Raw genomic sequence first — 72,089 nt, forward strand, 5'->3', positions numbered from 1 at the left:
AAGAGAGAAAGGAAGTGGACAGAGCGAGGAAGAAAGAGAGAGAGAGACAGATAGAGTCAACTTTTATATATTTTAAGTACTGCCCATTTTGAAGTCCCTGGCCAATGCACACCTGTTGAATCTCGCCAACTGGAATCTGATTCATTAATATTTCAAGCCTTACACACATTTTGCCAAACCAAGATATCGTAATAAGCTGCACTGCATAAACGCAGCTTGGAACTGACTGACTGCCTGTGACTGACTGGTAGAGTTTGTTTGGCAACTTGTGATGGACGTCGGTTGGGCAACAGTCACGATTTGCATGTGCGACAACTGTTGCCAGCGCACAACAAACAGCAGCAACAGCAACAAATCGCGAGCACATTGAACTGTCATTGACACGGCAGCAACGCGGCACAGAACCAGGCTCAGACCAGACCATCAGCAAAACGCGAGACACCTGTAACTGAAGTTGAAAGGCAAAAGGCGAACGATGAATGCTTGGGTGGTGCAGCCGCAGCAGCAACTGTTGCTGATGGGTGCAGCAAGCAGTCGTCAGTCGTTGTCCGGGTTCCCAGTTTTGCTGGCCAATTACTGCAAACAAATTCGAATGCGAATGCGCATTGAAAATTGTGGCAAGGTTGGTAATTTAAGACTCACGCCGCCAGACCGAAAAGCCCGAGCCGAACCAAAAACCGAGAATTGAGAATCGAGAACCGTATTTTTTGTCGCCATTCGCCTGCTATGTTTGTTGGGTTGTTGTTGGTGATTGAATTGCTGATTTAACGGTTGCTGTTGTCAAATTAATGACATTCATTCAATTCATACCATTGGCAAACGTGGCCAAAACGGTAGTTTTTATTGCTTGGCAAATTGCAATCACCAAACGGAGCGCGCGTGTTATTAAAGTTGTTGCTGCTCGCCGCTGTTGCCATTGCTGTTGTTGTCATTGTCATTGCGGCTGTTATTAATGTAGTTATTAAATATTTACAACTGCCGCCGCATAAAGCGTGCCAATTGTGGGTGCAGTGCCGTGCCACCACCTGGTCCTGGGGGTTACCAACCGGTGTCAAAGTGCAAAAGTTTAGCGCAAAGTTCTTGTCATTATTTGCAATCGTTTCATTCCGTTTCGTATCGTTCCTTGCGCTGCCAGCTAAGTGAAAGGCAACTCCACTAGAATCGCAGCTAGACCTCGTTCTGTGCCGCTTAATTAATAGCTGTTTTATATAATTTAATTAGTTGTTAATGATTTGCTGATTGGCTGGCACGGTAGGACCATGAATCAAATGCTAAGTGAGTGTCGCCCGCTTCTCAGTTTTTGGTTTGGTTTTTGGCTTTTGGGTGGGCTTGGCAGATGTCAGGGTTGCCGCCTGTCTCAAGATAGCGCAACACAAACATGGCGCTAACTAGTTAATTAATTCGTGGCCAAGCGATACCAACTAATGGCCAAAAATAATGGTTTAAGACGAAGAAAAAACAACAAACTTAATAGGTTATAGATGTAGGTTATAAAGTCACTATTTTGATGGAGGATATAAGCATAATTACGTTGGAAACTTCTAAGAAGGGCAGCTGTAGAATGGCTTAAGCAAAAGCTTGGCTTCACCTGAACTAACTCATGACGCTGCTAAAACCACCTTAAAAGCCCTTGCAACATATCTTATCAGCATCTATAAGCATAGATAAATTAAAACTCAAGAGTTCTTATTTTGCACAATCAAGAAAATTTGTTGCTCGCTTCTAGAAGACCTCAAAACCCCAAAAACTGCAAGTTAAGGCCAAATCGGACATAAACGTCTAGACGAAATGCTTGTTGTTTCCATACGAATCTTGAATCGCCCAAACTAAACGAGCTACAACAACGCCAACAGTCACTTGCCGCAACTGTGCAATTTGGCTATGTTGCGGCATGAATTGCATATTTACCATGCGTAAACTGCTCGATAAAAAATAATTTTTGAAAAAAAGCAACCACAAAAAAATGTTTAAATTTTATCCAATGTCGATTGCATGACCAAAATGCGAATCAGTCTCCGGTTTGGCGCCATAAATTAAAGTTAAGAGGCGCTTTTATCGACCCTCAATTTACTCGGCAATTAGTCAAAGCTTATGGGGGTGTAGGCGGACTTAGCTAAGCCCACAAATTTCTATGCCAGATGTGCCGATGATAGCGTCCATGTGCCGATGCGATAAGGTGGATCCATAATGACGCCAGCCGGTGGCTTAACACATGCAAGCGAACGACCTGCCAATGTTTGATTGATAATAGAGCACTAAGCCCACTTACTGGCTGGAAAAACAATACGCACTGTTCCATTTTTCAGCTGTTCCAAAATTTAATACTCCATTTCTAACTGTTCCTTAGAAGAGTTTTAGCTATTCCAAATTCTCTATAAATTTATCGTCTTATGTTCTGTGCTTTTCTGTTTCATGTGTACAAGTGTTTCTTTCATTCTTGATTCGTTTCTCATGTTTCATACCCTATTGTTTCTTCTAATGCATTAAGCTGTGCCAAGTTACTCTGTTTTCATTGTTTCAAAATTTAATTTCGCTGCAATTAAGTCTTAAGTTTAACTGTTTCATTCCTTATTCCCAAGGCCATACACTGCAAATGGATTATGTATTACATAGAGTAATGTAATATACACATATATGGGCTCTACGTTCCTCAGCTCTAAACACATTCCACCTTCTCATCACAATATTCTGTTCCATTCCACTGTTCCATTTTGGTTTTATATCTTTTTGATAGATAGATAAAGTTGTATTCATCATGCTTTACCATAAGTACATTCCACTTTCTTTTGATATTTCTCTGTTCCATTCCACTGTTTCACTTTTTACTTTGATAATCCATGGTATTGTATATGCTTCCTTATTTCCCACTAAAAACCACGAACAAGTATGCAGCAGTCATTGCCATTGGCATATGCAAAAATTGTGGCAAGAAGCAGCTACAGAAGGAAGTTGACTTTTGGCGTCCGGTTGATGTGACGTTGGCGGTAACTCAATATTTAAGCACTTATACGTTAATTTAGGCACAAATTGAATTAATAAACCATGTTGAACATTGTGTGCGGTCTCCTGTTACACCATTCTGTGATGTGCCTCCGCCACACTCCGCTGAGAACCAGCTCCTTTTCATAATTCATTAATTTATGCACGGAACGCGGCTCAATGAACCACGACAACAAGCAGAACTGACCAAGAGATTGGCAAAACGAACCACCGCTTCGATCGGCCAAAAAAAAAAAAAGAATTTGAATTTACAAGCACGTAACGTTGACCCGCTCGCCCCTCCCATGCATACCCCACTGCCTGTGCCGCCTCTTACGTGATTGGCTTACATTTGGCGCTGCTGTTGGGCTCCTTTCGGTGCTGCGATATTCGTCGCTCGGTTGTAAATTAGAACATGCTAAATGTAGTACCGAAATTGCGACCCAGCGGGACCCGTGACGAGTCAGAAATAATTGTTGTTGTTGCTGCGCATGTTGCTGTTCCGCGCTATAACCCACGGCAAGTGTACTCACACACACGCACACACACGAGTGTGTATAGTTTGTGTGTGGTAGTTAAAGGTGCGTAAATATGATTTTCATTTACACCTTGGCTGGCCTCTTGGATCGCCAAATGCTGCAAGGGATGCGTTTGAAGAAGCCGAAGCGATTTTCGAATTCCGCATGGGACGAATCTCGCTACGATGAAACTACCGAAGAGTGGATGATGAGAGTTTTGGAGCAAAAGTGTATATAGTTTGCTAAAGTGCAAGTTGAGGGAGACAGAAATGAGAGAGCGAGAGAGAAAAGAGTGTATTTATGGCTTTATGAGATTTAATGAGACTAAATGTATAAATGTATGTATAATTTTCCAAATATTTGACTTTATGATTCCAAGTCGCATCTCACAGCATAGAGACCTTTCTCTTGCAAATATTTTAAACAAAATCCCGCAAGCTGTACGGAGAGCTGCAGCTCATGTATTTTATAATATTGCATAATTATTTATTACACAAAAAAAAAAACGTTTATCTATGAAGCATTTACAGTTTATGCTCATTAAAGCAGAACATCTCTAGATATACTGATGGCCAGACTATAGAATATATCTGTAGGCACATCTGCAGACCCATCAGCAAATTCAGAAATAATTATATTATCTCAAGGCAATAAATAATTAATGAAGTTTCAAAAAATATACAAATAACTAATAAAATACTAATAACAAACAATAATGACCAATAGAAACATATTCCATAATAAATTAAAAAAATTTGTTTAAGCAATACTCAAAGAAACCAACACAAGAGTCAAGCAGAGATCAAAAACTCATTATGTATACGCCATGTAAGCCAGACTAAGCACAAATGTCGAAACCACATTTTAGACTACATTATACAAAACATTGAATGCGAATACAAAATAAAAAATATTTTCAGCTAAGGTTGTGAAATTCGCAAATTGTTGGAAACTTTCAACTTTTGTTGCTTTCAATGTACTCCAAATCGAACTGCTTCCCGCAGCCAGCCGGTGCATTTGCATGGGCTGTGGACCATTTTCACATCCTTTTGGGCGCTCATAACAACAATGCACCGACTCGACTCGTGCCATGCCAGCGACAGTTACATAAGGGGGTCCCAAACTCAAAATAAGCATATGATTTATTGTCATTTTGAGTTCAAGAATTTGCAAAAAGGTAAAGGTAATAAATTGTCTGATTATTGTGGATTTTTGTTTTTCCCCTCCGCGCACCCCTTTCTTTCGGCTGCCAAAGAAAGCAGGTACAACAAACGTTTTTAGCTTTGGGTAAATAACTGCTGGAAGTGGCAAGGCGGTGGGGTTGAGGGGCAAACAGTTAACTTCATTCGCTCGTGGTTGGGTCAAGGGTTAAAATGTGGGAGTCACGATTCTGTGGGGCTAAGCGATTTTGCTCACTACGCGCTCGCATGAAATGAAGTTACCAAAAAAACAAAAATATCAAAAATACCTGGGAAGTACCGTTTGATACACACACACACACCCATACACACATATACACACACGTTAGCGCACACACATTAGCGTTTTAAGTCGACCTCTGCCTACAACTTTAACTGCAACTACGGATCCAGCATCGAAGCTTTATCAATAAATTATTGAGCCATTATTGTTATTACAATTTCTTTATAATGTTGGCAGCGTGCGCTGCAAGTTGCTTGTTGTTGCTATTGTTGTAGTAGTTGCTGACCATTAGCGTGTAGTTGCTGGCCGCCAACGGGGCCGAGGTTTCAACCTCAGCGACAGCCCCAACCTCGCCAGCCACATCATCATGTGCACAATGGAGAGCAGGTCGCGGTCAAAGCGAAGACTTTGCTGCTTGGCTGCTAAGAGATGCCGCCACCGCCACCGCCGCCGCAGCCGCAGCCGCCACAGCCGCCGTCTGGCAGGTTCATGACAAATGCATTAAAGCTTCAAACAGTTTTCCCGTTGCAAGTTCTATGGCGGCTTTTTCTCTTCAGTTTCTACTTTTTTTCTTGTGCCTTTTATTGTTATTTTATGAATATTGTAAATGATTTAATGAGTTTTAATTGAGCTGAGGCAGAAGAAAAAAAAAGTAACAAAATATTTAATGAGTTTAATTGATAGGAGGAATAGACGCAGCTGAAACGAGGAGAAAGCCAGCACTGGCTCCGCCTGCAATTTCCCTTTGTGTTGGTAAATACAAATGCATACACATGCATGCATGTGTGTGAGAGTGTGTAAATATATCTCTGTTGGCTGTCAGTTAACCGTTGTTAACCGTTGCACTGGCCACTGATAACAGGCACGCGCCCCGCAAATCAAAGAATTGGCACAGCCTCTCAGATCGTAACTCAGGCCAATGAATCATGCACACAGGCTTATTAAGGGGGAGGGGGGAGCTGGAGTAAGGGGCGGAGAGCCACAGAACGCAATCTCAGCTCTCAGTCACAAGTTGACCATTGATCTTTTGCCCAGCTGAGCAGATGCAGGGCAAAAGCAGCACGGACTGCGGCCACAACAACGTGTGGGACATAATAAAAAAAAAAAACGTGTTGCCTGCCTTTTGACATTTTTTTCTGTTATTTTGTGCTCGAGCCCGAGTGTTTTGCATGTTAACATTTTATTAGTCATAACAACGGCTAACAAACAGAAAGAAAAAAGCACAGCAAATGCATGCAAACTGCTAACAAACACAAAAGTTAACACACTCAGGCTGACAGACGTACAGCAATTGGCCGCAGGCTTCATCAGTTGAGAAATTGGCCAGGATCATTATATGCAAATCGTGGACACTCAAATGGTTTTGTTATAATATGTTTACTTGGCCAACTTTTGTTAATGAATTTTCCCAGATTTTGAAGGGGTTTGTTTGCTAATGTAAATAGATTTTTTGTTGTATAATAATAATAATTAATAATAAATATTTTATTCAAAATTATTTTGTATCTTGACTTTTATATTAGGTTCTTTTAATTAACATTTCTTTATATTGCAAATTAGTGAAATTATTAAAATACTTATACAGCTTAAGCCGAAACTTATGATACCATATATAATAATTTGTATTGCTCGTTAATATACAAATTAGCATATTTGAGAACCTGTTTAAGCTGGTTTTCCTATTGAATATAGTGCAAATATGTCAAGAATGTCGCCTCACCCAATATATTTATATATATATTTACTTTTACTACCTGAAATCTGACTTTAAACTACTTTCTAAGATATCGTTTAGAGCCGATTGACAAGATAAAAGGTCAATCGAAAAAGGTGTAGAAATATTATTAAATATTTTTGGTTTTATAATAGAATTATTTAACGCTGTTGAATATAAAATGTAGAGATCTAGAGATATAGATATAGAGAAATGGATACATACATACAAATAAATAGAGACATACAGCTATATACATATAGATATATAGAGAAGTATGTATATAGAGATATATATAAAGATATATGCTTCACTTTGCGCCACTAACTCTCGAAGACTCTGTGTTCATGAGGAAGCAATAAATTAACTCAAATCTCATATAGTTCGTTTATTCAGCTTAATAAACTTCACTTTGAATGCTCAAATCAATTTCTAATCTATTGCGGATATGTAAATACAATTATTAATTATCTAGTTGTAAACAGAAGCATAAAATTGTTTGTATAAAATAATGTTTTCTAACTAATAATTGACTGGCTGCACGCTCAACGCACTCACTCGAGAATCCGCATAAGGCAGAAACTTTTTTAATGGACTTGTCAATGGCCAATGCCAGCCATTAATTATATTTAAGCTGATTTCAGTCAAGAGCTAAAAAAATGAAAATAAAAACGGTACCGTTGACAAATGCCCAACAACAGCAGCGACAGCGACAGCGACAACAACAACGACAGCAATGAAACACGTCACTCGATTTAACCTGTTGCACATGCGGCGCAACAAACACACCTTATAAACAAATGATCCAATTGTCTTCTGCATGACTTAATAATTTCAAAGTTTTTATCATGTGGTTGTTGTTGCTATTTTGTGAAACAAATTTTTCAAACGAAACCCTTGGATATCGAAAAATGAGAAATAAAAAAATATGCGTGACGAAATCTTTTTGATGTGGGAAATGTCGCTTTGAGCCCCACCGACAAGTGTGTGTCCAGCAGCTTCAACAACAACAAATGCTGCAGAACATGAGACACAAACGTTGCGCATGTCGCTGGGATTAGCCTGAAAGCATTTTCTCAATTTTGATTTTAATCCTTTTTTGGTTTTTTTTTTATTTTCGGATTTTTTTGGTTTTTTTCTGTTTCCCATTCATCTGACAGCGAATTTCTGGCTTGGTAAATATTTTTTTAAATGTTGTTTTAGGTTTTTGTTAATTGGCGGCGACATGTGTTGTAGATAGGATAGTTTCTCGTCTGCTCTATGTTGTTGTGGCCCGCTCTTTGGTCACTCAAGTGTGCTTTTGTATGAGGAAGTTTCTAGCTTGAGGGATTTATTTATTGCGGTACAACATCAAAAACTGAAACAACAAATATTTCTGTATTTCATTGTTGTTGTAGAGTAGAGCTTCGTAAGATATTTGTTTGGACAGATTTTGAAAAATGGGAGTATGTCGGCTTTGTCCGAAAAATAAAACGACGCTACGTTGTAGTCCAGAGATTTGGCTCAAATGTTATTTGGTCGCCGGCAAGCCGACAAGTGATGGGAAAGTGACCAGGGATTGGGATTGTTCTGCGGGATTAGGGCTGCTGCCTAATTGTGTCATACGAAAGGGGCCCAACTTTCACGGCGAACGGTTCAAAGTTGAAACAATTAGAGAGAAATTGTACCTGTTGGTCGTCTGCCCTAATAATCGAGTCGAGACGACTCGATCGTAAGACCCGAAAATTTAGTACAACGTGCCACAAATTAAAACATCATAAAAATCAAAGGCAGATCCAATGGAAACTGGCAAAAAGCCGCCGACGCCGCAGCTTCAAACGCAAACAGAAGTTGAAGTTGAGCCGCGGCCACAAATTAGACACCGCCTCCCAAAAAAGAAAACAACAACAACAAACCCAACTAACTAACTAACTAAGCCAACACACAGCCTGCCAATGGTTGCGGCTGTGCCTAATGATGACCTTTTCACTGCGGCACGACAACTTAAGGTCATAAACAATCAAAGGCTGCTCCGAGTGCTTCCAGTCCAGCTTCAAGTCGCAGTCGCAGTCGCAGCCGCAAATGGTGGCAATTGCCGCACCGGCATCGACTGTAAGCCTCATCTGTTTGGCTACCAGCCAACGCTAATAGTTAATAATAATTATTATTTCATTTCTGGCAAGCGCAACTCCCACCAGCTGACACCAACTGAAAGCCGGGCCAAAAACAATAAGCTTCCAGTCCGCGCTGCCAACCATAGGCCTACAATGGTATCAAAACTTTAGCGAATGCAAGTAAATATTGAACTTGAGCTGATGTTTTAGAGAAATTTAACTAAATTGAAAATTATGTTAACAAGCTGAAGAGCTTGTATAAGATATAGTAGGCATTATTATTAATAAAGAAACTTTTTTTAAATAAGAAATTTAATATGTGTTGAATAGAAAACCAAAGAGAATTAGATATAATTAAATCAAATTAAATCTTAAATATAAATATGGGTGCAAGTTGAGAAGAACATTGGAATAAAAGGAAAATATGTCAAATGTAAATTCTGCAAGAGATTTGAAATTTGAAAAAAGGATAAAACAATTTATGTAGTATAATTATACTCTTAAGTATTTAATAAGAAAGTTGATAATATTTTTCAACAAATTAATTTAGAAATACTTTATTTTCTTTTAAATAAATGAAAAAAATAATGTATCTAGACCTCCATTTAATATTTATGCTATCTCAAATGAAAAGTCGATTCTGCTTATCATATAGTACTATATGATTTTAGCTAATATTTAAGGAGCAGCTTTCCACAGTGCTCTCGAACATCTCGCTCTCTAGGCTGCCAGGCAACGGTAACATGGCGTGTTTGTTTATTGCGCATGCGCGCCAATCGCCCAGCCAGAGATCTGCTGGAGCGGCAGCTGGAGCGTCCGCGTCCGCGTCGTCGTTGACGTCGACGTCGACGTCAGCGTCGACTCATTACTTTAGCCCACTTAGCTGAGCGGAGCATCGGCAAGTCAGGATCGCTTGCCCTGGGAGCACCCCACACACACCGTCTCTTGTCGCAACTCTCACGCGATAGTTATCCTAATGGTTGGGACTTTCGTTTGAGTCTTTGGCGGGCACATCTATCAGCTCGACTCTCGAGTTGGCTTAGTTCAGAGCTCTTTTCGCTTGGCTTTTAAGTGAGATGTTGGTAATAAAGCCGCAATTTGTTAACTTTCGGGCAGCGGCGCTCATTTAGCTACCTCATTGGCGGCTGTGTTCGCTCGTTGCCACAAGATTCGTGATTGTTGTTGCTGTTGTTGTACGCCTGGGACATGAGCAGGCAGCTTGTTGTTTGCTTTTTTTTGGTATTTTTTTTTGTTTTAGCCAGGGCTCAAGTCATGTCCTGTGCATACATCGCAGTCAGAAATCTCACACACAATAAGAGAGGATTGGCGGAGCTAGGTGCAAGCAGTCAAGATTACATGCAAACAAACTATCCATTGTTCTTCTAGCCAACAACACCGCTGTCTGAGGCAGCAAGTGCACAGTAGCCAAACTCCATAAAGAAATGGCCACAAACATGGCCAACGCGAAATGTGGGAAAACTGACGCTGACGCTGACCACATGGCGGATGCGCATTAACACCCAGCAGCGAAGAGACAACGATTCTGTGCGATTATGACATAAGCTGCACGTTCTCAATGCCCATTTTGATATCTGGCTAAATAAGAAAGTGTATATGTATGTGTGTGTGTATGAGTGTGTGCCTTGCGCATCTGGGAAATTGACACTTTACAACGTACAACCCATAAACGTGACCCAGCAGCGCATTATTTGCATAAACAGCCAGCAAGAATGGCCAAAAGCAAATCTATTTTTCCAACTAAGAATCTCAAATACTCTAAAGACAGATGATATATATGAGATGTATGTGAAATGGGCGTAATTTGTAAGATGGTGAAGGAATATCCATAAAACTAAGATTCAAAAGGAGTCAAAAAGTATAATTTCAGTTGTATTCATAAGCTTCTTTCCGACATAAAATAAACTTCTTTATAAATATAAACTAAATATAAACTTTAGTTCATTAAATATCTCAAGCAAGCATCTTATCTCAAGCATATCTTACCCGTTGCCTTATGACTTACGAATTCATTATACCTTCGACTATGCATATCAAAAGATGCGTTATGCCAGCTACCAAACAAGAGTTTAAGGACGCAGGCACGATCCCAGGCAAAGAGACAGAAAAGAGCTTACATTCTTTACAATGCGCAATGCGCAACAACAATAAAAATATGAAGCTACCAACGCGATCGCTCCAAAGTCGTGTAAAGTCAATGTTAATGTCGATGCCTGCCAATGTGGCTATTGTTCCACGCCAAGGAGTCTGGAGACGGAGTTGGGAGTCAGTGGAGTCGCTGTAGAGTCTCTCTCTCACTCTACACTCTACTGGCCATGGAGCTGCAGATCCACAGAGTTTTTGGCTCAGAAATTATTGGCTCTGCGTGCGGAGAAAGTGCACGTTTTGCTTGTTAAAAAGCACGAATTGTAATGAAAACAACCTGTTAATCTAAATATCTCACTCGATTGTTGTTGCTGGCGGGGGCAACAACTATTATTATATATAGTCTAGTCGTGTATCGAGTGTATGGTAACTAACTGCCTCTGTGCCTCTGCACATATTTGCCCAGCTTAACTGCCAATAGCCGAAACAAATGGCAGACTCCCCCCACTTCCCAGCTGCCCCAATCCTGCCAGATCTTATTAAAATATCATAACAGCGCACGAATCAAGCGTGACGCCCAGCCGGACAGCCAACAAAGCCGCAGACTGAGCAGAAAGCACAGTTATTTGTACCTGTCAACTTGACCCCTGCAAATAGTTCAACTCTGTTGTGAATGAGCGCATTTTAATGCACAGCCATAAATGTTCATTAACTTGGCCAAATTGGGCGAGCATTGCTCACAGTTTGACTGGCATAGCCCATCTTAAAGTGAGTAAGTGATGAAGATTTACCAATATTTAGTTAGAGTTGACCAGAGAAGGAAATCCTTACACATGACAGGTATATATACTCTTCTCTTCCTATGCAGCTCCTCACCAACAAAGCTATAAGTAAGTTATCTATTAATTAAGTACCTTAAACACATCATCAAATATCCCACAACAATATTCCCGTTTAAGCTCAATAGCTGAGTCATATCATATCTAGGGCATTGAATGCCCCAGCATCTTAGTATAAATCAATCAACAGGATACAAGAAAGTCATTGAATACGTTTTGCCCGCAACACTTTATCCCACTTAACAACGCCGAAGACGCAGAATCATGCGGAAACCGTTAAAAAGCGAATGAGATGAAATTAATGAGTTTTAAAGTGATTTAAACCGAAAACGAGGCGACAAAGCTACAGCTAATTGAGACAACTGGATCAACCGCAAGGTGACTCACAATCTGCTCCACATTCTCACACCAAGACACCTTCTTTTTCGTTCATATTTTCATTTTTTTTATTTTATTTTTTCATCCCGTGATTAAAGCGCTACCGAAACGCGGCCGCAGCCCACCTTCCGGCACCCCCTTCTGGGCCGCCGGGCAACGCAATTATTATTGCCATGTCATAGTTGGAAAGTGAAGTGCCTGAAAGCCTGGCTACACTGACTACCAATTATATATGTACGTACGTACGTATATCTGTATGCATATTACTCTTTTACGGTGGCATTCAAACAATATCGAAATCTCTCTAATGAAGTTGAAGATCGGCCCGGCTACTGTCAGCGTTTGTAATTGTACTGTATGTTGGTAGAGAAATCAAAGCGATTGCAGGGCAGACCGTAAACCACGTCTAACACCGCACTTGAGCCCGTGCGCCCCAAGCAGTTTTTTTTTCTTCTTTCTTGAGAGTGGAGCAGAGACTGGAGTGCACTTCACAGCGCGAGAATCTCTCGACTCGCAGCAGGTTGACGTTTGCTTTGAACAATTTTAAATATCAGCTAACTCGGTCAGAATTTGGAGCACAACTCTCTGTGGCCAGGCAATTAATCATGGAAATTTCATTCGCAGCGCAGCAAATTGCCAAATAATTGCAGAATATTTTTATTTCGATAGGTTTTACTTTCAAAAAAATGTCGAAAAGGCTGAAAACGTAAATCGCTCATTGGTCAGGTGAGATTTATGGCTTGATTATTTGCTTATGATGGCCAGGCCAATTGGCCAGCGTTTAGGCCAGGCCGAGGCGCTCATTGTTGTTTTTCTTATACTCTCTTATTTGATGAAGCATATCCTTGATACGGGTCTTTTGTCCGTTAAAGGCATCTATGTACTCTGACTTTAAGAAAACTGTGAGAACTTTAATCTTAATACATTAACTATTGTCTTTCAGGATATTCAGCACGATTCTAAATTAATTGATCTTAGTACTATTAAGCTTAGCTTAATCATACCCTAATTTACTTCTAATCAAGACTTCAGCGAGTTCCTTTGCTATGATAAACTTCAGCGAGTGTATTTGGCATTCGTTATGCTTTTATGGCAGCCTTTTCTGTGCCTTGTGTTCAGCTGGCAGTCGAGCAATGGCAACTTTAATTGGACTTATCATAGAGTCTGGGCTGTGACTCTGTCTCTAACTTTAACTCGAGACTCGCATCAGCGTTCATGTACTTAGCTTAGCTGCTTTCTTTTATGGCCGCTTGGTATAATGACTATGTGGATCGGTTCGGCTTGAATTTATCACCCACTCAAATGCATTTTTCCATACTGCGAACTTGGCGAGGTCCACAAGTCGAGTGGAGCCATGTACCTGCCACGGTCAAAGCAATAATTCAATAAATCTATTGCACAAATCCATGCGTTATTGGCAATATGATGATGAGGCTGACTGCAACGATCCGACGCGACGTTCGTCTCTCGACGATCGACGAGCGACGATCGACGATCAACGTTCGACGTTCGACGGTCGACGTTGACTTGCATTATGCAGAAACTGTCGGCCAGAACTTGAACTCCAACTTGACTTTGACTAAAGTCCATCAAGTGGAAGTGGAGTTGGCCTGTGGCCAACCGCAAACTATGCCCGGTTTGTTTTTATTATATTTAGCAGAGAGCATAATAATTCTTACAGCCTCAAGTTGATAACGTTTGCATGGCCAATGATACACGCTACGTGGCTCTCGAGTGCCGTCCCAATCTGGTGGAGGTGGAGGCTGTTTGCCTCAAGTGGAGTGGAAGTTCAACTCGGAGTCGAATGCAAATTTGTTGCAACATATTGGCGTCGCTGAGTTGCTACAGAAGTGCGCATCAAAAACTAAAAACTCAAAAAAAAAATGAAGAAAAATATTTATCGATTTGACTACCCATTCTTATACCCTGCTGAAGGTATATGGTTGTAATAGCCAGACTAAGAGCATACTTTCTAGACTATCGAGAGAAGTTGTTAGTCTGATCTGCGCTAATATAGCGCTCATATAAGACACTTCTATGTAGAGTTTATAAATGTTTTTTGGTTGAGAAATTCTTTTATAATAGGAGCACTTTAATGAAGTTTATCACTTCTGAAACATCATCAACTTTCCTCTAAGCCCAATCAGACTTTCCAGGATATCCAACCATTCAGCACTCAGCTTATTTTTCTTACAAAACTTTTTGAGCTCAGGCGTAGGCTAGACAGAACACCCGAATGAAATATTATTCATGGCTTTGGCAACTTGTTGCAGCAGAGTTTCTGTAGCAAAATCTGCATATGAAAAATTATTATTGTAATCCATTTGGTTCTTTCTTGTTGTTGCTTAAGAATAGCTCGTCTTGGGTCCGGAAATTATGCAGCATTTTGTTTTTTTTTCTGTGCCGTACCAAAACCGTACCGTTCCGCCCCCGAAAGAAAGGCGTCGGGAGATTTATGCCTGCTGCACAGTTTTTGAAGATTTGCGCGCTTTTTGTTCTGATTCTGCGTCGTCCGTTGGCGTTTTGGCCCCGTCCGTCCCTCGGACTCGCCGTCCGTCTATCCATCTGTCTAACTGTCTGTCTGACTGACTAGCTGGCTGGCTGGCTGGCTGTTTGGGCCTCGTTGTTATTGTTGCTTGTGGGGGCTTAGAAAATTTGTACAACATGCGCTCGGTGTTTCCCATAACTCAGCATTGCCTGTTGTTCCTGCTTGCATCTCTCTGCCTGCAGCTCGCCGCTTGCCCCGCTGCTCCCTGATCGCTGCTCTTGGCGGCCTTTTGGTGTTGAAATCATTTGTAGTGCAAATTTTGCCCCATTGGCCGCTTGATATATGAGGCAAGTGTGAAAATATATTTGATCAAATAGCAAAGTTTTTCCAAATTGCCCAAGAGAGAGGTGAGATTTATGGGATTAGAGCTTAGAAAGGAACTCTTGACGTTTGCCCCTTATGCGCCCCCTGCAAGTTTGTCAAGCCGCATGAAAAAATTGATCTTAAAGGCTCAAATTTGGCCACAAGTGAAAGCTGCTAAAAGAAACGCATTCACTGAAGATACGAGGCTTATGGTGTCTATGCTTGAAAGTCTATAAAATATCGGCTTATTCTATATATAGTCGCTTATCAAAATACTTTTTGAGTTACAAAACAAAAGTGAAACCCGGAACTAAGTTGCAAATATTTGTAATTTCTTATTTTATATTAATTTTAAGCACTATATAAAGCAAATTTTCGCCTCTTTCACCTCACACACACACATTGATAACTATATTTAGGAGACTTGAGCACACTCTCTACGTAAGCCCCGTGAATATTTTTCTCTGCTCATTTTTGGCACTTCCATCTGCAAAATAAACACTTTGGGCAGAGCTCTTAACCCACTGTCATAACTCAATAAATCATCAACGATCAGCAGCTAACACCTACCCAACCCAAATATACGTATGTTATATAACTGGCCGAAAAAACTTCAGGTGAAATTCGCAGTTAGAAAGACAACGACAACAACAACAAATGAAAAGAGACAACAAGATGGATGCCCGCATCCTCAAGCTAATCCGGCGCCACAAACCGCAAAACAGACGAAACGACAGCAACATTTCACCAAGAGGAACTTGAAGATCGGCGCAGATGCCGCAGCATTTGAGAGTCTTCCAAAGCCCGGCTCCATGGCTTTTGTGGCTAATGATGCGACACATTTGCTAATTTCTATTGAAACCCACTTGCCAACGGGAGCTGAGATGTGTATATGTGTGGGGAGGGGGCTGCTGTTAATGATGCCAGGTCAATGAGTGCAGAGACCGCAAAACAGGTCTCAATCTCAAGTGTAGAGAGTTGAGTTGCAAATCGCATGGGTTAAATGCGAATACAATAAGCCCATCTGCCACCCGAAGCTTTCTTTTGTGCGTGTACGAAATTAGACCATGTTCAAATTAATTAAGGCCCCCACGAGACAGACGCAGACATCGGTGCGGCTGCTCATTGTGTTAATTAAATCGGGATAACTGGAAAGTGTGCAAAATTTTTGGCGATTCAGTTCAGGGAAGTGGCAGAAGGGGAGCATCAGTTGGTCTGTTCGTCTGTCCGTCTGTCCGTTTGTCCGCTCGTCTGTCAATCAGTCAAACGCGCCGTCATTCCCCAATCACTTTGCGCTCTCGGTTCACGTCTACATTTCCATTTCTATGTCTCAATGTCTATGGCTGATTTATGATTTGCATAAAAAATCATTGGCAATTCTTTTGCGGCTTTTATTTGTATATTTTCTTCTTCTTCTTCTGTTGCTGCTTTTACTGTTTTGGTCTTATTTTTCTATTTATTTTTATTTTTTGTTTTGTTTTTTTTCAGTTTGTCAGTTTGCATTTGTATAACTTTTACCTTTTGTTTGAAAGTTTAGCTGACATTTGAACTTTTCACCCACAATTCCATTTGCTGGCGTTGAAAAATCTTTTAAGGAAATATCGCTAACCGTAACCAAAATGGACATTTCTCGACATTTCCTTAAATGCGCACCAAGTGAAATTTGCAGCCCGCTGCAAGAGCAACAACAACAGGAAAAGGCTGCGCCTTTGCACGCGCCTCACGTGCAACATATCGATATGTACCCTATAGGTAAACCAGTTCGGCTCAAGGTGTTACTGCTTCGATTGATCTGCTTGTCTCTCAATGAACTAATGTACGGAAATAAGCGTAGATTAATTAACTTTAATTATATTTAACTTTTATCAATTGAGCTTTTCCCATTGGAGCAAGTGAGCTTAGTTTATATGTATCTTTGCTCTCAATAACTTCCATTTCAGAGGGTATTTTTTAGTCGAGAAATATTACTCAGCATAATGACATCACTTTCTTCTTACTTCGTATAGTATTCTCGCGTTGGGCCATATCAAGAAAGCGCTTCAAGGTTTATTTTAGTTGGCTTTTGTTAGGCTACTGGGCTTAACATTATATAGAGATATATATTCGCCAACGAATATGAACCAATTGTCAACTTAGTGCTTTAAATATATATCACCTTTTAGTCTTTATAAATTAAGCTCATGACTATACTTCATATAATTCTTGTAGAGCCCTTTAAATCAGCTGAATTATATATGCCAGAAAGCTATAACTTAGCACAATATTGAGGTGTAATGAAACAGCTCTTATACTGTTATATTATTTATATTCATTACTTTACTGTTATACATTCTAATGATCTACTGTAATACAGCTGCATAGTAATTCTGTTATAACCTTATACAGATTGACTCTCTGCTCTGATGTTATACTGTTATACCTTTATATTGTTATACTATTATAATGTTAAACTATTATAATTTTATACTGTTATACTATTATACTGTTATACTGTTATGCTCTTATGCTGTTGTACTGTTTTACTGTTATACTATTACATATTTATATTGTTTTACTGTCATACTGTTATACTCTTATACTTGTATACTGTTATAATTATAAATGGTTTTATACTATACAGAATGTTTTACAGTTTTAATGTTTTACTGTTGACCCGATTTTAATGTTTTACATTGTTGCCTCGTTGTTCGCACTACTGTTATCTACAGGTAACTTGATACGAAATCGTCATCAGAAATACTTAACGTAAGGCCCCCACCCGCTAACCCCAAAGTCTTTCTCTTTATTTGAACCCACAGGGCTGTGCTGCAGGTAATCGGATAGGCCACAAAAGGCGAAAGTCTCGCGCACATACCATTTTTTCCACCATTAGTTTATTATTGTTATAATTTCTTTATTGTCATTATTATATGCGAGCACTTTTTCAAGCTGCTTCATTTGAGCCAACACATTCGTAATTACCATCATGCCAGCAGCAAACCAAACACAAGCACACACAAAGGCAGACAGAGATAGAGACACCAAGCTGGAGTCGAAGCAACGTGTTGATTTCCAGGCAACCGCAAATCCACTTGGAGCCAGCCCAACGAGGGGCACTGAGAGCCACTTGAAATTATGCGGCTGTTAGCTACCAGATAACGCTTTTGATTATGACAACGGGCCATAACGACGAGATGAGATGCAGCCGAGGCAGCTTTGGCATCGGCGTCGGCTTCGGCTTCGGCTTTAGCTTTGGAAAGTGGCAGCTGGCTGAAACAACTTGGCCAACTTGCTAGCCACGCGGGGGTGCTCGATGCGTGCCCAGCTGCCACGGCTGATGCTGTTGCCGTTACTGCTGCCACTGCTGCATCTGCAAAGACAATCAAATCATTTTTTGGCTGCCTGACACTGATTCACATTCATGTCATATGGCCAACGGGTGCACACAGCAAATGAAATCTGTTTTTTTGGTGCCACCGATCCAAGCGCTGGCTGCCACTTGGTGAACTCTATTTAATTTTTTTTTTTTGAGAGGGAGGCATTGGCGCGCGCGGCGTTTGTTATGGTCTCTATTATTGTTTATGATGATGGAGTGGAGCTGCTATGGACCAGAATTCTATTCACCTTCTTTTGACTGCGGCCGGCTATTTGTCGTACACTCTTGTGGCATTTATGAATTTCTCCAACTTCTTTCGGCCAGAGTCCGAAGTTATGTGCGCTACAAAATGCATAAACAATCGAGAAACCAATTTGAAGTCTTGCAAAGCCAAAATAAAACGAAAAATGTCGAAAACTTAGCCTCCGGTTTTTTTTCGGGAGTCTCTTTCTTATTATTGTTCTGAATTGAAATTGAAGCCAGAGTCGGTGTAAATATTGAAGCTATTTGCACAAAGTACAGTGGGGTGGGGGAGAAAGAGTAGGCGAGGTAATATGATAAATAAGAAAATATGAAAACCTTTTGATCCCCAAATTCGTGATATTCTTCACAAACCTTTTTTGAAATAAGTTTTTATAGAAGTTAGCAGACTGGACGGAAAATGTCTACTCTTTTATATAGAGTTAAGAGTTTCACTTCAATTAGATACTTATTCCTTTTCATGCTTAAACTGCTCAATATTGACTCTCTGAACTGCGAAATCTTTTGCTTAAGTTTAATCTCAAAGACATCTTGTATAGAAGCCAAGTATTTCTACTTCTTAGAACTATTAAGTTATGTATATATAAATATATATAATTATTTATATTCACTTCTCTCTATTATATACAATCAATCTCTCTTAGTAATTCACATGATTTTCATCCTCAATAACTTTCATTCACTCACCATCTAGAACCAGCTAATCTTGTCCCACTGTGCGCGTACTCAACATATTTTCACAACATTTGAATATCTTTAGGCAAATGACCGCAACTCCGCCCCACAGCTTTGCTAAATGAGTATAAAATTGAAGCAAAAAAAGAGACAATTAAGCTTAAGGAGCATTTCATTTGATCGAAGAAAGTTACCAGTTATATATGTATAGAGAAACCCGTAGACAATAAGCCAACAAAGTCTAGAGCCCAGAGCACAGCAGAGCAGAGCTCAGAGCGTTTTATTTATGGTTGGCAGCACGATAATGGACCTTGAATAGCGGCATGCCGCTAGTCGCGTAGAACAAGTGCCCCAGACATGAATCATTTGAAACGCGGGAGGGCGGACCATTTGAATTGCAAAACGACAAACATTGCGTACAATTTTGACATTTACGGATCATAACAATTTGAATTTACCGTTCGCAAATGAGTCCATTTTTGGCTATTTGGCCACTCACGGATCCACGCACCGCAATGCCCTAGGGCATCAATTTGGACATGTGCCGTGTGTCCAAGCGATTGTTATTTTTTGCTTTTTGTTTCTTTCGACTGGCAAATATTTTAAGTGGCTTCCATTTGAATGGATCAAGCAGAGAGACAAAGAGACAGAGAGAGAGATGGATAGAGAGGGAGAGAGGCAGATGAGATCTGCGCTGATCTTCCCTAAACAATTGAGTCTCACAGCTGTCCCCGCAGCCGTTGCCAAGGTGCCTTGCATTAATCAAAATTCCTGTTATATTTGTCCAAATGGAAATCAAAATTAACATAAATATGGGACAGGCAGACAATGTGGACGACATCTCGCTGCATATCCTGTATGTACCCCAACTCCACGGCACAACTCCCCCGGCTGCTCCACAAAAACGGTTTCACTTCCGATGCAAACAAATTTTCCCATGACCCCAAGCCGAATGTTGTCGAATGTTGATTTGCTCTTGTCAGCGTGTTGCCTGTTGCCCGGGACTCGGGTCTCGGGACACGGGATGGATGGATGTGCATGCATGTATGTATGTAGGCAGGCAGATCGGTAGGTAGATCCCAATTTTCAGCTTGTTTTATGTATGCATGCGCACGTTAGGAACCCAGACAGCAGGAGAGCAACAGCCCGAAATCCATGTCGATGAACAGGTTCTTTTCCTGCTTTAGTCATATATATATTTTTTTTTGTTTTTTTTTTGGTAATTCGAGCCGTAGGAAATGGAGCAGCGGCATCTTTCTCATAAGAATGCCATTTCGAATGTGTCGTTTTTTCTTTTTATTCTCTCGTATTATGAGTTCACTGCACCTAGACTTGAGCATAAAAAAGCGGGCGGCTCAGTCATGAGCTGTGTGGGAGCTAAGTTTTCACCGAGATTCTGAAGAGTTGGGGGTCAAGGCTTAGCCGTGAGAGCCAACAAAAACAGCGCCAGGTGGGCAAGCCTAAACACTTCAAAGGGAACTATATTAGAGGAGTCTTTAGGGAAGCAAACTAAGCTACAAATAGTTTTACTATTTTTTCAAATTCTAAACTCTACTGCTACTCTTTAAATAGAAAAGCAAACCTATAGCAAGTAGCTACAACTAACTAACTATACGCACACACATGCTGCTGCTTATGCCTAGAAAAATGTGAAATTATTGTCATAAGCAAATCTTATTGTTCATAGATAAGGCAAAATGTCCAACGCACGAAATACAACGAACAACAACAACAGCAGCAGCAGCAAACAAACACGACAACAATAACAACACTTTTTATTTATTTCCTGCATTTTGTTTGACAATTTTCGCTAATTTGTGCGAGTCTCTTGAGTGGCAACATCTGGACGAATATTGAAATACACTTTAAAATCTGTTAAGGTTGTTTGCATATAAATAATTAAGCAATTGACCACTGAACTAAGCTAAAATAAACAGTAAACAGTTGCCAAAGACCCATCAAACATTATTTATAATATTGAACTAAGCACAGCTGAGACGAGACTCTCCAAATTCACTCAGCCACCAAACGAAGATATTTATTTTATAATTTTCAAGCACTTATTTATGCCTTAAATAACAAATAATAAATTAGCAACATTACAAGAAGCTTGTCAAGGAAAATACTTAGAAGGAATGTTTTATTGATGTCATCCATGGCTCCTGCTAATGAGGTTAGCGTTAGGCGCTCAGACTTAACACAAATATTTTTATTATTTTCCCAAAAGTTTTTTGTACTCTTGAGAGGTAAGCTGAGGCTCAATTAATTAATTAATTATAATGAATATTTAAATATTCATTAACGTTGCTGGAGCAATAAAATTATTTGAGAGATATTTTGACTACACTAAAGAGCTCACAGCTCTCTTTAGTAGTACATATTAAATATATATTATTTAATTATATAAATTCCAGGCATTCAACAACACTCAATCACTAGCTAGCAAACCGCTCAAAAGAGTTGTCTAGCTCCAAGTGAGAGTAAGAGCCACAGCGCAAGTGTTTTGTGGGGGCTGCGCGCGTCGCTTTGGTTGGCTACACGGCAAAAGCGTCAAAATAAGCGCTGAGAGAGCGATGAGAGATGCGAGAGTGTAAGTGTAATGGGGAGTGCGTGAGCTGAACGACAACACGATATCATCTTCGTACACACACACACACTAAGGCAACCTGCTTGGCTATGGCTAGTTGGCGGCTTTTCACCCAATGCGGCTAAACCATTGTTGTTGTTGTTGTTTATTTGTTTGCTTGTTGTTGTTGTTGCTGCCGCTGCTGCTGCTGTTTCGCCAATTAGTTAGCCGCTGTGGCTGCGTAGCGTGCAATATTGGCATTGGCTGAGCAAAGGGAGCGGGCAACGAGGCGAGCAGGCGGACCCAGCAGACAGCCAAACAAACAAAACTTGGCTCCCAGCCAACAATTGTGCAGGCAAACAGCAGTTAACGCGTTTTATTGTCTTCCAAGTGGCCGCAGCGAAGTGTGCGAGTGTGCGAGTGTGTGTGTGTGTGTGGCAACATCATCATGGCGTAGATCATTAGGCATAGATGGAGATGGTGTTATTATTTGCACGTTTTGTGTGAAATGCACTTGGCCCAGGGTTCGAATTTGGCAAATGTTAGATTTAGATTTAGCCAAGCTAACAGCTAACTGTTGCGAACAGTTGATAAAAATGCAAAGAATTTCAGTAGAACGAAGTCATAAATGAAAGAGCAATTGCTGCTAAAACGAGCTCAGCTACAAATCAATGAAACTAACAAATAACCTCGCCAGTTGACTCTTTGTCTAAGGATTGCTGCCTTTATATATATATATATGTATATATATGTATATATATATATATATATATATATAAATTTGCAATTTCAAAATATATTGCAATACAATAAACGAATATCACTTTCCTGATGTTTTGCAATTGCAGCTGGCTCAATTTCAGCTCGAACTCCAACTCCAGCTCCAACTTCGACTGCGACTTCAACTCCAGCTCTGGGCACCCCACTCTGCCTGATAAACCTGACGACGACGACGTCAATTTTCGGCCATAATAAAGCAGAAAAAGTCACAACGACAACGCAAAATGGTAAACAGATCGAGCTTTATGAATATGCAAAGATAAACAACAACAATCGAAGCACCTACCTCAGCCCCTCAACCCCGCCGCCCTGCTGTCGCCTACCTTTGTCTAGCTGTAGCCCCACTTGTCCCCTTTCGCTAAATGCTCGCGCGCAGTTTGTCATTTCGTTGGGGCGCAAAACTTTTTTTTGAATTTCAAATTTTTTAACGAGCCAAAATAAAAACTTTCCAAACAAAAGGCTGTCCATACACAAACACATGCCCCCAACCCTTGCTGGTCCTTAAGCCTACAAAAAAACACTCGATCCAGAGCAGATCCAGCCCAAATGAGGGAGCCACATCGAGGCAGGCAACTTGCCTCAACTGAAAACAACAACAACAACAGCCGAATGAAATTTAGCGTAAAAATTGAGATCTTTTGTCTGCGATAAACGTGAGCATTTTGTTTGTCACGACGAAGTGTGCTTTTTTGCGCGATCGCTTCGTAGTTTCCAACTGAATTTGAAGCTCAACGGCTGCAGTTTTCCCCCACCCTTTGGTTGCCTCAGTCAGCGCAGTCAATGGCTGAAAACTCGGCCAGTTCGATGCAGCTAATGAGAATTGCCAAAGATGCGCGAGAACAAGTTGGCAGAACTTGCAGAGATAAGCTTAAGTGTTTAGTAATAAATGAGATAATGCAAGCAAAGTTGAATCAAAAATAATAATAAATACAAATACAATTGGTATGAAATATAGAAATATAATAATAATAAATATATATGTTTAAAAAAATTAATTAAAGTATTATTAATATTATACCTTGATTTTTGAGCGAACTTTAATCTAAATTAATAATGATGATTACACAAAAAATAATTATAATAATGTTTATGTTATTAACTACTAATCTACATTTGCTTTAAAAATATTACTCTATAGTTGAATATTAATTATATATGAATTATTTTCTCAGCTTGAGAAGAGCTGAAGCAGGAGAACTCAGTCTATTAAGATCAGCTCAAGCCTCGCCTAATCCCACAATTCAAAATATTTATTATTTAAATAAAATCAGCTAAAAATTAAGCTAGCTTTACTTAGACTTTTCCATACATAAAAAACATAAAAGGTTGACGGACAAAATAAAATTTAAAAATTTGCCAGCGTTACTTTGATGTAAATCTATCCCCAATGAAATGTCAAGCCAAACATAATAAATGGCTATCTTCAGCTATGAAATAAGTTATCGAGGAAAGCAGTTTAGACAGCTCAAAGTTGTTAGCTTCTAAAAAAAAACATACATCATATAAAATCCTCAAAAATAAATTTTGTTAGCTGAATGAAAACTTCATTAAGATCCACTTTTCGAGTCATCTGCCAACTTCGGGAATCCGCATTCGCTGCCAAAATTGGATTGGCAATCTTCATAGGTAACCAAAAATTTAACATGGATTAAAGCCATGGGCAAATCGTAAAAAAATTTAAAAATTTGCCGATCAAGCGCGAAATTTGGCACATATAAAATTCCCCGAAAAACTACAGCAAAAAAATAGAAAACTAAAAGTAAAACCTAGTTTTTAGGTTCACAGGAATTGGCCACCTTTTGATACCCGCCGTTGTGTTGACCATGTTTTTCGACTCACAACTTTTTTCTCGACGTCGCTTTTCGCTTTGTTATCGCCAGCCGCGGCACAAAGGCCCTAAATGCGCGTCTATTTTGTTACAATTTAAGACGCTTATTAGAAATCGTTTGCAAATTGTTTGTGCAAGAAAGCAGCACGATCCAGCCACGATACGATACGCTCGCTCGCGCCCGCTGCCCTACGAGATGAACAGAGAGAGTGAGTGGAGTGAAGCAGTGAGGCTGGGGCTGGGGCGGGGACACGGGCAGAGGCAGCGGAAGGGGCAGGGTTCGCTGGTAGTGTATTGAAGTCAAGCCACGAAATGCGTGCATATTAATTTCATATATTTACGTCGAGTTGGCTCGACGATCGCAGCGCTGGGATCGTTGCACACGTGAGCCTCGAGTATACTCCGCGACTTGACTATCCAGTCTGGTTGCTGCTGATGATCTAATTTGGCTACAATTGTCGTAGTCGTGGCAGTTTGTTTACCATTTGGCAGTCCAGGGCTCGGCGGGGCTAGGCAAAGGTAGCTGCACACTTGGAGGCGCGCAGATCCACACACATGTGGCCAGGTCTACGCCTGGGCGATCAATTGATCTCGATAATGAGTTTGCTTAGCAGTCGAGAACGCACCCATATTTTGTACCCTACACATATATTTGGGGTATAACAGTTTGGACAGATCTTAAGGCACTTATCAGTGCCTATAGATTGCTGCGCATATCAAACATATAAATTGCTCTGTAATTTTGAGTAATATCTTGAAAGTGTTCACAAATTTAGATACATTAATGATTGATGTAGTAAATGATAAGTGATCGATTGGAGACTATATATATGTATATATTTATATAGCTTGCTTCAGTATGATTCATACTAAGACCATGTTTCAAAGATAACTCTCATTTCAATAGCAAATTTATTCGCAGCGCATCAAAAGCAACTGCTAGCCGAATCGCACGTATTCCTTGCCAATTTTTAAGGTAGTTGTAGCCCGTGGAGCGTCGCCATTTGATTTCTCTTTCCGCATCACTAGATCGGGATCGACGTGGATCGTTTGACTGGGGTTAACAAAAAAAAGAGAAGCAAACCCAAAGCAAGAGGTAAATAAATAAATATCTGCGTATTTGTGTTGATCTTTTTCATTAAAATAGGTTTATGTTTAATAAGACGTTGATGGAGCTAGCTCTATGATCGCTGAGTGGATCTATTGAACCGTGTATGTGTGTATGCGTGTGTGTTTCGATTTGATTTAGTGACTGCCATTTTGTGAATAGCTGTACACACGCTACCCCCCAGCCGCTCACCGCCCCCTGGACCAACCAGTCACACTCACATTGTACGCTTGAGTACGTGCACTGAAATTTAAATATAATTTATGAGAAGCGTTGCATATAAAAACTTTAATGTTTGAGCTCTCTGGCAATAAAATGTCGCGATTGGCTGATTGACTTCGGTGCGAGCGAGCGGATCGATCGATCGGCCGATCGCTTTGCTATACACACATGCATATGTATTCCCATTTCGAAAGAGGAGCATGACCTAAAAAGTTAAGGTAGTAAAGCGCTTAACAGTCCATGAAGCCAGCTATAACACACTTAATTTCCAATACAATCAAAGAGGGAACTTAACGAATGCCAATTGGAAGCTTGTTGCATTCCAGTTGGAATGCCAAATGAGTTATTAATAAGCATTTTCGGGCAAACACAGCTCAAATATTATAGAAAATATCTTACAAGCTAAATTTTTGATTTTCTCTAAGCTAAAAGTTCTTTTGGAGATGTAAAACATTTTTTAGTACTTTCTGGACATTATTAAAATTCTAATAAAATATCTGAAATCCTTTTTTAACATTATTCACTCGTTTTTCCCGCGCTTTGCAATTGAAATTGCTTTCAATTCAAAATCAAATCAATAAAATGCTCATAAATTGCTTTTGTATGTAAATAAATGTATTTTTTTTTTTCATTTTGTTCATTGTTTTTGTATTTGTTGCGGTTTCTTGTATACCGTGTAATAAATTACTTAAAATTATAAAACATTTTCATATCAAAATATTTGTATGTTTCAAGTTTTTTTTTGTTTTTTTGTTTTTTTTTTTTTTTTTGTAAATCTAAAATTTGTATGTTTAGCACATTTTCAATGTATGCAAAAAGTTTTGTCATTTCTATCAAAAATATATATATATGTATAGGTGTATATATATAGAGCTATATGTAGAGCTAGGCTAAAAAATACTATAATAGAGGAGATACAAATATATGCGAATTCTTTGTCATATGTATACATAATTATAGTTTACAGTTTCTTTTCGAGTGCTCTTAGAGTCTTTACAGTTAGACGCCGGGGCGTAATACATATATGTACAGGATATTTTCAAATACTTTACAATAGTTCGGCTTAGGATTGAGACACACTTAAGTTACCTGGGGCATCGAAGCAAATTGTCAAATGAAATTCGTGAAATTAACAAATATTTTCTCTTCGTTTTTTGTTTTTAATTTTCTCTTGTAAAGAAAATGTTGACTAGAAAATAAAAAATAAAATAAAATAAAAATACAATTTTTACGTTTCACTGGGTGTGCGTGTGTGTGTTTCTGGTTGTGCGTGTGTCTTGGATATCTTGTTGGAGCTGCCGGGTTGCGCTTACTCTCGAGCTAGGAACTAATTTTTGGTGGAACATGGCTTGTGTACAACGTTGTGATGCGATGCTGCGTGGAGCCTAGGGCTCGGCGTAGCCTCCGTAGGATAGCTCAGAGTTGGAGCCAGCGCCGGAGCTGGAACCGGTGCCGGAGCCACTGCCGCCCGGACAGCCGCCCTCGTTGTGCTTCGTCAGCAGCGACATTCGCGAAAACGTCTTCGAGCAATTGCCACACGAATATTTCTTGATGTCCGAATGCGTCTGCAGATGAGCGCGCAGATTGGAGCGATCCGCAAAGGCGCGATGGCAGTGCTGGCAGCTGAACGGCTTCTCGCCCGTGTGGGTGCGAATGTGACCCTGCAGCAGCCAGGGCCGCGAGAAGGCCTTGCCACACATGTTGCACTTGCAGGGCAGCGTATGCGTTCGTATGTGCATCTTGAGGGCGCCCAACGAGACGTACGTCTTGTCGCAATCCTTGCAGCTGAAGGACTTCTTCACCTGATTGCCCTCGGCGGCTGGACAGTGGAATTGCTGATGCTTGGTGAGGCCCGAGAATGTGGAGTAGGATTTCTGGCAGTCGGGGCACTGATAGCGTGGCGGCGCCGATTTGTCCTTTTTGCTGGGCGACGACGAGACCGAGGCGGCCGAAGAAGCCGAGGAGGAGGAGGACACTGTGGCAGCTGAGGAGGCGGAACTGTTGTGGCTGAGCTGTTTGCTGGCAACATCACTGTGCACGCCAGACCCAGCCTGCTTGTGCTTCAAGGAGAGATCCTCGGGCACCGAACAGCAACTCGACTCGGGCGTCAGGCTGCGCATCGAGTAGTAGGAGCTCTCGGAGTAGGCAGGCGAAATGGGCGCATGATGCTGCGGATGCAGCGGCTGATGATGCGGATAGCCGAGAGCAGTGTAGGCAGCAGGATAGGTTGGATAGGGCAAGAACGGTTGATGCTGGCGTACGCCCAGCTGCGGTCTGTGGATCATCTCGGAACGCATTGGCGGCGATACGGAGCTGGCACGTCCATGCAGATAATGGGGCGGTGGCGACAGTGAGCCCAATGAGTCGGAGGGTGAGCTGGGCGAGAGCAGCTCGGCGCGCAGTGGCGCCGCAGCAGCCGCGGCCGATAGATGCGGCTGATTGATGGTGCGATAAAACTCGGCTGTGTATGACGACATATGAAAGTTCCATGGCTGTAGGCCATACTTGGGATAGGTGGGTGTGGGCACCACTACGGAAGCGGCAACGGCAGCCGCGGAGGCAGCTGCCACAGCGGCTGCAGCGGCCAGTGCCGCGGCCTGTGTCTGATTGGGATCACTTTCGACATTAACACAATCGACATCGTCATCATCCTCGTGCTCCACATCCATGTGCTCGGCTTCATCGTCTGTATGATCTACATCGACGCCTTCATCCTCGCAACAGTCGCTCACATTGATGAGCTCATCCTCTGAGCTGGAGGCGGCTGCTGTCGCTGAATGCTCAACTGTTGTTGTTATTGTCGAGCAGGCATCACTGCTGTTCTTTTTGAGGCACAAGTCCTCGGGTTCGGCTTCGAACTGATAGTTGACCGGACGCTTCTTTAAAGGACACTTGCTGTAGTTCTTTTCCACTAGCATATGCTCGACGGTATGCATTTTGTAACTGTTTTTCTTTTTAACTTTGTATTCCCTTGGTTATCTTTGATTGTCACAGTAAAAATTCTCAACTGCTTCAGTCGCTGGCTTCACATAAACATCGCGTTGCGCACAAAACTTAACGAACTGAATGTGTGTTTGCCGTCAATCTGTTTTGCTGTTGCTGTTGCAATGAACGAAAGAGAAGAACTGAAACAAGACGGCGCTGTCAGCCTTTTTATAAGCGGCACTAGCGCTGCGCGCAGGCAGAGAGCGCGAGAGAGCGCTCTGTGCTGCCAACGAGAGAGGGAGTAAAAGAGCAGAAATTACCTGCTCCCTTGTATGCCTAGGCCTGGTACCTGACTGCGACTGTGTGTGTGCGTGGCTGTGTGCGTAGATGTGTTTGTCTGGGACTGCTGAAAGCGTGGCGTTGCGGCCAATCGCAGCGCTCCGCGCCAAAACCGGTTCTCACTTAGTTTATATATGCTTTATATACTTCGGAGCGCGTACACTTGCACCAATCACTAACGTCGCCGCATCAACAACAACCGAGTGCAGCTAAATGCCGTTATGTTTGCTATGGTGTGCAGTGGCCCCCAGCTGCTGCTGCAGCAGAGCAAGAGAGCGAATCCAGTGGCGCAGTCCGATCACAAGAACACGCATGAAGCTCCTCTCTTCATCAGTTTCAATCATTCGCCGCACGAGTCAACACGAAGTCCCGACAGCGACTGTGGCTACGGCCGCGACTGCGACTGCAGAGAGCGCCAGAGCGTAAAAAGCATTCAGCATTGAATACAATAATAAAGCAACAAAAACATTGAATACCAACATGTAATACGCTCTTAGGTTTTCGGGCTCTTTTCGGGGGTGGCAAATGGCTCTTGCGCAGTTTCTTTTGATACGATTTAAGACGCGTTCGAATTGTGTTGAACTTCAATAATTGAGACGCATTAACAATGCTAACTCTAAATTAACTAACGCACAGAGTTGCATTTTAATTTTTCAAACGTATCGAGCTCTGTGAATGGCACTTGACAATCACACTAAATGACGTTAATTATCGAATACAAGGAACAAATTTAAGGTTTTTTACCCGAAGTGCACAAAAAAAATACGATTTACCCTCACAAGTATTGCTCATCAGGTGCAGGGTTTTATTAGAACTTGACCTGATGCGCAAATAAAGGTAAAACAAAGCTCAGGTAAAACGCAGCACGTGTGACAACTGACATGGGTACAGGTAGTGCTTAAATGAATTTCGAGTAGTTTATTTGTCAAAGGACCTAAGTCAAAAAAGCCCAACCACATATATATACTTAAGTAAATAAGCTCTATATCATATAAAACTCTCTTAAAAAGCCATGAAGCGCGCTGCTCTTGGCTTGTGGTTAGTTCCAATTCCAATTTGTTTCATGTGGCGCTCTTAGCGCTCTCTTAAAACGCTGCCCCATAAAACGGCGCATGCTTAACCAAGTGTCGCTTGTTAATCGACTCCGACAAGGGTTTAAATCGTAAATCTAAATTTAGACGCACAAATCCTGCCACACACACAAGCGCGTGTTGAGCAATTAAAAACAACACATGCAGGGCTCTCAAGTGGAGCCACCCGCAGCAGCAGCAGCCGCAGCTGTCAAAAGAAAAAACAAACAAACACTTTTTGTGTTGTTTGTCAGATAAGAAGGTGTTGGGCTAGCCTTGGATGATGGGTTGCAACATAAATCATGCTCGAATGCAAACCTGTGCCAATTGCAATGGTCTTCTTCTTCTTGGAATCCTGCTGCCCACACAGGCGCACATTTAACTTAATTAGTGCGCTTATCAAATGTTTTTGTTGTCCCCGTTGAGTTTCCCAGAAGCGAACAGAACCAAGTCTTAGCTGCAGTCTAGGGCAAGCGCAATCTCTCGTCAGGCCATAGCCACCAGCATAAATTAGTGAGATAAAACCCGGTGCAGCATCCAACTGACCACGTACTGTGCCAGATGCGATTTACATGCTCAGCGCCAGTGGCAGAGCCTTGGTCGGGTCTCTGCTATCTTATCGCACGTCGTGGCTCGGGTAACTGTCGTCCACTACATCTCCCTCTCTCTCTCTCTCTTTCTGCAAGTCAAATGCCTCGATAGACTGTTAGCAAAGATTTAATGATCTTGTTAACTAATTTTTCTTTTTTTTTGGTTTCCTTCTCCCGGCAGGACCACCCAACAGGTGTAGACTGCCTGACCGCTGTGCAAGTTAATTAGTTTACGTTTGCTGCTGCCTTAAATCATCTAAAGAACAAGTTTATTGTAGCCTGTTGACAACTCTTAGAGTTGGTAAACGGATAAAGGAGGAGCTTCTTCTTTTCCTCGGGTGGCATTGAAGTCTATGAGATTTATTTACAACATTTCTGTGTTGTCTTCTGTTCCTTAAACATAATATCCTGTATGTAACAACGACAACAATAAAAATAAAAATGAGAGCTGAAACATTTACCAAACTTTCACAGTAACCAAAGCGCCGCGGGTGCACATGTTCCAGCTTCCAGGTTCAGAGATCTCCATAAGCCGCACGCACTTTCATCGAGTGCATCGATCGCACGCAGATCCGTGTCGGCGCATCTTTTTCTTTCATTTTTTGTTTTAAGCCAGGCCCGTGAGGTAGAGTCAATAAAAATGCTCGATTGTAATTTTCACTGTGCTGCAATTATTGCCTCAGCTTTCAAATGCGGTAGGGCCTGAGTCTCTCCGGTCTCCTCACCTGGAGATTCGCTACAAAAGTAATTTTCAATTTTTACTGCCTGCTCGGAGCATAAAATATAAAGCACAACTCTGTAGAGATCTCTGGACCAGTATTTCTCTGCCTCCTCCACTCACACACACACATACGCACTTGTTAATGCCACACGTTGGCCGTTTTGCTTATCCTCAGACTCAACAAGTGGCCGTGGCTTTTTGTTGCTTTGCCTGCGTGTCCTTAAAACGCTTAAACGCATAAGAAACACGAGTTTTTCATGTATTTCGGAGCAGACAAATCTCATTAAAAGGCGTCGCGTCTTCGTCCAGTGGGAAGTCGCTCTGTCTCTCTGGTCCAATCTCTCAGACCTGCGCATGACCCCTTTCGCTCTCGTGCTCAGATGCGGTCGCAAAGGCGTTGTATTTAAAATGTCGTTAATAATTTGTTGCTCTGCCCCAGACACAGACGCAGACGTGGCAAAGTCCCTTGGCCGCATTTTCTTTCTTCGTCTTCGTTTTTTAAAGCTTGTCGTAAAAGAGTTTTATTATTTCTGTTTCAGTGCCTTTAAATAGGATTAGTACCTTTCGAGCTGCTCATGTTATGCGGCTCTTCTACCTTGTTTCATCTTGCAACAAATAAACTTAAGCAACAAAAACTCTTATTGCTAAAAGTTTTGATCATTTTACACGCTTTCCAATACTACGAAATTGTTAAGCGAAATTTTGAATATGAAATATGTAAAAATATGAATTATTTTCCTTTTAATTTTCGCCTTTTGTTTTCAATCAATTTTGCATTTTAGTGAACAATTGAAAAGTTTATTTTAAAGGCAATTTTAAATTTAAAGGCTAATGAAGGGAAGGGAAGGGCAAGGGAAAGAAAAGTTCATATGATACGAAGCACCATTTACTATAAGAATAAACTTATCAAATTCATATTCATCAAGCCATACTAATCTCACTTAATCAGCTCATGAAATGAGTTTTTAATAAAATTTAAACAAAATTTCTTTGACTTAAATACTTTGAAAAACATCTTGCTTTTAAGAATCATCAAAGTGCAGGCATTTTACAACACTGAAATTGTGTAGCAGCTAAGCTCTGAATATATAAATATGATTTAGTCTGCCCCTATTAAGAGCCTATGATTACTGCTTAACAACGTTTCAGCTTATTATACAGCTAAGATTTTATATCTTACTAAATTTGCGCGCGTTTTACAACACTAAAGCGTGCCATTGCAATGTGTAGGCAGCGACACATGCGAATTCGCGCAATCAGGTATGTTTTCGTATGTAAATTATAACAGAAACTAAACAAAAAAGTAGCAAGAAGCAGCAAAATAAATAAATAATGTCGTGGAATTGTAAAAGTTCAGTCAGGCACTAACAACGTGATTTTTCAAACAAAAATGCCTCCAGATGCAAATTGCCTGTGGGCAGCAGAATAGAACAAGAAGAAGCTGACGCAGGGGAAGAGCAAGAGGTCCACGAGAAGTGAGGTTTTTTAAATTGGAGCTCAAAGATTCTCCCACAGCCCACTGCACTAGTTTCCCAATGCCTATTGATGCCGCGATGACAATAATGTTGTCTGCGCTTCGTTACGTGTTGCTGTTGTTGCAGTTGCAATTGTTGCTGCTGCTGCTGCTGCTGGTGCTGGCCATAGCCAGTGCATTGTCATTGTCACCATAACAATTTTGTTTGCCTTTTTCTGCATTGGCCAGAGCCTCCCGCTGTGCAGTGCATTGTTTGCCCGCGCACGCTGCGCAGATTTCCCAGAATTGACACCTTGCCCCGTCTGTCTGCCTGTCGCCCTGTCCTCTTGTCCTCTTGTCTCGCTCTCCTTTTGCCTCCTCAAGATTTGCTACAGTTTTGTGCGACGCGCCAAGTTGTCTGCCGTGTTAGCCGGTGTAATCAGCCCGGGCACGGCGTGTGGAATCTTTTGGCACATTCATCATTCCAGGCTGCCATTGAAACAATTGTTAAACACACACACATACACACAGCTATATGCATGTGTTTGTGTGCCCGACCAGGTGTTTGCTAAGGAATTTCAATTTGCATAAATTTGGTTCAGATTTGCGTACAATAGGATCTGAAGGCAGCAGGCGTAGCTGCTTGAGGATAAGCAGCAGTTGCCCGGCTACACCTAGCTCCAGTGCATAATGATCGATGCGCATTGGATTGTGCGTGGCTGCTAATGAAGATGTTGCTCTGATCTTTGCTTGTGGAAGGCAACAGCTGAACTAATATCTATATGAATTGCTCAAACTGAGTGCTGTCTGATCATTTACTACTTTCATTAATGTATATGTAGCTATATACCCTCAACACATCGGAAGTGCATAAAGTGGGTATGAGGTCTTTGTTCAATGGCATTTATCGTCAGCAGATGTGATCAGTTCTATGAGGTATAAACGTAAAGAGTAGAGCTACTGTGGTATGCCTTTCTGAGCTCTAAAGAGCTTTGATCTTTGGAAGCATGGAAACTCAAGTTTTAATCGCCTATTATTCAAGAGATCGAACTGCTTTGACTTATAAAAAGCTTCGATCTCTAGAACTATGGAAGATTGGAAGAGCTTCTAGCTCAATAACAATGGAAGATTGGAAGACCAAAGCTCTTTCTAACTCAAAGCCCATCGATCTCCGAAACTATTGGAAGATTAAAGCTGTTACAATTTAGAGCCCTGCCATCTCCATAATTACAAAAACTCTAGTATCATTCCATAGCTGTAAAGCTCGAAATGATTAAGAGCTCAGAAAGTTATGACATAGTAAGATACTCAAATATATTTTTAACCATAGCTCAATGACTTTAAAATCCAGAAATTTCAAATCCCATACATAAGTTCTAAGAAACATAATTAACATAAAAATATATTCCTTTTTTGCTAAAATTGATAAGGATAATGATGCAAAACATGAACAACGCACTTATTCAAGTAGGAACTTAACACAGCAACACTTTTAACCCATTTAAAGGGCAACTTCTAGTCATGTATTGCTTCCTTGCTAGACAGGCTGGCAGCTAGGCAGCCCAGCTGTGCAGGCCAGATGGTTGGACTACATAGCTGAACAACTCATTTCGGGGCAGACCACCTGATGCCGAAGGCGTGCGCAGGCAACGCTAATGCACCACCTACTGCTACTGGCACAAACAAGGAGGAAACAATGCGCACATTACATTAGGAACTGCGCAAAATCGAAACGAAATAGAAATAGAGCATGCGGCGAGCGGGCTAGACGCCCGCTAAGCAGTTCATTTGTTCGCAGATTAGGCAGCGATGCGGCAGGACAAAGCTAAACAGAGTTGTATGGCTTTCTAACGAGGTGTGTCCTGTGGCGATAGAGAGAGGGAAAGAGAGAGAGGGAGAGAGAGAGAGAGAAGGAAGCTGCATTCAAAAGCATAAACCCACCGTGAGAAACCAACAGGTGTGGTCGAGTCTTCTTCAACCAAATGTTAAGCTCGGCCAGGTCGCTTATCTGGCATAGTTTTTCTGGCACCTGCTTGACCAACAAATAGCCAGGCAAATAAACCCATTTGCTGTGGTAAATATGCTCGTGTCATCAAAAATCACGATCACAACGATCTCGTAGCCGTTGGCCAAAAGCAAACAAATTCAGGTGCTAAACGTGCTGTGCGTGTTCAAATGACATTTCATTTATCTTTCATGTGGTCAGGCAGTCCGTCTGGCGACCCGCGGGTCGAGCTTCTATTTGCTCATAGTTCAGGTATTTATTTACCAACAGCTTGGCAAACGCTTAACAAGTGTCTGCGGTTTCTGTTTGTTTGTATTTGCATTTAGTCAGGCTCGATGACAAGATAATATGAAGAAATATATATATATAGAAATTATGTTTGATATTTCAACTGATTGTCGCAAGGGTTATCCTTCGCTCTTGGCTGATTTTGTTGCGTGTCTTAGTTTTTGCTTTTTTAAGATAAGCAAAGTTGATTTTGAGCAACAATTTCTTTGACTTATGTTTAATATCTTGGAATAAACAACTTTATCTACAAATCTGAGGTGGCTGGCAAAGTCTTTGCAGAGTCGCCGTCTGCTCTGCCAAATATAGACTTCAGCTTCAAGCTTTCTTGTGCTATATTAAATCTCTAAGCGGATTTCTTGGCCGGGCTATGCTTCAAAGACCTTTTCTCTTATATAACCTTTGGCTCTGCACTCTCTACACTTCTCTAAGATATCAGTAATATGTTCAGGCTGCTTGAATAGTCAAGAAAACTGATTGGTTTTCCGCAAATTAGCCACAGCTGCTGTAGGAATTCTCAAGCATTGCCTTGCAAGAGTTAAACTCATGCAAGATATTTTAAATCTTAATCTAAGCTTTTGAAACTTCCTACACTCAACATTTCTACTTTGTATTGATGAATAACTGATACTCTAAGTAATTCGCTTAGTCCAACAGTTATGCAATCAATCAATCACGCAATATTTCCTCTATAGTAACAGCTTCAAGAGCTACTCGAGCTAAGAGCATTTCCATCTCTCGACTCTCTCTCTCTCCGACTTATGCTTCAGCAAGCAATTTGCAGCGTACCCTCATAACGCAGGGCACATGCCAATACAAAACAGAATATCTGTATATATATTGCTGGCTGCAGGTCGACTTACCTACTGGATCATACGCTAAATCCTCAAACAAAGGACAACCTGGCAAAAAAAAGTATTATAGACAAATGTAGGCATACTTTTGCCTTTGGCGCAAGGACAGGTGATGAGCGTCTCTACAGATTCATCTTCTTTTTTTTGTTTTCGTCGAATGCCACACAGGACTTGAAAGTCAGGTCTGGAACCTGTGCCTAGGCTGGCGATGCCTATCGCTATTATTCGCAAAAAAAGAAGCAGAACAAAAAGAAGTGCACACAAAAGCGGGCATGCAGACAGCTGACAAATCTGAAGAGATGAAGATGCTATTAGAAATCCAGAGACAGAGAGAGATAGAGAGGGAGAGAGAGATAGAGAGGAATGCCAGCCAGCTGCCTGGCCATGGCTCTAGCTTGTGGCTTAGGACATGCACCGTCCTTTTTAACTTCTTTCTGTTTTTGGCAAGGTGCCTGGATTGCGTCATGTACAGTGTGCCCCCGGCAAGGTGGTCTGCTATGACTCTTAGTTAGAGCGAACTGTCAACATAAATCTTGCTTATATGTGGAACAGTCCATATATATTTTGTCATAATTCAGTGTGGAGATCTTTTTAATTGATTGGGAGCGGAAGTTGCACAGCATCGCTTCATAGTGCCTTAGACCTATTATTAATTGTCATAAATCTTGATAAAGCAAAGATCGTTAAAAAGCGAACCACGAAATGAGCTCAAGCTGCAAAAGGCCAAAGCCAGGCTTAAACCCTTCATTAGGCAACGCTTTGATTTTGAGCTGGTGCTCGCTTACGTTTCTCGTCAAATTACATAATGATGGCCAGCCTACTCAAAACACCAAAAGGAGAGACAGGCACGGGCTTGAGTCCTTGCCACGCCTCACACACTCACACACACACAGCGGCCGCACCTTTTGTGTGTGGGTGTGGCGCGCACACAGGCAGTCCAAATAAAAGCAATCCTTTTTATGGCCGCCGCGGTCCACTTGACAGTTTAACCAAAAATGCAAACCGTTGAAATTAAGTTAAATAGTTTCTCGTTAAGGCAAACCCTTTTCTCGAGTACCGTTTCTTTTCTGCTCTCTGTTGCAAGCGCACCTGCCAAATGATTAATCATTTTGTGGCCCCGAACTCGTCTGCCTTTAACACCTTTAGCCTCTCTACCTCCCTTACTCCCTCACGCGCATCTCTTGCGCTCTGCCTGCTTATGAAGTGCGTTAGTTGCACCCGTCGCCTCTTCAATCCATCTTTGATTTTTCTTTCACTCTTTCTTTCTTTTTCTTTTTTTTTGATTTTTTGGTTAAATGCTAAAAGCTCATCAATTATACGGCATACATCTGTCTTTTTAGGGGCTTGTTGCACCGCTGCGAGGCGCCAAAGGTCGCGCTTTTCTCTTTTCATTTCGTTGTTAAGTCTCTAATCATGTCCATCAATTTGACGACTCGTCTGTAGCCTGTCCATGTTGAATGAAATCTCGCTGGGCGAGCTAACACTCTTTATTCACTTTGTGGGCGGTCGCAGCATGAAATCTTTAATGCTTTACTCTAATTTAATCTTAATTACAAGTTTTATTCTACTTTAATGACAATGACATTCTCTATATATGGACTGGCATCATTGTAATCTTCCAGGATTGGCTTGACTCTTAGCACATAAAAGGGAAGAGACTTTTTTGATTGATAGTTTTCTATCTATACGAAAAGGTATTTGATGTTGAGCAAAGAATTTGTCACGTGGGATCTTTTATTGCTCTAGTCTCAGCTCATCCTTTCCTTGTTGACCTAATCTAAGTATCTCAACTCTGAGACTCTGAACTTCATATGATGTATTCAATATTTATCTGACTTAAATGACTAGATGTTCTACTGCAGTTTAGCGTTAAGAGTTTTGAATTTTACTTGTCACACTTTTATACAGAAGTCAATTTTTTATAAAGGAATCAAAAGAAAAATGGAATGCAGTGATGGAAAGTGTCTAAAAATCTAATACACATAAATAAATTCACTTCTTAGGATACTCTTGCTTTCAGAACTCGTCTCTTATTTATTAACTAAACAATTTGATTTGCCTTTAATAACAAAAACCTATCCATCCTTTAATATACAAATGCAATACGAAATTCTCATTCTTCTCATACTTTTGCTTTTCAATCTTTCAAGCAAGCAAAAAAGTTTTGCATTACAAAGGCAATTCTCTCAATACTCCAACAATCGCTATGGAAATTATAATTGATTTTCATTCAATTTTGAAATATTTCTCTTCAGGCAATCTTTCAGCAGCAGGACCTACGCATTGTCATATGCAGACACGACGCATAAATTCATAGAGAGGCAAACGCGATGCACTTTAGGCGCACGCGCAGATGTTTTTACAGGATTTTCATTAGTGTCAGCACTCGTTGCATGCAGCTCAAGCGCATTTGAATAAATAAAGTGTGTATGCGTGTGCATGCGTGTGTGTGTGAGCACACACCAAACAAAACATGTCAGGTCCCAAAAATAATTGAAAAGAATGAAACGAGCGCGCGCGCGCGTCTATAAATCAACGCGGCAGGATAATGCATCCACGAGTGTTGAGCACTAATTTTGGCTCGTTGCGGCATCTGTCCAGGAGCTGAGGCCAGAGCAGCAGGAATAACAAAGCGGCACATCCATTGAGCACATCGAGTGGCTGTCGGTTGCAGTTTCGCTTGAATGCAATGCGAGAAATGAAGATCCCTGCGCAGAGACGCAGCGCGTAATATGAGGCAGGCTGGCTATCGCACCTGGCCGTGATTTGGAAACAAAGTTGGGCACAGCTGAGCTACTTAGAAGCATGCAGGGAACAGGTTGACGAGGCACGAAGCAGCCAAGAAACCAGCTTCATAGCGGTCAAAGCAAACTAAAACAAAAAACTAACAGCAAAAATTATAATATTAAAATTTTATTACATTAAACAACAACAACAACAACAATGGCAACAACTGAGTTGTTGTGCCTCCCTTTTTGGAGACGACACAAATCAGATCAACCGTTGCCTGAACCGTGATGAACCTGCCGCGCAGCGAGCGAGCTCTGGTACCGTTGTATGTTGTCTGCTGATGATGTTGCAACATTGCCACAGTCCACAAGCAGTAAGTGCCCCAACCATTAAACTTCCAGCTGGTGGCACGAGCTTAATGTTGTCGTTATACATTTTACAGGTTGACGACACACGAACCAGCGCGATTCACAGTTTGCAGCTTCAGCTCTCTGGGCAGGGAAGTCACTGCATGCGCTCCCTTGTCCATGTGGGGGGCGTGCATCCAAACACATATCCGTGCAACCACAGGCCATGCACGCCGCCGGCGGCGTGTTGCACTTTTGGTTTTTTTCTTTCTTGAACGCTGAACTCATTGAAAAGGGGTAAACAGGCTATATAAGTTCCCTGGAAATTTAGACCATCGACAGAAGTAGGTCGAACCCATTAGCATCAATAGCATCCACCATCAATCATCAGCAGCAGCAGAGTAGTCGATCAAGCAATTCAAACTCAAAACTATTTACACATTTGAAGACATTGAGAATCTTTGCTGAAGATTGGAAATCAGGAGTCTTTCAAAAACTCATTTCTCAGTTGCAGGGTGTCTCGCAGTCAGGCAGCCCCTAGTCGCGATACCTCTACTTGTTGCTTATATATTTACTCGCTGGTCTTCGGTTGGGGGCACAGTGCCCGACTGCAGCCTAACAGCTATTAAGTTTGCCCGCTTTGCCCATTTTGCATATGATTTTTTTTTGTGTTTTGGGGCCCTGGGGGTCAGCGTGGGGCGCAGGCACACGCGGGTTATCGTCCGGTTTATGGTGCCATCGAGGAACGCGCGTCATGTTTATAAAGAAATTCTCCGCTGCTCACATAATACGAGTAATTTTCTTTTGGCAACGTGTCGTCAATGTGCAGCCATCGATGCCTGGCGGCGACTGGGAATGGGAGCTGCTTGGGCTTGGGCAGCAAGCCTCATGTGGTTCGTTGTCTTTAATGTTTTTATAATGTGTTGCTACTTGTTGTGATGCGCAGTCTTCTTCTTCTTCTTTTTGTTGTAATCAAAGATTATTATAATTATAGAATTTATATGGGGACATATATAAAGTAAATAAATATATATAAGAGACTGTTTTAACTGGCTAATGAGTTGATATATGGAATGACTGGAACTGTGAGGAAGTTAGAAAATTGTATTTGACTTTTTTACTTGAAATATTTTTTGATACCCATTGAAAATGGGAATTTAGGGTATAATGTGGCAAATCCAAGAAAGTATTAATATGCTTGATCTGGACGACGAGCTAAGTCTATCTAGCCATGTCCTTCTGTCCGTGTGTCCGTGCGTATGTAAGTTCTTAAAAGAACTTAATTCATATTTTTGGGACTCCATTAACTAAGGTGTATTTACAAATGTTATTAGATAGGTTTATGTATAAAATCTGAATATTTGTATATTATTATAAATAAGAACTTACACTTATGAAAATAATAACAAAATTTAGTTCATATTTTATTTAATATAAAATACAATGGTTATTTGATAGTGAAAACTGATTCCTAGACCTCAATTTGATAAAAAAAATAAAACTAATTTCTAAATTTCAACTATTTTACCTGCTCCGCTCTAAACCCAGGGAGACAAGTGTTTAAAGATTGAGCTAAAGTAAAAAAACATTTCCCATTCTAACTTCCTCCTACATTTGGCAACTCAGTTATAATGTATTCCTGTTACCAATTTGCTGGAAACAATGCTCAATTTCAAATCTTCCAAGAAGCAAACGGAAATGCGATGCTGTAAAAACAAATTGGAAGTGGAAGCAGCAATAATATTGTAGGTGTTTTGTCAATTGTCTCCATTTGGCAAGGCGTGTCATTTTCACTTCCTGCTGCCTGGAAAGGAAAACGAGACACACGTCAAGCTGTGTGTATGTGTGTGTGCATTGCAGGTGCCCGTCAGGTGCTCTACTCACATTGAACTTAATAGCTAAGTAAAGTGAACTGTAATTGAAACATTAGCGAAGCCTGTCAGCCGTTTCCATAAGCGAAATGAATCGTTTCCTTTCATATTTAAATCGGAGCAGGCCTGCCAGCGTATCAAGCTAACTTTTTCAAATGCCACCACGCCCACTTAAGTGGTGGCTGAAAACCAGTAGCCACATGCAACTGGCACCGAGGGCAAACGTTGGCTGCAATCAAAATCTTCAGTCGTCGCTGCTGCCGCCGCCGTTGCCGCGTTCACACGTCCACATCATTCGCATCCACATTCACAACGTCATCATCATCGTCATAATAATAATCAACATTTTAGCTAACAACGTCAGCCTGAATCCGCAATAAACGTTTCACGTCAAAGATTGATCATTGCGGCCAGCCCAGGCTGCGGCTCAGACTCATCCATTTCGCCCAATCAGCCACACCCACAAGATGCAACACTGCAGTTAAAGGCCCTCACAGCAACGCCCCCTCCACCCTGCCTTTCCATGTATTAAAATGGCTTAAAAGTTGGGCAGAGATGGCAAGAACAATAACCAGTAGGAGCGCTTGCGTAGAGACTGCTTGCATTTGAGATACCCTATAGAGGAAGTATATTTTTATATATGCTTGATAAAGCAAATTTCTTTACGTTAATAGAGATTATAGTGAAATTGAAAATGAGCTAAGATTCCGTTATTTATTTGATAACTGCAGAGCTATGCACGCTAGCATGGCTGAATGCCTTAGACAAGCCAACATGAAATAGATAAATAAAAGTTGTTATCAAGCCTGCTCTTATTATATTCAATAAGAGATTGATTGGCACATTGATAGATTATGGACATAGAAGTTTAGATATATATAACTTAAGTACCAAATTCTAGTACCATGCATCGTAGACTCCAAGGTCAATCTGTTCATATTGCTTCATATGCATTGACTGACTGTATTAGTCTTACTCTTACTTAACCACAAGCTGTCTATTAGCTGCCTTTACGACGACTATGAGTCAAAGTTTTCCTTATGGCATATAAATTCAATATAAAATAGATATCATATAATATACCTAATAAACTCTAACTTTCATAGACATCTATCTAGATCAGCCTAGATTAAATGTATATATAAAAATAAATCAATTTTCTTACTATACTATATAAATATATGATTTATTTCACCTGGTCTCGTACACAGATCTACATATCATATATAACCAATAATATACATAAATATCTAGCACCAAATACAAGTCTATCAACCTGTGAGTATCTACAAGCTGAATGCAGTGAAAGCTGTCCAAGCTCCCACTGTTAGCTATTCAGTGCAGGGTATATAGGGTATATATCTATCTATATATAACAAAACAGTGGCTTTTGGCTTGCTGCTTCCGCTGCAACTGTGCTGCAAGGTGTGTGGCAGAAACAGTAGCTGCCACTGCTACTAAAAGCGCAACAATTGCCAATTTCGTTTGCTGCGCCCAAAAAAAAAAAAAACGCATCCAGCCCAACAGGTACGCAAAAGCCTGGCTCAATGGAGGCTGGCTGCCAATTGTTGTCTGTCTCTGTCTGTCGACCTGTGCCCGGCTGTCGCTGCACTCCATGTTGCCTTCAACTTTCTACAACTGCTGCCACATGCTGTGGATATCTATGAATGGGACGCAGCGTCCCATTCTCGAATCGACTCGACTCGAGTCGACTCAAAGGCGGTGCTACATCATCGTCGACGTTTGCGACGTCAACTTGTTGCGATTTCGATTTCCTGTGCGCAAAACTTTGACGTTTGCTGGGTCACCTTGCCAAGCAGGAGAGGCGATGCTGCAACGGGGGAGCAGTCGTAATTGCTCTGAAAAGAAATTTCCATATGATAATATTTATTCGCTGGAATATGCCCACAACTCATCGGTCTAACCGTCTAAACGTCCAGCTACGCCCGCGCTCCACGCAACACTCACTCTTCTTCTCGTTGCTGTTGTTGTCTATTTGACACTGCGCAGGCGGCGAGGATGCACTGCAAACAGTGTGTGGGTGGTCGCCAACTGCAGCTCCAACTGCAGCTCTGACTCGTCTGGCAGTCAGTTTTCGGGTTACCTTCGCCTGACGGCGGCATTCGTGTTCGCATTTTTTTTATTTCTCTTATTTCCATTTGGCCAACTGCACTGTCGCTTGTCGTTCAGCTCTTCGCTTGGCAGGCGCAGGCCTGCTTCATCGGTTTTTATTTTTCTTTATTATCTAGTTGGCATTTTAGTTGAATTGTTAGCTTAGTTTATGTGCTGATCCCAACTGCTGCTCCTTTGGCCAGAGACGTCTCTTGCCGCTCCCCTCGGCCAGCTCCTACTGAATTATGCAAGCCGGCGAGCATTGGCAATTGGAATTGCCAATCTGCATTTCTAAATGCATTGAATTGAATATGGACCGTTAGCATTACGATTGATGCACTGACTATTTGCTAACCTATCGTTATTCAAATTTTTACTGCTTTGCCGCAGTGTTGTAAAAGGCCCAGCGTAATCGATAGACGATAAAATCGATAGAATCATTTGAAGTTTTCTTTCATTTCTAATTAATCAATTGAAGAGCTTAAGGAGTTCTCTTAAAAGTCTTCTCACTTCCTAGCATATGCTACTAAAATTAGTTATTCGAGCCTAAGTAGTCTTCTACTTTCGTCTCATCATTAAGAATTAATCAACTTGCATTTGCTCATCTCCAAGTTGAATAATAATAAGAAAAGGCCAACAACTTGAGTAAGTAAGCCCGCATCTACCCCTATGGATAGCCAGCCAAGTTTTCGACTTGTAAAAACATTGATAATTAAAGAAAAGAAAATACATAATTAGGTCGACGCCTTGTGGATGCGACTGCACTGACGGCACGCGTAATGAACCTGTTCGGGAGCAGACGGCAGACGACAGACGACTGACGGCGTCGGCGTCGGCGGCACACGCAGCCAACAAAGCGACGCAAACACACACCTTGACCAGAATTTCTAATAAATTTCTTTTTTTTTTTTTTTTTTTTTTTTTTTTTTTTTTGTTTTTTTCGTTTTTATTTCTTTATTTTGTTGCAGCTTATTGTCTTAGACTCTATAGCGCATTTAGCTCTAAACCTTAACTAATGGGAGGGCAGATATGCCAATTATTCTGCACTTGTAGCTACTATCTTAATTAGTTCTAATATTGTCTAGAGGATGCAATCTCTTCAGTCTTCGCCTATTGTTGTTTATAGCCAGGTTGCTTGCGAGATGGTTAGGATGCGCTGCAAGTCTGTCCGCGTATCTTGAACTGTGTCGCCCAATGAGTTCAGCAACTGTGGGAATTGCTAAATCCCTATGTAAGACTGAGTTTCTTACAAACCAGCTGGCTCCAGTCCATCTGCGTAGTGCTTTATTCTGCAGGGTCTGAATTTTGTTCCTTGTAGTCTTCGCCGAGGAGCCCCATAGAGAGATACCATATACGAAGGTTGGGACAACTATTGCCTTGTAGATGGCGGCCTTGCTGCTGTAAGACAACTTGCTTGAAGCTCTCAGCATCCAGTCGAGGGTTTTTAGCTTGCTTTTGCATTTTGAGGTTACTTGACTTATGTGCGCTTTAAAAGTCAGCCTTCTGTCAAGAGTGATACCAAGGTACTTTACTTTTGAGGCTTTGGGAATAGTGGGCCCCAATGCAACGCTTGGGCAATCTCCTCTTCTAGTGGCGAAGGTAGTATGTACAGACTTTTGTGCATTAATGGTGATACACCACCGTTTTGCCCAGCGTCCGAAAGAGTCCAGATATTTTTGTAGTGAGTCTGAAGCTTCTTGCGCAGATACGTGACGTGATAAGATGGCGGTGTCATCTGCATAGGTCGCTATGAGTACTGCATCTGTACTTCCTATATTTGGCTCGGGAGTTGGCATATCTCCTGTGAATAAAGTATAAAGTGTTGGGCCTAGAACACTACCCTGTGGTACTCCAGCCATAATTGGTCTAGTCAAGGATACTGTTTGCCCCCTTGACACTTGGAAGGTTCTTCCAATAAGGTATGAGGATAGCAACGCGAAAAATGGGGCTGGAAGGGTGGTCCTCACTTTCTGCAGCAGTCCCAGGTGCCAAACTCGATCAAACGCCTGTTTGATGTCTAAAAAGACGGCAGAGCAGTACATCTTTTCTTCAAAGGCTCCAAGGATATGGTGCACAACTCTGTGAACCTGTTCCGGTGTTCCATGCTGTCTCCTGAAGCCAAACTGATGGTTTGGAATGGCCTCCTGGCGTCCCAGATGTGTCAGTACTCGTTCCAGAAATATTCTTTCGAATATTTTGGAGAGTACTGGCAACAGGCTAATTGGTCTGTACGACTCAATTTCTCCCACGGGTTTGCCAGGCTTAGGAATCATCACAATCACGGCGCGCTTCCAGCAGGCTGGAAAGTGCCGGATGCGGAGCATGGCGTTGTACACCATAGTTATGTAGTCTATGGTGGAGTCAGGCAGTGCTCTAAGGACTCTGCCGTTTATTAGATCATATCCAGGGGATTTTTTTGCCTTCACTCTTCTGATGTGTTCAAGAACCTCTTCTTTTGTACATCCAGTTATCTGGTCTTCAGCTGGGAGGGGCGAGAGAACGATGTCTTCTGTTGCTTCGATTTCTGAGGCCTCTGCGGTAATCACCGGCGTGAATTGGTCTTGAAGGTGGTTTGCAAAAGCCTCAGCTTGAGCTTCGTCTCCAATGTGCCAGGAACCAGAAATGCTCCGAATGGGATGACGTCGTATTGGCTGCCGTTTGAGCTTTCTTGTAAATTTCCATAATTGAAACTCTGCGTCAGTGGGCGATTCAGCTCGTACCAGCGCATCGCTGATACACCTCTTTTGAAGCAGGGCGAGAGCAGCTTTAAGATGCCTCGTGGCTTCGTTGTACATGGATTTGGCATCAGGCGTGCGTAATCTTAACCAGCGTCTCCTGGCCCATCTTTTGTGTATTAGTAGGTGTTGGGCCTCCAAGGTGAGGGGGATGTTGTACGGAGACTGTTGTCTTGTTTGGCAAGATGGTGGGGCGGCTTGGTGCGCAGCTTTGACTATTTCTTCCTGCAGTTTGTTTGCTGCGTAGTCCACGTCTTCAGGAGTGTTAAGTTCCATTTCTATGTGCAAAGAGTAATGGAGCTCGCGCCTAAAGACTCCTAAATCTGATCCTGCTGGCAGTAGTTGTTTCCTAATGGGCAAGGGCTGTGGCTGCGCGTGGATTGTGACTATTAGTGGCAGGTGGTCAGAGGATAGGTCCAAGGATTCTTCAATGGTCAATTGCCGGTCACAGATGCCTTTGTAGACAGCGAAGTCGATTGCCGAGGGCCTGTGTCCATTAATTGGGTAACGGGTGGGGGCTCCAGTCGCCAATATGCTGAATTGTAAGTTTTGAATCGCCTCAAATATGACTTCTCCGCGACGATTCGCACTATTGCTTCCCCAAAATGGGTGCCATCCATTCCAGTCGCCGCCGATGAGGGTCTTATTCAACCTTTGGCCTAGAACCTGTTCCATGTGATGATCACACAGACCAGTGTTTGGCGGAAGATAAATTGACGCAACTTCGATCGCTCCAATAGACGTAGGCAGGGTGATGGCTGAGACCTGCATTGTTGCGTTGCAAATTGGCAGTAAAGGTGTATGCGGTATTGTTGCTCGTATGAGGATTGAGGATCCACCAAAGCAGTTTGCTCCTTCACCATGAGCCTGATAGTGTTCGTATCCGAAAATTTGTGTAGTGGGGCACTCATGAGTTTCTGTTATTAACATTATATCTATGTTTTCTTGTGAGAGAAACGCAGCCAGTTCCTGAGTCTTGTTTCTCAGGCCATTGGCGTTCCAGATACCCACACGTAAAGCCATTATTTGTAGGCAAGCTTGGTTATGATGGCCATTAAACTGTTTAGCATGGTTGCTTGTTGGGATTGTACTTCTCGCATCGCTTTGAGCTCGGCATTAATTGCGTCAAACTGACGTTGTTGTTGCTGAAGCATTTCAGTGAACAAAGTGTCACTTGTGGTATTCTTATTTGACGGTCCACCTCTAGCGGCCTGTGCGTAAGAAACACCACTAATAGGCGTTGCAAAGCTCGTGGCTTGGGTAATGCTCCGGGGCCTTGTAATTTCGGAAGCAGTACTCGGACCCGTAGACGGTGTTTGTGTGGGACTCCTTTTTTGTGCTGGGGATTGCAATTTGCGCAACCGCTTGTATACTTGGCAGCCCTTATAGTTGGCTGGGTGCTGTAACTCACAGTGCACACAAGTTGGTGCCTGGTCCTTTTCGCGGGTGCAGTCTTTGGATGCGTGTTTCCCGGCGCAACGCACACATCTGGGAGCTTTGTGGCAGTAGCGTTGTGTGTGTCCAAATTCTTGACAGCGATGGCATTGTGTCAGGTCGTTGTATCTTCTTGGCAGTTCCACTGTGCAGCGTTGCCTGCAGACAACTCGAATGTCCAAAATTTCTTTGTTGTTGGGGGCCTGAGCCACGTCAACAAAAAATATATTTAGCGGTGTTTTGTCCATACGGCTCAGTGGGTTGTGCACATTTGTAATTGTGTGGCCTTTGGTTTCCAATTCCTTTTTAATTAGTGTTGTATCAGTGCTGGAGTGAAGCCCTTTGAACACGACTCTATATGGTTTGTCCTCCTTAAGCTGGTAGCAGTGGAACTCCAATTCCAGCTTAGTAAAGTGGTCTATAACTCTGCGATAGTCCTCACTGCATTGGGTTAATACACCTATGTTATTCTTCTTTGGCTTAATTACGTATGATTTAGCATCAATTACTTTATCTATTATCTGTTGAAGTAGGGCCACAGACTTGATGTTTGGACACCATATGGGGGGCGGACGAGGTTTCGGAGTAGTTTGCTGGTCGGTCAATACTGGGGCTTCTGGAGCTACAGGTGATTCGCTGTAGTCTTCATCTTCTTCTACGAGCAGTGAAAATCGATTTTCTGATATTAATGCTGCATTGCTGGTGCTTGGTTCGTCGAAGATGAGCCTTTTCTTGATGGTTTTTGGTGAATTTGGCTGTTTACGTTTCGTGTTTTTGTTGTTAGTGATGCCTTGCACGGAGGCGATATCTATTTTTGAGTTTATTGGCATGATGGAGGCTTGCCTATTTGCCATCACAACGTTAAGCTGGGCTTGCATTTCTGCATTTACCTTTACAGCTGTAGCGAGGTTATTGACATTAGATGTCATCGCGGATTGTGCTTTTGAGTGCAGGCGCACTCGCGCCAAGCGACGAAATTTCGTAAATTGCAATTAAAGCAATTGAGTTACGCGGAAGCAAGCGATAAGAAAACGCTGCGTGTGCGGTTTTTGTTGCTGTTGCGTTGAAGAATGCACCGCAAAGTTCTATTTTTAGAACTCTGCAGCAGTAGAGCTTAAGCGAAGGCTGTTCGAATTCACGTCTTTACAGGTCGAACGACTGATCGCGATGTCTAATAAATTTCTAGCTAGGGGTAACAACTTGTCACAACACACAAGACACAAGCCAGAGCTCAGGTAATGCCTAGTTTAAGTATGCGCCCAAGCACCCTCATGACTGACTGGACGCGTCTCAACTGGACTGGACCTTCCTCGTTTTGGGCTGCGGGAGTCAGTGGTGCGCGGAAATGTGCGGGACGGGGGTAGCGCAGGTCGACGGGCGACAGTCGCGCGTCGTTCTAGCTTAATATCCGCTTAGAGCGACTCGGGTTGGGCTGTTGCTGTCCCAGTTCTAGCATTCCATCATGCTCAGTTTTTTGAATAATTAGTCGCTCGTGCCAGTCAGCACGTTCCCTTTTTTGGCCTTTCGCATTCCAGTGCACTTTGCATAACATGTCCTCGCTCCTGTTGCTGCAGATGTGTGGGCAGGTTGAGTGCACTGTGCACTGAAGAGGAACAAGTGCTGTCCGAGTGGGCTGTTGCGGTCACTGATCGTGCACTCGACCGGTAAGGATCATGTTGGCATATGTTACCTTGCAAAAGGTGCAGAAGCGTGCCACAGCTTTGGTAGACTCTGGCTAGCAGCTGCTAGAATAAAACTTTAAAATGTTGCACTCTCTCTCTCTTTATTTACTCATTAGAATATGTCCAACTATCCCATTGAAGTGCCCATGCAGCCCTATGCCGGCAGGCTGCTCATCATTGAGCATCTAATTGTGCCCGATCTCAGCGACGATCAGAAGATGGCTTCCGGCAAGAAGCCCATTCCTGGACCCAAATTTGGGGACATGCCACGCCCGTCGTTCTTCGAGCCAAAAGTTATTGAGAAGACGCTGCTCAAGTACTGCACCTTAGAGGGTATTTCCAAGGACTTCAAGGAAGATCTTGTCAATGCGCTGCTCGCCGCTGTGGAGACCTACATGAAGTATCTGATGCGTACAGTCATCGAGCTGTGTGAGCATCGCTCTGGCAACAATCTGTATAACGATCCACGTTGTGTGGTGCAGCACAATATGCGCACCACAATGATGTTTCTCAACGATCGCGAGGTGGCTGATTACGGCTGCTCGGATGATGATTCCGCCTACGGGCATCGCAGGTAACTCTGGATAAGCCACATCTATAATCAATTTATTGAATTAAAATTACAGACGCTGGATGAAATTGCAACGCAACCGCCCCACCAACTCGGGCGAGAGCGAAATGCGCCTGGAGTCAACAAATAATACGGCCATGATGGCATTGGGTGCTCGAAAGCCAGGTGCACCAGGTAGTTCGTTCCTTGCCGGCGGACAGGCATCTGGCGGCGCACAGCCGCCACAACGTTCGTTTATCATACGCATCAAGCACATGAATGTCAAGGATATACTGCAGTTCATGGAGGAAGAGAAGCGCTACTACAAATCCAAGTTGCTCTACGATGCATATTTAACGTACAAGTGGTAGAGGGAGAGAGAGAGAGAGGGGCGGAGGGGCTCTGGCAGATATAGAAGTGGCTTAGACATGTCTCTGCACGCGCGTTACGATTTCAATTACAGCCATGTTCACTTTAGTTCAATGAACTTCCTTTTGAAATAAATCAGAACAAAAGCCCAAGGAAACAGGTGGTGTGTCCTTTGTTCAATCAGCTGCTGCCGCTCAGTGCTACTGCTGCTGCTGCACTTGGCATTTCAATGGAGCTCCATGAAAATTCATTTATTCCGTCCATGCACTTTGAACTTTTGTGCACTGATTGCAGACGTAGACACAGACGCAGCCGCAGACACTGAGCCGAGACGTTCGACGACAATGCCGTCGAGTACTTAAAGGAATATCCGGCCGGCCGGCACTAAGGCAGACAGGAAGCATATGCGCATGCGCTAGTCGCCAACTGTCGGTGTCGTCTCTTTGGAGGAAACGTGATCTTATCGTGCCGCTCATTATGTTAAGTGTGCTGGCAATAAAATCAAATCACAATCTACGCGTCTCCAATTGAACTTCAATTGAAGCCGTGCGCCACGTCGCCGCCCCATCCCGGTTACAGTTGGGCATGCGTGCGGTTCGTGCCGTGGCCAGCAGTTGTAGTAGCATTCATTTTCGTGTAATTGATAGCATTTCGGAATGGGTTAAAAGAATGACCATTCCATGCATACGCAATTAGAAATGCCATAGACACTGCTGTGATCAGGTCTGAAGTAGAACTGAACTTTTCATTTAAGGCCGACATTAGCATATTTGAAATTATTGTGTTCAGAAAACGTAAACGTTTTTTTACAATACTTCTTAAGTGCTCTGATATTATATCGATCGTCTTTATTTGGAAGCTAATTTAGCTATAGTGAAGATATGTCTTAGTCTTTTACTACATTTAAACTAAATTTTCTAAATAAACGTCTGAGATAATCCAAGTTATCAAAGACAAATACATAAACTTGATGCGCAATTGGATGCTATATTCATTTATATAAAAGCATGTATTTGTATAACTTGGAATTTAATAAGAATCTTCTTTAAACCAATTAGAAAAGGAAAAAGTTGGTAGATGATAGCAACTGAGGAAAGCGGGGCAGCTATAGATGATATAGTTGATAGTATATCTAATTCTTGGACTCTTTAGTACTTTAAATTAATTCTAGCAAAATATTTTCTATTACTAAATGGTTTTAGTAAACATTTCGCGGATATTGAACTATTAAAATGTAGTCTCAAAAATATGCAAAACAAACTTTAAGGTACTTCATTCCTAGCAGAATAAGCACTTTACATATTTTAAACATAAAACAGAATATTATTAACTTTTTATCATATTGACAGTAATTTAAATTCCATAGCATACTTTTAACATGTCTCATATATATTCCCTACTTAGTCTGGAACAAACTGTACTTTTAATCCCATCTAAATAGTTTTTTGTTAGATAAGCATTCATTTGATGTCTAAACAAATTTCGAGTGCGTCTACTCTTCACTTCTGACACACCTGTCAGTTATCCACCCCTAGCTGAGCCTACATGTTGCAGAGTTTGCTCCTGCATATGCTATAAGTATGGTAAGGACTCTCTCTCTATGTTAGCTCTCCCAGCTGCTTGCCCACTTATCGGGCGCTTGTGCCGTCAGGCGTAAACTTGACAGGTAGACGAGAAAAGTTCAGACCCCCTTTATGTGGAAACCACCCCAACAAAAACATGAACTATCGCCACTTGAGTGTAGATCACTTTTCCGGCCGGAAGGAGGCGATTCGATAGTATGCAAGGTGTATTTGCATAGCACAACGCCAAGCTGGGCAGGAAGGCGAATGCCGACACTCACAGACACATTGATGCACCCCAAGCCCAAGCACTCGACAACGTTCCGTTAGGGCGCAGTTCATGTGTATGTGTGTGTGTATTATGATATATGAGTGTATTTGTTTAGCAGCAACAACAAAGAGTTGCTTTTGTATATGGAAAATGTTGCACCTTTTTTGCATAAGGTCGTCGCCTGTTTAGCCCTGTTCCGATCGCTGAAGTTTCTTTATAAAGTAGCAGCTGTGCCAATACTCCGATCGCTCAACTATATAAAACTGTGAAGCACCTTTTCATATGCTCATGTGTTCATTTGTTTGCCTTGGCCCGGATAAAGCCTTACGGGAATTGTGTATTGATTGCTGCTCGTCTCCCATTTTATCTGTTGCTCGTATTTACACACTTGTGGCCAGATAAGGTGCCCATTAGCAACATGAAAACATCTTTCCTGTCGTCTATTTACATACATATGTATATATATACTCGTATCACTTTGCTTTTACAGGCATTAACGAGGCTAGCTGATGACACTTCAATTTGTCGAAAGCAATTCACACTATAAACTTGCCACACATTGCGCCACGTTTCGTGCAACGTGAAATACGAGGGGAACTTTTTTCTGTTTCCAGAAGGTGTATAACTTGTGATGGATCAAAGAAATGTGAATCATAGCTAGCTTCTATTCGACATAAATTAATATCAAATATATCTTCTTTTTTTCTGGTAAAGAATATTATGGAAATAGTGTAGAAAGTGATTTCAAATATACAAAGTATAAAATATAAATAAATAAATATATATATGAAATGAATTAATAATTGTATATAAAGTTGTAATATTTTTATACAAATATATTTTAAATATATTTTTTTCTTTCTAAGCAAAAGTATATAAAATACTTTATGTATAATATAAAAAATCCAATTTTCAAAATAAATATAAATATAAATTAATTGTTTTAATTTAAATAAAGAAAAAGTGTAGGATTTCTAAAGTAAGATAATTACACAATAAATTACACTTAAATGAAGTGTCAACTGAAGTAATTTTTTCGCTTACAATTTATTCAAAATAATTATAAATTCTTGCCGGCTTTAAAAAAGTTTGAATCTCTTATAAATTAATTTAATATTTCTGATTCGATTTAGTTCCCTATAAAGTTTCGCTTTCGCACATATATTGAATTTTCCACCGCTTTCAAAAGTTCGTTTTCGTTAGTCAATAAAGTTAAGCTCCTCCCATGGACATGTTAAGTTTCACTTGCTGATGCAATTTGCTTCCTCATAAAATATATCAGCTCCGTTTCTAATCTGCGCCATATGCTACGCCTCTATGTAGAGTGCTGTAGACTGGTCCACTGGCCACCACTGGGCACTCACAAAGGAGCCATAAAAAACTATCGACACGTAACGATTTGTGCCGCTCCAGACACGCTGCTGCTGCTGCTGTTGCTCTGACTATTGCGTATTACGGCGTCTTACAGCGCAACCAAAATCCGTGCACAGCCCCAAAGACAATATTTATGACTTTATTAACTTCAAAACGCAACAGCAGCGGCAGCAGCCGGCAACAAAGTGTTAAGCCTGGCCAAGGCGATGAAGTTGTGTAAATGAAATTAATCTTCAATAGACGCAGGGCAATAAAGCGAGCGGCAGAAGGCGTTCGTCCCCTATACATGCGCATTATATATATACATATATATATTTATATATGTGTATGTGCACGTATGTGTTTCCGACTATACATTCCCCACCCCAAAATTCAACCGCGCTGCCATTAGTCATTAAACAATTTTCCACTGAAGCAGCCGCAACAACCAAACTCCAGCATCTGCAGCATCTCGGCTGCTGCGTATTTTGTCAGGTGTCATAAAAACCGAATTTATTGCGCATGCGCAGCCCGATGTTCCTTCATACGTGGTGCATTTTGTTACAGATTGTGCATAGTATTTTCTTCTTTTTATTTTTATTTTTGTATTTTTTCACTCAGTTTTATTATTTAATTTTGTTTGCAGCAGGATTATAAATCATGATGCGTGCGCGTTAAGGTGACAGCACTTTAGGGCACATAAACATACATAAGCCCGAGCAGGTTGCTGGAATTTTAATTAAATGGAGCACGAAGCTGACATTTACCTTGGATAGGTGCATAAAACTGTGAGACAAGCAGAAGAGGCTAAATAACTATATAACTGGTCCCTAATTGACTAAGGATGCGCAGTTGGTAATGGCATAATAAATACAAATTGACACAGAATTCTGAAAGAATTGCAATTGACTAAAGTTAAATGATTTATGTAAGTTTCAGATGAAAGCATAGTTTTTTGTTATATTATGCTGGGAAATTATATTCAAATATTTTTATTTGCTATTGCCTTAAGCAACCTTATGAATTTTTTATGTCTCCAAATGTAAGACTTAGCAAAAATGAATTAACAAATATATATATCAGCTTGGGCTATTTTTAATAGCTCTAGAAACGGACTTTGTCAAAATATAAAAACTTTATTTAAGACTCCTTCAAAAGTTTTTCCTTTTTTATTATCAAAAACTCATAATTTGTCATATCAATCAACAGATTCACATGACTTTTATAAATATTCATACACATCTGAAAATAATGGAAGCTCAACAGCTAATTAGCATATTTCGTTTGCTCACAAAAAGAGAACGAATCTTATGCGATTGTGCAAAGTCAATTTATATAAATGCAATTTGCACTAACTATGCCCAGAAATGCCAGACTATATAAAAAAAAGAAGTTAAACCAAAATTCACACGCTCTCGCCTGCGGGTGTTCTCTTTGGCAAACGTACAGAAAGGGCACGTAACACACGGTATATCCGTGTGAGTTTGTGTGTGTGTGTGCTGCACTTGTTCCCACAAATTCCAAGGCATAGGCAATTTCCATGAAGCAAACAACAAGCAAAAATTTCACACTCTTGCATACAAAAGCAGAGAGAAATAAAACAAAAACAGCAAAACACAAATTGAACACAAGAAAAAAATGGTAAACGAGAAATTTGTACTGTCGAAAAATGCCACTGAACTGCGAGCCGGTGAATGGAACCTGCTGGGGGGCATGAGAAACGGGCAACTCTGTGAGAGAGTGAGACAGATCACAGCCATCAGCATAATCAACAAGATCACGCATCAAACGAGACGACAGCGGCATAAGAATGCAAACATTAAGAGATTTTATGCGAGTTGTTCACATGCCAAAAACAGAACAGCAAAAAAATAAAATAAAGCAGAAGAAGCAGATAATAAAGAGGAAAAAAATGAGACCGCAGGCAAACAAACTGGCAAACAGGTACACAGGACGATTATCCTGTCATTCACTTGTTGCTGCACACACACACCATATATATGTATCATGGCATTAAACGAAATGTATCTCACACACAGGTAGTTCCAATGTTTCAGTGCTTTAACCCGTAGAAGGGCTGCTATACTTCCTGCACCCCTCTCCCTATCGCTCTCTCACTGTCTCCGATTATCAACGGGATCTCTCGCTTGGCATTCTGGGTAGCGTGTGAACCTGTTTCGTTTCCCTGCTAGTTTCCCAGCCTCCAAGCCTCACCTCACCGCATCTCGACTCAGCTTCATCGATGCTGTTTATATTTTTTCAGTAAATTTTTTTTGCATGATTTCATTTTCGTTTCGATGCTAATCTTAAGCTTTGAATTTTTGGCACAATTCGCCCCTTTTTGTATTTTTTTTAATAGACAACTCGATTTGCCGCTGCTGTTGTTGTTCCTGGCAATATTTTAGTGCGCATTTCGTGTTTCTCAATAATTTATTACAGTTGCCCAATAAACGAAGCTTTACTTTTTCAGTTTTGTAGCTCGCCGCCAAAATATAAAAAATTAGGTAAAAAATCCAAAGCAAAAATCGAAAATTATAATAAAAAAAAACTTTTTATTGTCAAACTCGCTTTTTATATTGCGATTAGCTTTTCAGCTTTTCTTACCTGCAATTTACATTCGTCTTATTGTTATTTCTTGTTAAAAACCTTAAAACTTCATTCGTCACACGCAAAAAAAATTGTAGTTCCCACGCATTTTCGGTTCGTGATTAATTCGTGAAATACTTGTAAAAATCAAACCGATTTTTTATTGTTCTTGATGGTAGTAGCTTAAGGGCATTGCAAATTGACACTGAAGTTAGCTTCAAGTGGAAAGCGTTTTCTTTTTTAAAAGTGAATTCATTTAAAGAAATAATATATTCAGCTGGATTCAATATTGGAAGAGAAATAAATTCATATATAAGAAATTTTTATCTCAAGTGATATTAAATATTCAATGATTTAGAATAATGAATTATGTACCAATAAATACATACTGAAATATTTTCTAATTCTAGATAATAAATATTTTTAAAACATATAAATAAGAAAAGTTTAATCGGTAATTTCATAAAGATGCTAAATCTCTTATCAATGACATTTTTATACAATGAAAAAGGAAATCGAAGAATACTTTAAGAATCTAAACAGAATCTGTCTTATTCCTTCTTACACCACTCTCTATGCCAAATTTATACTTAACATACTCAGGTGACTTGTTGACCAATTGACACGTTCATCTTTCATCGACAACACTTTCAATCGAACTGCACAATTATTTCCTCATTGAAACACTCTACGCTAATGAAATTTCCAACTGCTGCCACATGTGGCGACAAATAGAAGTAGCTCAACTATATAATTAACCAAATTGACTTTCATTTTTTCGATAGTAAAGACCCATAAATCTGCCGTCAACTGACAAATACTTGAAGCACAGTCAAATTATCTGCTATCAGTGACCGGGCGACAGCCAACAACTTGCCACAAATGACATGCAAAGCAGTTGTCATTAAGTTCAACAAAAAAATACTTAAATATACAAAATGAAATTGCTGAAATTGTTGGCCATAAATCAGCGAGGGAATAAAAAAATAAATAAAACAAAAAAATAAATAAAAATAAAAAAAAATTTTGCGCTCGATTTCACTGCTCAAAAGCGAAAAACAGCTTCACCTGTTCACTGAGACAATGGCTGTGGTTAGCTCTTGGTGACAGTTCAGGCAGTCAGTCAGACTTGCCCCCTCTCACTTGCTCCTGCTGCTCGCTGGCCGTTGACAAGTAGAGGCGACTCAATTGCGGCACTTGTCGCACGACACTCGAATCGAAGGCAGCAAAAACCAAAGACAAAAAACAAAAACAAAATGAAATGAAATGAGTTTTTGGTCAGGCAACAAGTGACGACTTGGAGCATTGGATCAGTGGAGCGTAGCGCATCCACAGCATGACGTGACAGAAAAATATTTTGATTTTGATTTTTCACGTAGCGTGCGTTGCGGTATTTACTTAAATTTTGAATATAAGCATATTGTATAGGTAGATATACGTTTTTTTTTTTGGAAACTCTCTGCTCAGCTCTGCTCTGTTGTTGTTTTTTGGTTTAATTTACGGCACAAAGTTGACAGGCGCGTCTGCCCACTCAGGGGTTAAACGAGCCTCGAGTCAGAGTCGGAGTCGGAGTCAGAGCCTGAGCAGACGTGCAGACACAATAAGCGCTAAATGACATGAACAGAGCCTGTGCCGCCAACAACAACAACAACAATAACATCAGCCAACTCCTCCATCGCCTCCTCCCACCATTTTAGCTCCTGCTCCTGTTCTGTTCCATATGAGTTTGCAGTTTATGGCTTACAAGAGATTTGGCTTGCCTGTCCCTGTCCACGCATTTTGATTTAATCACAGCGGACGCCGCCTTTAAACGCTCTTTCGGTTTCTTTTCTATACCCTAACAAAGGGTATCCTAAAATGCGTAACTTATTTCAGGCGCGACTGTTTTTAAAATACGAAACACATTTATTCCGCAGCATGAGCGAATGAATCAAAAAAATGTATGAAAAGAGTTAAGTCGAACAGCTCTCAAGAGATATTATATAGAGGGTATAAATATGTCAGACTTTGTTTAATAACTACAATTCGTAGGGTATTCAAATATCAATAGCTCGAGACATGATCTTCATACTTGTTTTATGTTATTTTTTTTTGTTTCGCTGAATGCAAACCATCGGCTTAATTGTGCAGAACGAAATGCTTGCTCCACTAATTAAACGGACAAAAATAAAAATAAAATAAAATAAAAATGTACGAAAATTGCATTTCATTTCATTTCAGTTTGTTTAACAAATTTGCTGACAAGCGCGCTGACAGCGCACAAAAAAAAAAGAAAAGAAACGAAATAAATAAAATAAAACGAAAGACTTAAGCAACAAACTTGCTGCCTTGCCACTTGACCCCAACGCACAATGCGTTCGGAAATTTTATCCGCTTTCCCGCCGCAGAAATTAAGCCGAAATTTCAATTTTTTGCACTCAGCCACACACAGCGCGACTGAATGCAAGAAAACAATTTAGATAGCGAGAGGGGAGAGGGAAAGAATTGCGATGGATATGGCTATAATCGGCGCAGTCTTTCTTCTCAAATGCCAAATCAATGGGGCGCAAAAAGAGACTGAAGCACGCACAAAACAAAACCGAAAACAAAACCAAACTAAATACAAAACACAAAACCGAAAGTAGCGATAAGAGTCCGAGTTTTCACTTACTACCTGTTTGGGTGTTCTGCGGACAATGAAATCTGGCTCTATTTCACTATGGATGAAGCCGTAACAATTATTTTTATGCCAGACAAAAGCAGCTCGTGGAATTTTTGTTCATTTTCGTAATTCTGTTATTTGTCGTGTGAATTCGAACGGTAGCCAAAACTAAATACGTTTGGGAAAGAAAAAAGTCATTTGGAAAAGATGTGCAAACGCCCACACATCAAGTGCCACAGGGGCGTTTGTTTGGGTTTTTAAGATGAAAATTGGCAGAGGCACATCAAATTAATTAGAAAAGCAGAATATGTTCTGTTTGCTGACTGAGAATCTGTAGATGGACTGTAGAGAAGAAAGTGCTTAACTCAGATTCCCACATACAACAAGTGGCGCCATCTACAGACAGTTTTTAGATTCATAAGTTGACAATGTAGCTTAGCACATGTAATCTGCTAAAATGCTCTAAATATATATATTTATAGAACTAGAATCACAATAATTAACTAGTAGTCTGACTACAACATTAGCCAAGTGGCGCCATCTATTGCCGTTCGCTTTAGAAGCATCTAAAAATCATTGAATTGCCTTTTAATCAAGCTGCTGCGTTTATAAACTTGGCTCACTCGACACTTAAGGCCTATTTAAAATGCAAGCGTTATAAAAAGCAACGCAAACACTTTATGCGAATCGTTTGTGCTAAATTGTTTAATGTGGCGCCATCTATCAACGGTTAGGTAAGAGCATCGCGCTGAAAACTTTATCACTTGTTCAGTCCACAGTCCATACATGGGGCCTACGTCGTCTGGATGCGATGGCTCCCCGTTTTTTAAGTCACGTTTCGTGTATCTGCGCTCGCATCTCGGCCAATTAATTTAAACACACGCTGTAATATCTCATTTTTCGGCCTAAGAGAGCGCAGCGAAATTCATAGAAGCCATTCGGGCCATAAACCATTCAAAATCAGAACAAACGAGTAACTGGCCTCAGTAGCCAGCTACATTGCATACAGTTGTAGCTATAGCTGTAGCTGAAGCTGGGGCTATAGCGATATCCACTTGTTACTCCATTTACAAGTTCCACAGAAATATGATTGAGATCGCGGGCCTATCATAAAAACCAAGTTTATTTGGAAATTTAGCTGTAAAATGTAGCCCCAAAAATAACTACAACAAAACTTACACTCACGCATGCATGCGCGTGTGTGTGTGACACAGGGGCAAGTGGCAGGCAGACGTTGACGTTTCAGTTGAAGTAAACTTGAAACATTAATCTTGACAACATTTTCATTTCCAAAGACGTGGCGCACCGCCACAGCTGAATGAAATTAGACTAGACAAGTGTTGTTCTGGCCAGTGGCCAAGTTTTCGGACCTGAACTTGAATTGGGATTCGAATTCGGTTGTGAACTGCAGCGGAAGTCAGTGCCGCCGACAGCCACACGCCAGCCACAGCAGTTGCCCCCTCCGCGAATACCAAGAAGTCAGACAAAGTTTGTCGCCAGCTCTTCGACTGTGGCTCCAACTTCAACTCCGACTCCGATTCCAATTCCGATTCCCACTTGATGTTTTTGCCGCATTTCAGTTTTGTATTTGTTGTTGTTGGTTTTTTGGTTCGTGCGTCTTTTGGGGCTTTGGCGCGAGTTTGACTAATTAAAGCGCAGACTTGGGCATTTTTAATTTGTACGCTTGTAAAATAAAATGAAACTTTTTTCTGTTTCTTTCTTTTACTGAATTCGTCTCCATCTCTGACTTTGACTTCGTGCAGCTCGTTTCCTTTTGAACTTTGAAATGGTGCGTGTCGTTCTCAATACTCTTTAGCGTGTTGGGAGCACCGACAAACAGCTTAGCCTTATGCAAAAAGAACAGGAATCTTACATAGTTAAGTCTTAGTTTCTAGCAAGGAAAATAACTTTACACAAAATAAGTCAATTCGAATTCACATGAGCTTCAGTTAGTGATGAATCAACAAAGTTTAAAATATTGCTCAAATAGTGCGCACTTAAAAAGAGTCGAAAATATTCCTAATTAGCCACAATAGAGTATTTAATGTCTCCGTATTTGAGCTCATTCAACACATTTGGCTCTGTGTTTTTTTATGCCGTTGAACTGGTCTTTGGTGCTTTATGGCCTACAGTTTGTCAGCTTGTAATGTCGCTGGCTTCCAAGAATCGCACGATGAGCGCTGACCTCCATAGCTCGTTTCGCTCTTCTACCAAAACGTATACGTATATGGAGGCAGTTTGTAGGCTGAGTGCCTGGCCTGGCCAATTGACGGGCCCCACAAGCTACACGTTTCACTTTCAGCAACATCAACAACAATGCCGTCGACATCTTCATCTTTGGCGCATCCAAAAATGGCAGCAATTGTAAATTTGTGGACGGTGCGCAGGTGCAGAAGGCATAGAGAAACACATGTTAACTAGCCGGATTTGGGGCTTGGGCAGGAGAGGATGTTTAGAGCAGGACCGAATGGGGTACAGCAGGTCGCGTCCGTTTGTTTTTGGCCGCAAATGTCAGGCTATAAATACCGAATTGGTATTGCAATGGCAATTGCAATTGGCCAAAATGCGTTTTTTTTCTTAGGTTTTCTGGCCGCTACACATAATGCAAATATGGACATTTGTGGCTGTTACTGTTACTCTCATTGTAGCTGTTGCTGCTGCTGCCTTTGCCAATTGCCTGAGTTTCGCAATCGAAATAAAGTTGCACTAAACGCACTTGGTGCGGCTGCTGCAATTGCCAATTGCATTTACATTTTACACAGAAATTTACATTTGGTTTCTTATGTTTTTTTTTGTGTTTCGTTTTCATCTTTTGGGTCATGTTTACAAATGTTTTGCTCTACTACTTTTGGTATGGTTTTTATATACCCTGTAGGTTTCAGAGTTTTTAGACATCTAAAAGCCAATGGAGACTTCTGCAGGCATTTGCCGACTACTCTATAAGCTCCAGTTGAGCTTGAACTACTTCTTATCCCTTACACACATTTTATAGGGTATCTCACCTTCGCCCTTCTTCTGCTTCGCTTTCTTTTAAGCGCATTTATATTTGCATTTAGGCACTTGATGATGTAATTTGGCGATTGTTTTTCTGGCCAGCAAACAAACAATTAACACACAATTTCCAATGGCTTATTAATGACATAGCTAAGACTAGACACCCGTGTGTGTGAGTCGCTGTTTTACTGTACTTTCACCCACAATGCGCAGACAATGGGCATCAAGTTTTTTTCGAATATAAAAGTTCGGTCATTTGATATGGCTAACAATGGATACATAAACACAAGAGACAGGCAGGCTCACCTGCAACGATCTATTTTTGATGTAATAAGCAGTGAAAAGCTTGTATATAGAAAAATGTTGATTCTCAATCGTTCGCTTTCGAATGTGCCACAAGCGGCTGCGGCAAGTGCCACACACACAGGTATAATGGGAATGATATCGAGAAAAGGGAAGAAAGAGAAAGAAAATCGAGTTATAAGTAATTTTTATTGAACGTTTAGCGCAGCTAATCGATTGCATAATGCATAAGCGATGCATGAGGCATTGAAGCTGAGACAATGTACATAACATATGCATGCATGGATAACTTATGGCTGGCACTTGGGCAAGATTTATGGGCAAAGTGCGAGGCGTTAATCAATAGAAACGCAACGAAGACGATTCGAATCAATGAGGCGCAAAGTGCTGCTGTATAGATCATGGGGCATCAGCTGCGGTCACAGAACCATTTTCAGGCTTAACTGTATATTTATGATCACGTAAATAGCTAATGCTGAGAGCTTGCTAATCAAAGGATATTTTACATCTGTATGAAATTTCTGCTTTCAATAATTTTTCTTTTTTCTGTATTTTTATTTTGGAAAGTAAAACTTGTTCAGCCCAAACTCATTTCACTCTTCACATTTGACATTCCCAACTCTTTGGGTCATAAATTTGAAATGTAGCTCACCTCGCATAATCCTTACATCAATAGCTTGTGGCCCCTGGGGTGCGATCATAACACGTGTAGCCCTATAAATAATGACATTGTAAACCTTAGGCAGCTACCGCACATCTAATGGCTGCTCGTCTTAACGAATTTCCCCAGCTCTATTATTATTAATATGCAATCGAATTAATTTATGCATAAAATGTTAAAATTTATTTACATGTGGCTGAGTACAGCTCATAAGAAATAAGAGCTGAGCAAGGGGGCTGGCGACTGAGGCCCGACGTTGAGGTAGTCATAGACCATAACTCACTGGGAATGAGGGGCAGCAGAGGGTGGGAGACAGCGGGATTTAGCCTTAACACGTGAACATTGTATTATATTTATAAATATTAATTATGGGCAACCAAATGGCGTCGTTTTTTCTTGTTGTCGGGGGAGAAAGTGCGGCGCATAAGTGGAAACATTTGTGTGCGCCTGAGAGTGTGCTCAGTGCAAAGTGATTACAGCAGCAGCAGCAGCAGGATGACTAGACAAGCAGAAACGATATCGTTTTTCTCAGGATTGTCACCTTTCGATAATGAGCTCAGCCAATTGCTGTACAAATGTTTCGAAAGTCTTTCTTCTTACATTTCCCAACTGAATTGGTGGCATGTCTTACATATTATTCATGAAAAACCCAATCAATTGGTTTCAGTTTACCTCTGCGCTGGGAAAATGCTAATCAGCGTGGGAGGTTTGTGTCCACACTATGTCAGATTCTAATTGGAACTCAACGATTGCTGCTCTTAGGTTGTATAGTTTCTAGCTAGCTTCACACGCAACCAAATTTATGGATGCTGAGTGTGTGTGTGTGAAATCTCTCTTAAGCCCATTGGTTTCTCAGGCTTAGCTAACTTTGCTAACTAATACTAGTGCATGTGTTTGCATAGCAGAATGTATTAAATATTTACGAATGAGTGAAAAAGAATAGATATTTGATTAAATATTTTGGAAAATATTAACTATATAAAATTATTTTTTAGATATATTACAAATTCAGAATATGAATTCATATGAATATTATATTATTTCATATAGATATTAATATTTTTACTTATATTATATATACTTATATATATGTTAGTAATTGAAACAAAAATTATTTTCTATATTAAATAATTTATTTATAATTTTATTTGAAATTTAAACCTTAAAATTTAATAGACAAAATATTTTAAAAAATTCGTATTGACAAAAGCTTCAAATTTATTTTAAATTAAGTAGAAACTAGACTGTTTATACCGAACTAGAATATAAATGCTTTGTCTAGTTGGTTAAAATTTCTTATTTGAATTTTAAATATGGCAATTGACATCAGTATAAATGTAGTTCCTATATAAACAACTTTTAAATTAGTTTCAAAAATTTAGTTACGACTTAAGTACGTTGATTAATAGCCTTCTCGTTTAAGTAGACAAATTGATGCAAGCAAATTGCTCTACTTGACGCACATGCGGCACAAGCTGACGTTTTGTGCTGCAAGCATTTATCAAGCAGCAATCCAGTTCAGCCAAAAACCAACTAATCGAAAGCACAAGAAAATGCATTAAATTGAAGCATTCGTTTTGCTGGCAGTTAGAAGTCTGTTTGAATGGTTTGTTTGCTGGCAAATTTACTGAAATGCCATTCATCAGTCGCGCTCAAATGAAAACATCAACATAACAAATTGAGGCTACACAGAAAAAATGTATGAAAAAGTGCGTGTCGTGCCAGCCGAAAAGCGAGTTGGCCCAAAACGCATTTGGCACTTGGCAAGCGGCGTGACATTTCAATTAAAATGCTAATTTCGTGGAAGAGTGGAATTAGGTGGCGGGGAGGCATGAGAACATGGTACCAACATCTTGTTAAAGCCTGGCCGAAAAGACATAGGTGAAACGCTGCTGGCAACTATTTAGTAAAGTAAATTACTTTATTAGAGGCAGGCCGTGGGCTTGTAAAAGGCGTGCCATGCAGCTCTGTTGGCTGCAAGTGCATTAATCAAGGCCCCCACACACAGACAGACACACACACACACACAGAGTCACACTTAACTATCGCCTATTTGGAACCCACTGCATAGGCTTAGATATATGCGCGCACTTCATGCTATTACACTCACGCCCTGACACTCGTGACTTTTCTAAGTTAATTTATCATATATATGTAGATATATATATATATATATATATATATATATATATATATATATAGGTTTTGGTTTCTTTCACCATGCGCAGCACTTTCTCTATGCCGTTCTCAGCTAACTGCAGCGTATCTTCAACGGAAGTTTAAAAATAAAACGCTGTCAGAGCAGGATTGCCAGGCAGCCCTTCATTTTCACAATTTTCACGGCACTTTAATTGTGACACGTGACGCTGCGGCTGAGACTGAGGAAATTGAATTGGGAAATGGATAACAGTTGCCTTAGAAAGCTGACAATTAATCTCAGCAGTTGCAGCACTTCGGTCTTTCTCTCTCTCCCTTTCTCCCTGACTGCCTGCGTATGGGCGCACTTTCAATCTTACATAGGTGGGCTTTGAATTGGGAATTAGAGAAACTATTTCCAATTGGAGTCTGCTGATAGCTGGTGTATGCGTGTGTTCGTGTAAGTGAGTGTGTGTGTGCGTGGGCGAGTGTCGCAAAACATGCGATTCAATTAAGTCTGTTATCGTCCCGTTTTTTGCCTGCTAATCAATCGATACTCCAAAAGCAACCAGCTCATGCATAATTCATAATAAAAGTTGTCAAAAATATGAAGTTTTTAATTGTCTAAAGTCTCTAAGGAATATACTAGAAACTATATATAGATAGAGCATTTATATGCAATAAAAAATATTTGAAAACATATTTTTCACATATTTTATACAGTTTTTTTCTTCACTTCTTAGATTCTTCTTCAAAGTATTGTGAGTATATAAAAAATATTAAAAAAAAAAGTAAAGCTCATTAAATAAAATGTAATTTTATAATGCCTAATCAGAAATATTTTTGATATATTTTAAAGTAATTTTCAAAACGGAAATTAAATTTATTATTTAAAATGTTAATTGATTAAAAATATATTAAAAATCTTTATTAAAAATGTCTCACAAAAATTACCTTGTTTATTCCCAATATAAATTAATTAATGTTAAATTCCGCTAAGAGCATAGACAAATTAGCTCAGAAATCAGAGCAGAAGAAGCCATAAAATGCCGGCAAGCGGCCCACCAGTCGAGTCCAACTTGCAACAATAGCCACAAGTTGCAAATGCAATTGATAAAAAGGCAGCAAACGAAACGAAATAAAGCAGCGAAAATCCCCAGCGACAAAGCAAATGAGACCCACTGCGCCGAGAATCGGTGGCCCCAAACCGGCCTCAAGCAGGGATCGTAAAGGCGCCAGTGCTGCAGCAGCAGACAAAGCTGTCCAAGTGCAAGTCGAAGTTGCAAGTTAAAGCTGTAGTCGGAGCTGCGAGCTGAGAGCTGAAGCAAACACTGTTGCAACATGTCAAAATAAATCAATTGATTGATCTTGTTTTATTTATGTCCAATTCAATTTCGATCAATGAGCAGCGCACACGAATGCAGAATGCCAATGCAGCCAGCGGAGCGAGAATGCAAGCAGAGAAGGAAAGGGAGAGCAGTGAGTGAGCTGAAAAGAGAGGGAGAGGGAAAGAAAGACAGAGCAGTGCGTGCTGCTTGACACTGGCGCTTGAGCTGGAGTGTTGGCCGGCGGCGCGCGTGCTTAAAATTTGTTTCTTTTTTGCTTAAGACGTCACAGCTTTTGAAGAGAGAACAGGAGAGACATTTTTGATAAGACTACAGTGGAATAAAGGGAATATAGAGAGCGACATTCTCTTCTGCTTATTTATACAAATGCAAGCAACTATGATGTGGAGCTCTTTAGACAAAGATAAGCATAAAATGCCATTAAAACTCTTTATAATATTAAATATGTAATAACATTAAGTCTTAACATTTTTAAAGAGAACAAGACAGCGTTGGTATCGTCGAATCGGAACATAATTAGCATTACGAAAATGATCATGAAAAATCATATTGTTAATGATCATTATCGTTAATGATAATTACCAGTAATAATTATGTACACAAACGTTCATTATTCTTAATGATCATTATCGATAATGATCATTTTGACAAACTTCATTATTATTATAACAATTGGTGTTTATTAATAATAATTAAAAATAACTTAAATACTAAACATTTTATATTTTTAACATTTAAACAATTAAATATTTACTAAACAAATATACAATGTTCAAATACAAGAAAAACTTAAATATATATTGTGTACATAATAATATAATTATTTAAACAATGACAATATTTATTAAATAAATACAATTTAACAAAAAAAAAAACTTAAATTTATTCACCACTTGCACTGCACTGCACTGCGACTGACCCAGTCCAGGTCATACACTTGACTGATCGCCACAGCCTCTGCAGCGCCCTTTTATACCCCAAAGTCACTCAAAATGCAACTCAAGCAGAGCTCTGCTGAGCCCTTCTTGAGTGAGAATTTGCACTTATTTTGTATTATGTTAGAAGCGGAAGGGAAGGCGAACAGATAAAGCTAGCACAACTTGACATACGATCGGGAATATATATGCTCAACATATTTACTTCATATATAAGTGAATCAAATGTTTTTTTCTCTCTGCTATTGAGCACATTTATTACTGTTTTAAATGTTTTTATGTATCAATATTCAGCGGCATATTTCATAAGTTTATATTCAGATAATAGCTGTAATTAGTAGTGAGAGAGGAATATATATTGTTTTTTAAGCAATAAAATAAGAAGTATGCTTAGTATACAATTATTTTTTATTATCTAACCCAAACTTTTGTATAAAATATATTAAAAGTATATAAATAATATAGAAATATATTAGAGCTTATTAGAGCTTATTATTATTAGAGCATTCTTTTATTGATTTTTAATTTTTATACATATAATATATCATTTTATAATTCAATTAAAATATTAATATTTTAAAAGCTTATATTCGGAGCTAAAATATATTAAAATATTTTTAAAATATTATTTATTATAAATATAGAGAAATATAGGAGTTTATTCAAAATATATTTTGCCAGTTGTTTTTTTGCTTATTTATTAAAAATAAGAAAATTACCCAAAATTGAGAGTGAATCGTTTACACTTATGCCTTTATTACCCTTCTAGTGTGTTGATCAACAATGTCTTAGTACATTGACTAGAAAAAAGGATCTTCGACTAAATCTAAATATTTTTCATTTACTTTATTCATTTCAGAATCCTCATCATATCATCAAACTTGAATTAACTTGACTTCAAGCAATTAGTAGTATTATCCACGCTTGATGTAATTTAAAAAAAGTTCATGCTGGCCAATTTCAAACTGAATAATGTCGATCTCTTATCTTTATCTTTCATATCATATAATTATTATACCATTAAAACATAACTATTTTGATGATTTTTTTTTTATAAGAAGGCGCCTAAAACTGTGCTTTAATAACATTTCGCAAATGAAAACAACAAAAATCTCAAATGGAGAGAAAACTCTGCATAATCAACAAGTACTTATCATATTATATGCAATTTGAAATGGAAATAGATGTGGAGCTCAGTATCTAGGAAGCAAAACAAATGTACTCCGTCGTATTTCCTTTAAAGAGCTTTGAACCCTGCAGCGGTAAACGCGGAGAAAAACAAAAACCAGACGCAACTTTTGCCATAATCATGCAAATTTCACCTGTGAATTTGGCTCTGTCCAATTGCATATTTTGTCATATTCAGAAAGTCTATTAAATATGTGCATGCCATGCAAATGTCCAAACGATGGATAACACAGTCAGCACACATAGAATGGAGTTATGGACCATGCCAAATACCCAGCAGGTCAACCGCAGCCAATGGGGTATGAGCGAACGTTCAGTTGCCCAGTGACAACGTCAGCTGCATTGCTTGGCCAGAGCACAAGCCGTGGCTAACACAAGCTGGCTTTAAGCTGCATGCAAAAGTAGTTTAATGACCATTGTAGGGTAGTCATTGAGCCACTGGGGCTTAGCCAATTCGGTGCAGCAACACTCATAACAGCAACAACAGCAATTCAACTGCAAATTCAACTGCATTTTTTTGCATTTCATTCGTAAATCAATAAAAATCAAATAATACACAAACTGCGGGATCAATCACATTTATGCTAATGCAACTTACATAATCTGCTATGGTGGTGGGGGCCAGTTGTCTCTCTGTGTGTGGGTGGTTGGGTGGCATTTGCGCGCAAAGGGGGAGGCAGCTGTGCTGTGCTGCCATGACAAATTCAATTCAAATTTTGTTTTGACAAATTCGGCGAGTATTTGAAAATGCTTAGATAAGCCACACGCAGATTGCCGATATATGTACATACATATATGTATATATGTATACATATTTGCAGAAGTATGAGTCGATATACATATGAGCTGCATGCAAGTTTTGCAATTATAACAAATCCGAACGGGCACAATGAACGGCGCATATGTTTGGTTCTTGCACTTTCACTGCTTTAAAATGCATACCACCTACATTTTGTTGTTCGCTTTGCTTCGGGTGTTGGACGGTTCGGTTCAGTGGCCAATGGCTGTGGCTGTGATTGTGATTGTGGTTGATTTCAGGGGGCGATTGAACCACCGTTAAACATTCTGCATAAGTAAGGAAATTGTTACGGGAAGACGAGTTACTGATGCGGATGCTGTGACCAGCAGCGGCAGATCCCATTGTTCTACTGCTGAATTGCAAATCGCGCTCATAGTTCGTATACTGTTCGATTCGGTTGCAATTTGCCGTTTGTTGGGGCAGGCAGCCAACCAGGCAGTCATGCAGCCCCCAACCAGAGGCAGTCTCAGAGTCAGAGTCACACAGCATCAGCCGCTGCCTCAGCCTCAGCCTGAGCCTGAGCATCTGCTTCAGAATTTAGCTTCAGGTTCAATCAACCCTCGTTCAGCGTTTAGGTTATTGACTTGCCCCACATGGGTGTGTGGACCGTATCGTGGTCAATGTGGCCTTGTCGTTTGTCCAGGTTGAATGTACCGTTGTGTCTTTGAACTCTCTCTCTCTCTCTCTCTCTGTATGTCTTCTGTGTTGCTCAGGCACTGTCGACCATCAACTATGGCATAACGCAGCAGCCGCTGCCGAAGTCGCTGCCGCAGTCGCAGTCGCCATGCCAGACACTCAGACGACGCCAATGAATGAGACAACGAACTCGCTGGGAGATGCCGCCGAAAAAAGAAACATATCACTCCAATAAGCAAAGAAATCCAAAAGCCAGTCGAAATCGAAATATACCTGACACGATCTTTCGCATGCAAATCGCCCTCAGAGATCACTGAGTTCGCAAAGAGAGCAATTAACATTACAAATTTTTGGCTGCTTGAACAAAAAAGGAAGAAGCTGCCAATTAGCATCGTGTGGAGCAGAAGAGAAGAATCGATATGCAAAGAGCGTAGACGAGACTTGAATGAAAGCGATCAGTGATCGTGCTATGACAAAATCCTTGATGTCAACGTTCGTTGATCTCGAAAATGCGCTGGCGATGCTCAATGCTAGAACTAGCTGTTGCTAAGTCGAATACAGATGAAAGTGAGGTTTCTACAAGGAGAAGATGTGCGAGATGGACGTGGAAATGAACTAGAACTTAAGTGATATAGATTATAGATATTATTGAAGGAAGATTGAAGGCAAGCTATGCATGACTAGAAGCAAATAATTGCTAAGATCTGACTTAGCTGGTTGAAAGACTGCTTTTAGAGAGTAGCCAGGTTACAACTAAAATTGAAAGATATTATTCACCTCTACCAACTCTAGTGGTTGAGTGGATAGATACTATGCTCACTATACTACATAAAGTGCATAGATGATATCTCCTACTATTATTTCCCCAGGTAGACTTGTAATATAATATGCATACTCTCATATATATAAATGATATGCAGATGATATCCATTATCATTGTCATTGCTTCTAGATTCTTGCAGATTCTTCATATCTGCTGATCAGCCAGCTTTTGATCAGCTTGATCAACTTAAAACTTTTTCATTTTCAACAACATCTTCACATTTCCCATAACAATCCATGTCCACATCTAATTATTTACAAACTAAGCATTGCCCTTTGACGCCATGCAGCTGTAGTCGCATGAAACTTGTTGGCTGATCCCACAAGCTCTTTGGCTAGCTGGCTGGGAAGCGACGTGGCCTGGCCTGCGTTCGGGTGATAAATAAATTCAGGTATTAACTTGCCATATATTTTCATTATATGCGACACAGAAAGTCGTGTTTTATTTCAACACAAGTGGATTTTAATAATAAAATGTGTCTAATTTGGTACCCACTCGCCAGCGAGAGCGGCAAACCTGATTGCCCAACACCTTTTTCCCAGGTGAGGCGGCGCGCCGACCGACTGCCTGACTGCCTGACTGCCTGCCCACTGCCCAAAGCTAGATGCAACTTGTACACTGTATCCTCTGTGGTACGTGCGAGGCGTCAATGCTTCATTTCCACTGTCATCTTAACTTGATTGCAAGTTACGAGCGTGTTGACAACAACAACAACAATAACAACAATAACAGCAATAGTAATAATAAGTGCAGAGTCTCGCTCCATGCTAACGGTAATTGTTGTCGCGCATGCGTACGCTCGCTTGAGGTTATGCTGAGAGGTTAATGCCTGCCGCTGAGGTTATGCCCATGTGCGGGCGGCTTATTAATCAATGCTCCAGAAAATTGCGCAACTCTTGGCAGCTCAGCCATGATTCATGCTTAATTGGAAGGGGGATTGGATAGCCCCATACCCTAGCTGCAACAGCCGTGCAAATCTCACCCAGTTGTCAATTTCACAGACAACACATTTCAATCAAACTTTGCTGTGCCATAAATAAACCAGCAACTGGACAGAGCCTCCAGCTCGCATAGCCCCCCATGCACTGAGCACAGCTTTAAAGACTTGTGCTTAAATTACAGTTTGGGTTTGTTGTGATCGTTGTTGTTGTTGTTGTTGTTGCTGTGCACGCCTAACGTTCACATTTTCCACATGAAATTATGAAGTCTCCATGGCAATTAATACGCATGAACCAGGCCCGAGACTCAGCAAGTTAGAGCTGGCTCTATGGCGGGTGCTGTCGTCTCGCATGTCAATTTGATGGCAATTAACTTCGGTTAGCGTTTTGTTTTAATAATAAATTTAATGAGCTGCCAAAAATGGTTGCAAATTTACGTGGCAATTAGCGAGCAAAGCGACACTTGGCCAAACAGATCGTGTGGTTGGTCGGTCGCTCGCTCGATCGGTCCAGCCGGTCGCTCACTAGTTTGGCCTGCTCCATATTGCTAATGAGACGCTTTTTTCTTTACTGTGCTGCGAGGCTTGGTCACAGTTGGCTGGCATTTCAAGCCAGTAGCCAGAGGAGCGCTTGGCATGTGCATTTGGCTGTTAAATATCAAATAAATTTAACAGCAAGGTGTGGCCACTGGCCAATGTTACACATCGGCTTTCCATGCGCTGCACAGATTCAAGCGGAAGAAAAACCAGCCTTTGGCTGTGTAGTGATTGGCTCAGATGGTTTACCCTGAAGAGCACTATGAAAGTGCAGGTGTATGCCTAGCCAGCGGTTAGTGTGGGAAGTGTGAGATCTGCTTTTTTGGCATAATAAATATTGTAACTCCAAAAAATATCTGTCATTACATGAGCATGCAATCAAACCTAGATATGATATATGTAAAGGAATGAAACATCATTTTCTATTATCACATAGCAAAAATTGATATTTAGAAAACACTTTGAGCATTTCTATATCAAACAAATGTAAGCTTCAACAATTTCTTTCAGTTCAGCTAAAACAGAAAATGCAATAAATTTAACTTTTACTTAATTTAGTCTCCTTTATACTTTATAAATAATTAAGCAACACTGAAAATAAGTGAGCTAATAACAGT

The 72,089-nt window shown here is 40.7% G+C and overlaps 2 protein-coding genes across 4 annotated transcripts; one reads left to right on the forward strand and one right to left on the reverse strand.

The window, feature by feature from the left end:
* Positions 1-26,934: 26,934 nt before the first annotated feature.
* LOC111601182 (protein escargot) lies at positions 26,935-29,517 on the reverse strand. 2 transcript variants are annotated; one of them, XM_023317662.2, is made up of 3 exons: positions 29,437-29,517; positions 28,938-29,359; positions 26,935-28,791 (listed from the first exon to the last, which is right to left on the reverse strand). In XM_023317662.2, the coding sequence occupies exon 3, from the start codon at positions 28,626-28,628 to the stop codon at positions 27,078-27,080; it is 1,551 nt and encodes a 516-aa protein (XP_023173430.1). In that variant the 5' UTR covers positions 28,629-28,791; positions 28,938-29,359; positions 29,437-29,517; the 3' UTR covers positions 26,935-27,077. The 2 variants fall into 2 exon arrangements, with proteins under 2 accessions (XP_023173430.1, XP_023173428.1); XM_023317660.2 differs by having other exon boundaries at positions 26,935-28,817.
* A 199-nt stretch (positions 29,518-29,716) lies between these two features.
* LOC111601183 (transcription initiation factor TFIID subunit 4) lies at positions 29,717-49,914 on the forward strand. 2 transcript variants are annotated; one of them, XM_023317664.2, is made up of 3 exons: positions 29,717-29,793; positions 48,962-49,419; positions 49,472-49,914. In XM_023317664.2, exons 2-3 carry the CDS (start codon positions 48,965-48,967, stop codon positions 49,764-49,766), a joined length of 750 nt encoding a protein of 249 aa, XP_023173432.1. In that variant the 5' UTR covers positions 29,717-29,793; positions 48,962-48,964; the 3' UTR covers positions 49,767-49,914. The 2 variants fall into 2 exon arrangements, with proteins under 2 accessions (XP_023173432.1, XP_023173431.1); XM_023317663.2 differs by lacking the exon at positions 29,717-29,793 and adding an exon at positions 43,444-43,639.
* The last annotated feature ends 22,175 nt before the right edge of the window (positions 49,915-72,089 follow it).

This window comes from Drosophila hydei, unplaced genomic scaffold, assembly GCF_003285905.1.
Source record: "Drosophila hydei strain 15085-1641.00,03,60 unplaced genomic scaffold, DhydRS2 tig00008114-arrow-pilon, whole genome shotgun sequence".
Lineage (NCBI taxonomy): Eukaryota > Metazoa > Arthropoda > Insecta > Diptera > Drosophilidae > Drosophila > Drosophila hydei.

What these genes read in the sequence shown, in the direction of transcription:
- LOC111601182 (XM_023317662.2), bottom strand. Translation starts at nt 28,628, where the DNA reads ATGCATACCGTCGAGCATATGCTAGTGGAAAAGAACTACAGCAAGTGT.
- LOC111601183 (XM_023317664.2), top strand. Translation starts at nt 48,965, where the DNA reads ATGTCCAACTATCCCATTGAAGTGCCCATGCAGCCCTATGCCGGCAGG. An exon ending in TCCGCCTACGGGCATCGCAG is followed by an intron (nt 49,420 to 49,471) that starts GTAACTCTGGAT and finishes TTAAAATTACAG; the next exon opens with ACGCTGGATGAAATTGCAAC.